General features: G+C 39.6%; 12 pseudogenes; all 12 read right to left on the bottom strand.

The window, feature by feature from the left end:
* Positions 1–14,033: 14,033 nt before the first annotated feature.
* On the bottom strand, positions 14,034–14,152 carry LOC146060837 (5S ribosomal RNA; annotated as a pseudogene).
* Positions 14,153–15,313: 1,161 nt separating this feature from the next.
* Positions 15,314–15,432, bottom strand: LOC146061903 (5S ribosomal RNA; annotated as a pseudogene).
* Positions 15,433–16,941: 1,509 nt separating this feature from the next.
* Positions 16,942–17,060, bottom strand: LOC146061755 (5S ribosomal RNA; annotated as a pseudogene).
* A 9,826-nt stretch (positions 17,061–26,886) lies between these two features.
* LOC146061488 (5S ribosomal RNA) lies at positions 26,887–27,005 on the bottom strand (annotated as a pseudogene).
* Positions 27,006–28,050: 1,045 nt separating this feature from the next.
* On the bottom strand, positions 28,051–28,169 carry LOC146061845 (5S ribosomal RNA; annotated as a pseudogene).
* Positions 28,170–29,677: 1,508 nt separating this feature from the next.
* LOC146061639 (5S ribosomal RNA) lies at positions 29,678–29,796 on the bottom strand (annotated as a pseudogene).
* A 1,041-nt stretch (positions 29,797–30,837) lies between these two features.
* On the bottom strand, positions 30,838–30,956 carry LOC146061628 (5S ribosomal RNA; annotated as a pseudogene).
* Positions 30,957–37,195: 6,239 nt separating this feature from the next.
* Positions 37,196–37,314, bottom strand: LOC146061476 (5S ribosomal RNA; annotated as a pseudogene).
* Positions 37,315–38,359: 1,045 nt separating this feature from the next.
* Positions 38,360–38,478, bottom strand: LOC146061833 (5S ribosomal RNA; annotated as a pseudogene).
* Positions 38,479–39,986: 1,508 nt separating this feature from the next.
* LOC146061617 (5S ribosomal RNA) lies at positions 39,987–40,105 on the bottom strand (annotated as a pseudogene).
* A 1,041-nt stretch (positions 40,106–41,146) lies between these two features.
* On the bottom strand, positions 41,147–41,265 carry LOC146061604 (5S ribosomal RNA; annotated as a pseudogene).
* An 11,248-nt stretch (positions 41,266–52,513) lies between these two features.
* On the bottom strand, positions 52,514–52,632 carry LOC146061898 (5S ribosomal RNA; annotated as a pseudogene).
* Positions 52,633–61,784: the final 9,152 nt, after the last annotated feature.

The raw sequence follows: 61,784 nt of genomic DNA, 5'->3' as shown, positions 1-61,784 counted from the left end.
CCAGAAGCCCTGCAAGCACCCAGGTACCTTCACTCAAGTTGTGATCAGGGGCCCTCCATTGATCCCTGCAACAGCCCAGTGTCCTATGCTGGTTTATTTCACCTAGATCACCTCTGGACTCAGTGAGGCACTTACAGCCGACAAGGTCAGTGTTCCTCAACCCCCACTGAATATCGGTATACCCAGCAATCTTCCACATTGTCCACATTGTTATTATTACTATATCACTGACCCAGTGAAAACTGGGACTGTGGCGCCACCTAGGGTTACTGGTTATAACTGCGACCTATAATCTCAATGCTTCTCTAAAAGCTATGCCTTAGGCGGATAACTCCAAACCTGGATAAGCCCTCTATGTAATCTAACACCTGTCACGTCCAAACACCCCGCCTCTATCTACTGGATCCTGATCTCCCCCCAACCTAATCGGGGAAGCGCTGTAGGCCCTGAAAATGCCCGGCAAACGCAGCAAGATTCCTAAACCAGTCCCGCAGGTGGACTTCTTTAAGTCCCCCTCCCTGGGCTCTGAGAAGGGAAGTGAGACGAGGTCACATTCACCTAAACCTCATTCCTCCTCCTCTGCGCAGTCCACCTCGTCATCGATGGATCCCCCTCCTTCAGATGCAAAGGCTTTAGATGACAACCAAGCCCTTACAGTAGGCACCATGAAGCTTCTTTTATCTCAATTTAAAAAAGACGTGTCGGAGGAATTTAAGAATACCTTACAAGAATGCCAGAAATCGATTGACGACTTGGGGGACCGTACAGATCATATGGAATCCAAAATGGGTGAGTTCGCCTCTTCGCACAATGTTCTGATCTCGTCTCACGAAGCACTGCAGGCTGAGGTCGCTTCCCTGCGAGACAAGCTCTCAGATCTGGAGGACAGGTCTCGCCGAAACAATATCAAACTCCGAGGGGTCCCGGAAACAATCTCCAACAGCAGCCTGAACGATTTCGCCATTGACATTTTCCGGAAACTCCTTCCAAATACCTCACCCTCAGATCTACTGATTGATCGGATCCATAGACTGCCCAAAAACAAGGGTGCCCCCTCTGAAGACCCTCGCAATGTCCTCATGAGGATCCACTTCTTTCACATTAAAGAAGCAATTCTCAAAGCAGCAAGACCTTCGGAGGAATCGACCAAAGCCCTAGGCCCTATACAAATCTTCGGGGATCTCTCCCGAGAAACGCTGGCCAAAAGACGTTCCTTTTATCCCATCACTGCTGCGCTCAGGAAGGAAAACATCCTCTACAGATGGGGCTACCCTACCAAACTGCTTATAAATAGAGGCGGCTCGACAGTAGTCATCTCAACCATTGAAGAAGGGAAGCATTTCCTATCAACCTTGAACCTCGCTAGAACCTCGCCAGGCCCGCCGTCGGGAAGTGGACTTCAGCTGGACTGGTCCGCCCCGGACACGGATCACTAGAAGCGGTACCTTGTGTTATATTTTTCCCTAAGGCCTCATGGGCATGTTACCGCTAGATATAGGATCTGAATTTATCTAGTAAAGTTAGTTCAATTAGTCTGTTTCCTTAAAATGTTGTTCAGACCTCCCTGTAGAACAAGATACTGCCGTCAGACCTACGCTCTGTCGATACCTTGCAGTATTTAGTGCAAATATCTGGGTGGCCCAGAGACTCTTTATTTACTATGTTTCCTCAATGTTGAAAATGTCTTTATATCAGACAGGTTACTGTTATTTTTCTTATTTTCCATGCCCTCTCTCTTTTCTTTTCTACCCATCCTCTGGACTCTGTCTAAATGTCCAGGTGTGGTGATTCTCCGCCTGCTCACCCACTACCCCCCCCCATCGATGTTCCGAGTTGCCATGGTTTGGCATCCTACCATCCCCCCTGCTGGGGGTTTCTGTCCCACCCAACCCCTCTCATTTCCCACCCCGCTCCCTCGCTCCCCTGTCACTCTAACTACATACCAGCTGTTCTCGCCTTTATATCTGACTATGGTATCGTATATTATATACCCACATATAGATTATGGTTAACTGTCTCTCTATTAATGCCAAGGGCCTCAATTCACCAAATAAGAGGAGGCTAGCTCTAGATTACTTCCATAAACAGAAGGCCAACGTTGTGGCTGTACAAGAAACGCATTTTATGGCCTCCACCCCTCCGAGGTTCCATGATAGACACTTCCCCCACTGCTATACAGCCAATGGCCCAGCTAAGAAGGCAGGAGTTGCAATCTTGATCTCCCAACAATGCCCCTTCTCCCTCATTTCCCAATTCTTTGACCCTGAAGGCAGATTTTTGATTTTAACGGGCCTCTTAGACAATAAAGAAGTGACTATAGCATCTTGTTATGCCCCCAACACCAAGCAAATTGCATTCTGCAGGAAACTCTTCACAAAGATCCAGCAATTAGCTAAAGGAGCCATACTACTACTAGGAGACTTTAACTTAGTTCTAGACCCATCATTAGATAACTCATGGAACCAATCCTTGCTCCGTAGACATGCCCTCCCCCCCTCAAAGAGTATCAAGCAGTTACTCTTAGAATACGACCTATATGACTTATGGCGGGTTAAAAATCCAACGTTGAAAGATTACACCTTTTTTCACACCCACACAGTACATATTCGAGAATAGACCTAGCCCTCTCGGATAAGTGGTCTGTCAACTCTTTTTCCCAGGTCAAAATACTCCCTAGAACGTGGTCGGACCATTCTCCGCTGTTCCTAAAGTGGGACATAGCCACTAGAATAATCACCCCGGGCCCTTGGAGGCTAGGCTCCCAAAGCCTCACCCAGCCAGAGTCCCACAAAGTAATTCAGGAAGCCGTGGAGCACTATCTCTCAGAAAACTCCCCAGGGGACACCTCCACATTTACCCACTGGTGTGCTCTCAAGGCGGTGGTAAGAGGATCCGCGATCCAGATAGCGGCAAAGCTTAAAAAAGATTTTAGGAAAGCCTTAGAACAAGATGAAATCGCCCTTGCTTCCTTGGAGTCGGCCCATAAGGCAGACCCAAATGACAAATCCCTCTTCAAGAGGCTAAACGAAACCAGAGACAGGGTCAACGGTCACTACCTAGCCACGGTACACCGCAATATTGCTAGGTTGAACCAAAAATACTACCTCCTTGGCGACAGGGCGGGAAGGATGTTGGCTAGGAAGTTGAGGGGCAAGAGAGTCAAAGAAAAGATCCACCTGATATACTCAGAACACGGAGCGAAAGTATTTGACCCCAACGAGATAGCTAATGTTTTCTCAACATACTATTCTAAACTCTACAACCTACGGGGGGACCCCAACACCCCCCAGCCTGACGCGGGAGGAATGGAGAATTTTTTTGACAAAATCTCCCTACCTGCTTTGCCCCCGGAGGCCCGTTTATCCCTTAACGCCCCCTGGACTTCGGAAGAGGTACAGTGCGCCATTGATTCCCTTCCAATTGACAAGGCCCCGGGACCAGATGGCTTCCCATCAAATTTTTATAAAACATTTAAATCCCAACTATCCCCTATACTTGTCAAAGTTTTCAATGAAGCTTCTGAAACTAAGCGTTTCCCCCCAGAAATGCTTGAATCCCGCATAGTTACTATACCCAAACCAGGTAAACCCCCTACCTCGGTCCAAAATTATAGACCCATTGCGCTTCTCAATTCGGACCTGAAGCTTTATGCTAAACTTGTTGCAAATCGAATAAGCCCTCTCCTCCCTTCCCTCATTAAAAATGACCAGGTGGGATTTGTCTTAAATAGGCAGGCCCCAGACAACACACGCAGGGTTATAGACGTTATTGAACATAGTTCAGCAGAAAAGACCCCCCTATTGGTCCTATCGTTGGACGCCGAGAAGGCATTTGATAGGCTCCACTGGGGCTTTATGCAATCAGCCCATGAAAGGTTTGGCTTCCAGGGACGAATATTAGACTCCATTTTGGCCCTCTATTCTCAACCCTCCGCTAGGGTATTCACCAATGGCTGTACATCACGAAGCTTCCAAATCTCCAATGGCACTCGCCAAGGGTGCCCCTTATCCCCCTTAATATTTGCTCTCGCAATTGAGCCACTGGCTGAACGCATTAGAAGCGAGGACTCCATACTAGGCCCGATAATTGGTAATCTTTCCCATAAGATAAGTTTATTCGCCGACGATGTTCTATTATGTATCCTAGACCCCATAAACTCCCTTCCTGCCCTACATAAAGTACTGCGAGAATATTCCGAAGTTTCATACTATAAACTCAATACCAGTAAGACGGAGGCTCTACCGTTAGGCCTACCGCAAGAGTTAGTCACACAGCTGAAAGAAAGCTATAATTACTCTTGGCAGCCCTGCTCTCTAAAATATTTAGGAATACAATTGGCCCCCGGAAAACATATCATTGAGTGTAATTACAATCCCTTACTAAAGGTTTTCTCTGATTTAACTAGGGATTACATGCTGCACGATGTTTCGTGGCTGGGGAGAATTGCGGCTGCCAAAATGGTTCTCCTCCCAAAATTAATGTACCTTTTCAGGTCCATCCCAAGAATTCCCTCTAAGGCCGTTCTTTTTTTTAAACATTCAATTTTTATTGCAAGAAGTTTCGTCTGAAAGACATTTTGTATGGGGGGGGGGGGTACAGAAAGGAAAAGGGAGGGGAGGGAACATGTACAAAAGAGAGATACAAGAGATAATTGCATCGAACTGCTTATATGATAACAATCATATTTACACAAATAAGTAATAGGTATCTCTGAAATAAGATAAGAACATACCAATATTTAAATCAATTAAGGTGCTGTCTGACTAGGGGTAAATAAGGTGACACTATACAATATGAGTCTAAAGACTGTTGGGGCTGGAGGCTAGAGCCGATACCTCAATTGTGTCACTCAACAAATTTGAGATGCCCACATTGTCGCAGTAAAGGGACCAGCCAAACCATTTAATCAGAATTGAGTTTTGCGTGCAGGAGTATTTCGCTCCGGTGGTTTCAAAAGTATAATGTTTGTGGATTTTTTTACGAATGGAGTCTACGGTCGGAATGGCATCTGATTTCCATAATTTAGCAATCATGGCTTTGGTGGCAATCAATACATGACCAACTAAGTATTTGTCCGCAGCAGAGAAATAGGGTGGAAAAACATGAAGCAGTGCTAAGGCTGGGTTAGGGGCAATGGGGTGATTGAGTATAATGCCTATCAGGTGGAACACCTCAGCCCAGAGAGGCCGCAGGACCGGGCACTCCCAAAAGGTGTGGATAAGGTTTCCAACTAAACCACATTTTCTCCAACAGAGGTTCGAGGTGGATGGCCAGATCCTATGCAACCTCTCCGGGGTGAAGTAGGCTCTGTGGATGAGTTTAAAAAACATTTCAGAGTGGTGTAAGCAACGCGAGATCTTAAAACAAGATTTGAAAATACCATCCCAGTCCTCCTCAGAGAAGGACACTTTTAGGTCTCTTTCCCACTGTGTTTGAGAAGTCATTTTCTGTCCATCTGGGGCTGAGAGGAGCTGGGAATACCATTTAGAAATTCCTCCCTTGTGGGAGGGAGCACTCGCTAATTTTTTTAAATATGGAGGAAGGGAGGGAGGTTGGTTAGATGCTGGTAGGTGTGCTTGAAGCCAGCTTCTTAATTGCAAATAGATAAAAAAATCCTGCTTTGGAATATTAGCATTATTTTGTAAATCTGTAAACGACCTGAGGTGCCCATCTATGTAGAGATCGCCCACAGAGGATATGCCCTGATTAACCCATCTATTCAGCTGGGGGATAGGGATTAGAGACTTCAGGGCCTTAAGTGACAAATGAGGGGCTGGAAGGGTTGCCCTATCTGCAGACTCTATCATTTTATGCCAAACATCTAGTGATATTTGGATAGATTTACACTGTGCTGCTAATTTACGCGATATCGCAGGGGGGAGCCACAACAGGTCTACCAATGGAACCGGGTGAGAGTATGAGCTTTCTAGCACTACCCATGGTTTTTGAGGTAAAGGAGACATCCAGTCCCTAATTTGATTTAGAATACAAGAAACAAAGTAACGCTCTAAATCAGGGAAGGCCACTCCACCATTAGTTTTGGGTTTTATTAGAGTTTTCTTTGCTATCTTTGGTCTAGCCCCCTTCCAGACATATTTAGTTACAAGTTGGTTAAATCTTTGAAGAATGGGCCTTGATGGAAGTCTTGGGATAGATCTGAATAGATACATTAATTTTGGTAGGAGAACCATTTTGGCAGCAGCAATTCTCCCCAGCCACGAGACATCATGCATCATCCAGTCTCTAGTTAAGTCCGAAAATACCCTCAGCATAGGGTTGTAATTACAGTCAACGATATGTTTTCCGGGAGCCAATTGAATTCCTAAGTATTTTAAAGAGCAAGGCTGCCAAGAGTAGTTATAAGTTTCTCTCAACTTGATGACCAGGTCAGGCGGGAGGCCCAACGGGAGGGCCTCTGTCTTACTGGTATTGAGTTTATAGTACGAAACTTCGGAATATTCTTGCAGTACCCTATGTAGAGCAGGAAGGGACTTTATGGGGTCTAGAATGCATAGTAGTACATCGTCAGCAAATAGACTGATCTTATGGGATAGATTGCCAATTATCGGGCCTAAAATGGAGTCATCGCATCTAATGCGTTCAGCTAGTGGCTCGATTGCGAGTGCAAATATTAAGGGGGATAGAGGACACCCTTGACGAGTGCCATTGGTGATTTGGAAGCTGGATGAGGTGCAGCCGTTGGTGAATACTTTAGCGGAGGGGTGAGAGTAAAGGGCCAAAATAGAATCTAATATTCGTCCCTGGAAGCCGAACTTCTCCAAGGCTAATTGCATAAAACCCCAGTGGAGCCTATCAAAGGCTTTCTCTGCGTCCAGTGATAGGACCAAGAGGGGAATCTTCTCTGATGAGCAATGCTCAATAACGTCTATTACCCTGCGCGTGTTATCTGGGGCCTGCCTATTTAAGACAAAGCCCACCTGGTCGTTCTTAATGAGGGAGGGTAGAAGAGGGCTTATTCGGTTCGCAACAAGTTTGGCATAAAGCTTCAGATCCGAGTTGAGAAGCGCAATGGGTCTATAGTTTTGTACCGAGGTAGGAGGCTTACCTGGTTTAGCTATAGTAACAATACGGGATTCAAGCATTTCAGAGGGGAATCGCTGAGTTTCAGAAGCCTCATTAAAAACTTTGACAAGTATAGGAGATAGTTGGGATTTAAATGTCTTATAAAAATTGGATGGGAAGCCATCCGGCCCAGGGGCTTTGTCATTCGGGAGGGAGTCAATAGCGCACTGGACCTCCTCCAGAGCCCAAGGGGCGTTAAGGGATAAACATGTTGCCGGAGACAATGTAGGGAGGGTGATTTTGTCGAAGAAATTCCTCATCCCCCCAGCCTCAGGCTGGGGGGTAGAGGGATCCCCCCGCAGATTGTAAAGTTTAGAGTAGTATGTCGAGAAAACATTAGCAATCTCATTTGGATCGTACACCCTCGCCCCATGCTCCGAGTAAATCGTGTGGATTTTTTCTTTGGCTCTCTTACCTCTCAGCTTTCTAGCCAACATTCTACCCGCTCTGTCGCCGAGGAGGTAGTACTTTTGATTCAGCCTGGCGATATTGCGATGTACAGTGGCTAGATAGTGGCCGTTAACCTTGTCTCTAGTTTCGTTTAACATCTTAAAGAGAGATTTGTCAGTCGGGTCGGCTTTATGGGCTGCTTCCAAGGAGGCAAGGGTAGCTTCCTCTTGTTCTATGGATTTTCTATAATCTCTTTTAAGTTTGGCCGCTATTTGGATCGCGGATCCTCTTACCACTGCCTTAAGGGCACACCAGTGAGTAAATGTGGAGGTGTCCCCGGGGGAGTTTTCTGAGAGATAGTGTTCTACAGAGTCCTGAAGCACTTGGCGGGACTCTGGCTGGGTGAGGCTCTGAGCGCCCAGCCTCCAGGGCCCCGGGGCAGTTTTCCTATTAGTTATATCCCACTTCAGGAACAGTGGGGAGTGGTCCGACCACGATCTAGGGAGTATTTTGACCTGGCGAAAAGAGTTAATAGACCATTTATCCGAGAGGGCAAGGTCAATTCTCGAATATGTACCGTGGGTGTGTGAAAAAAAGGTGTAGTCCCTCACCGTTGGATTTTTAACCCGCCATAAGTCAAACAGGTCATATTCTGCGAGTAGCTGCTTAATGCTCTTCGAGGGGGGGAGAGATTGGCTACGAGGCGTCAAACGAGTTCGTGATCTATCTATTAATGGGTCTGGAACTAAATTGAAGTCTCCTAGCAGTAGCAAGGCCCCTTTAGCTAATTTCTGGATCTTGGTGAGGAGTTTTCTGCAGAATGCAAGTTGCTTAGTGTTGGGGGCGTAACTAGAAACTATAGTTACTTCCTTATTATCTAAGAGGCCCGTTAAAATCAAAAATCTGCCCTCAGGGTCAGAGAATTGAGACGTGAGGGAGAAAGGACAATGTTGGGAGATCAAAATTGCAACCCCTGCCCTCTTGGCAGGGCCATTGGCTGTATAACAGTGAGGGAAGTGTCTATCATGAAACCGCGGGGGGGCAGAGGCCATAAAATGAGTTTCTTGTATAGCTACGATATTGGCCTTGTGCTTGTGGAAGTAGTCCAGCGCTAGCCTCCTCTTATTAGGTGAATTTAGGCCCTTTGCGTTAATAGAGAGAAAGTTAACCATAATCACAGAATAGGTACATAATATGAGATAACCTAGTCAGACAAAAAAACGAAGAAGGCTGGTATGTGGTGAGGATGACAGAGTAGCGAAGTTGAAGGGAAATAGAGTAGAGGGGTTGGGTGGGGTGAAGACCCCCTGGGGGGGGAGCGGTAGGATGCCAAACCATGGCAACTCAGAGCAGGAGTGAGGGGGTAGTGGAAGAGCAGGCGGGTGACCGCTGCACCTGGACATTAGATCAGTTGAAAATATAGAGGGAAAAGGGAAGAGAGAGAATATGGAAAAACATTAACCTGTCTGAAATGAAGGTACTTTCAACATTGAGGATAAATGGTGAGTAGAGAGTCTCTAGGCCGCCCAGATTGCAACCCTGAATTCTAAGGCCGTTCTTCAAAGATTTAACCAACTTATATCTAAATACGTCTGGAAGGGAGACCAAAGGTAGCAAAGAAAACCCTAATAAAACCCAAAACAGGTGGAGGTGTGGCATTTCCCGATCTAGAGCGCTACCTTGCTTCCTGTATCCTAAACCAAGTTAGGGACTGGATGTCACCTCTTGACCAAAAACCCTGGGTAGTCCTGGAAAGCTCCTACTCCCACCCCATCCCATTGGTTGACTTGCTGTGGCTACCCCCTACTATAGCGCGCAAACTCGCAACACAATGTAAATCTATCCAAGTAACACTTGACGCCTGGCATAAAGTCGTAGAAACTACAGATAGGGCAACCCTACCAGCCCCCCCTTTGTCACTTAAATCCCTTAAGTCTCTAATCCCTATACCTCAGCTGAATAGATGGGTGGCTCAGGGTATATCCTCAGTGGGCGATCTCTACATAGAAGGACACCTTAGATCGTTCACGGATATACAGAATAACCATAACATTCCAAAGCAGGACTTCTTTATATACCTACAATTAAGAAGCTGGCTCCAAGCACACTTACCAGCATCAAGCCATTCCCCCTTCATACCTACATATTTGAAAAATTTAGCGAGCACCTCCTCCCACAAGGGAGGAATCTCTAAATGGTATACCCAGCTCACACCAGCCTCGGATGGGCATAAATCTCCTTCCCAAACACAGTGGGAAAGGGACTTAAAAATGTCCCTCTCTGAGGAGGACTGGGACGGTATCTTCAAGTCGTGTTTTAAGATCTCACGTTGCTAACACCACTCTGAAATGTTCTTTAAACTTATCCACAGAGCCTACTTCACACCGGAGAGGTTGCATAGGATCTGGCCATCCACCACGAACCTCTGCTGGAGGAGATGTGGGCTGGTTGGAGACCTTATCCATGTCTTCTGGGAATGCCCGGCCTTGCGGCCTCTCTGGGCGGAGGTATTCCTCCTGATAAGCACTATACTCGCCCACCCTACTGCCCCAGACCCAGCACTTGCACTGCTTCACATTTTCCCACCCTATTTCTCTGCTGCTGACAGATATTTAGTTGGACACGTGCTCATAGCCACCAAAGCTATGATCGCCAAACAGTGGAAATCAGAAGTCACCCCGACAGTAGATTCCATTCGTAAAAAAATCCACAAACACTATACCTTTGAAACCACCGGCGCAAAATACTCCTCTACACCAAACTCAATTATGATGAAATGGTTTGGATGGTCCCTCTACTGTGATAAGGTGGGCACCACAAACCTGTTAAGCGATTCTTCTGAGGCCTCTACTCTAACCTCTTCCTCTGTTGGCTTTTAGCCTTAGATCTTTACTGTATATTGTTACCCTATTTACCTCCAGAGTCAGATGATACACCAACTGTTTTAAATACTGGTATAACCCCGTTCTTCCAGATCAGAGATATATATCCGTTCAAATATAACTGTCATTAGATAAGCAATTCGATGCAAATGCTCTCTGTATCTCTCTTATGTACATGTTCCCTTCCTTCCCTTTTTCCTTTCTGTACCCCCCCCCCCCCCACACACACACACACAAAATGTCCTACAGACGAAATTTCTTGCAATAAAAATTTAATGTGTAAAAAAAAAAAAAAAAATCATGTGTTGGTAATGTAAAAAGACCTACAGGACCTGGCACTAGCAGATGGTCTAAAATAAAACTACTTTCCCCAAGGAAAAAGTTATCAATTTGAATAGCTGGAGAAAAGAAGCATTTGCTAGTAATGTCAAAATGCTTACAGCACCTGGTCTCCCATCCAAGTACTAACCAGGCCAAACACTGCTTAGCTGCCAAGATTGGACATGATTGGGCCTAGCCAGTGTGGTACAGCTGTAGGTGAAGACTACCAACGTTTTTGCCCTCTTCTACTTACTGTATATCTACAAGTAATCTACTGAAAAAGTTTCCAAACTGTATTGTTGGAGTTAAATAAAATAATGTGTTGGTAATGTAAAAAGATCTACAGGACCTGGTACTAGCAGGTTGTCTCAAATAAACCAACTAACTAGGCACAGCGCGGTTTAGCTGCCAAAAACAGCTGGAATTGGGCCTAAGCAGTGTAGTAAAGATGTTGTTCAAAGATACAGTGTCTGTTTGACCCCTTCCTTTTCTCTATACTATTAATCCAAAGAAAAAAAAATCCAATTTGAATAGCTACAGAAAAGAAGCATTTTCCAGAAATGTCATAATTACTACTGCATCTGGTGTTCTAATGTGGTCTCCCATCCAAGTACTAACCAGGCAAAACACTGCTTAGCTGCCAAGACTGTACACGATCAGGACTATCCAGTATGATACAGCTGTATGTGAAGACTATCAACTTTTTTGCCCCCTTATACTTATATCTACAAGTAATCTACTGAAAGAGTTTCCAAACTGTATTGTTGGAGATAAAAAAATCATGTGTTGGTAATGTAAAAAGACCTACAGGACCTGGTACTAACAGATGGTCTAAAATAAAACTACTCTCCATAAAGAAAAAGTTATCAATTTGAATAGCTGGAGAAAAGAAGCATTTGCTAGTAATGTCAAAATTCTTACAGCACCTGGTTTTACCACATTGTCTCCCATCCAAGTACTAACCAGGCCTATCACTGCTTAGCTGCCAAGATTGGACATGATTGGGCCTAGCCAGTATGGTACAGCTGTATGTGAATACTAGCAACGGTTTTGCCCTCTTCTACTTACAGGTATATCTACAAGTAATCTACTGAAAAAGTTTGCAAACTGTATTGTTGGAGTTAAATAAAATAATGTGTTGGTAATGTAAAAAGACCTACAGGACCTGATACTAGCCGGTGGTCTCAAATAAAACTACTAATCAGACACAGCACTGTTTAGCTGCCAAAAGCAGATGGAATGGGTCCTAAGCAGTGTGGTAAAGATTTTGTTCATGGATATATTGTCTGTTTGACCCCTTCCTTTTCTCTATACTATTAATCCAAAGAAAAAAAATCCAATTTGAATAGCTACAGAGAAGAAGCATTTTCCAGAAATGTCAAAATTCCTACTGCACCTGGTGTTCCCATTTGGTCTCCCATCCAAGTACTAACCAGGCAAAACACTGCTTAGCTGCCAAGACTGGACATGATTGGGACTATCCAGTGTGATACAGCTGGAGGTAAAAACTGTCAACTATTTTGCCCGCTTATACTTATATCTACAAGTAATCTACTGAAAAAGTTTCCAAACTGTATTATTGGAGATAAAAAAAATCATGTGTTGGTAATGTAAAAAGACCTACAGGACCTGGTACTAACAGATGGTCTAAAATAAAACTACTCTCCATAAAGAAAAAGTTATCAATTTGAATAGCTGGAGAAAAGAAGCATTTGCTAGTAATGTCAAAATTCTTACAGCACCTGGCTTTCACACATGGTCTCCCATCCAAGTACTAACCAGGCCTATCACTGCTTAGCTGCCGAGATTGGACATGATTGAGCATAGCCAGTATGGTACAGCTTTAGGTGAAGACTAGCAACGGTTTTGCCCTCTTCTACTTACAGGTATATCTTCAAGTAATCTACTGAAAAAGTTTGCAAACTGTATTGTTGGAGTTAAATAAAATAATGTGTTGGTAATGTAAAAAGACCTACAGGACCTGATACTAGCCGGTGGTCTCAAATAAAACTACAAATCAGACACAGCACTGTTTAGCTGCCAAAAGCAGATGGAATGGGTCCTAAGCAGTGTGGTAAAGATTTTGTTCATGGATATATTGTCTGTTTGACCCCTTCCTTTTCTCTATACTATTAAACCAAAGAAAAAAAATCCAATTTGAATAGCTACAGAGAAGAAGCCTTTTTTCAGAAATGTCAAAATTCCTACTGCACCTGGTGTTCCCATTTGGTCTCCCATCCAAGTACTAACCAGGCAAAACACTGCTTAGCTGCCAAGACTGGACATGATTGGGACTATCCAGTGTGATACAGCTGGAGGTGAAAACTATCAACTATTTTGCCCACTTATACTTATATCTACAAGTAATCTACTGAAAAAGTTTCCAAACTGTAATATTGGAGATAAAAAAAATCATGTGTTGGTAATGTAAAAAGATCTACAGGACCTGGTACTAGCAGGTGGTCTCAAATAAAACTACTAACTAGGCACCAGCGCGGTTTAGCTGCCAAAAACAGCCGGAATTGGGCCTAAGCAGTGTGGTAAAGATGTTGTTCAAAGATACTGTGTCTGTTTGATTCCTTCCTTTTCTCTATACTATTAATCCAAAGAAAAAAAATCCAATTTGAATAGCTACAGAAAGGAAGCATTTTCCAGAAATGTAAAAATTCCTACTGCATCTGGTGTTCCCATGTGATCTCCCATCCAAGTACTAACCAGGCAAAACACTGCTTAGCTGCCAAGACTGTACATGATCGGGACTATCCAGAGTGATACTGCTGTAGGTGAGGATCGTTAACTTTTTTGCCCCCTTATACTTATATCTACAAGTAATCTACTGAAAAAGTTTCCAAACTGTATTGTTGGAGATAAAAAAATCAGGTGTTGGTAATGTAAAAAGACCTACAGGACCTGGTGCTAGCAGATGGTCTAAAATAAAACTACTCTCCCCAAAGAAAAAGTTATCAATTTGAATAGCTTAAGAAAAGAAGCATTTGCTAGTAATGTCAAAATTCCTACCGCACCTGGTGTTCCCATGTGGTCTCCCATCCAAATACTAACCAGGCAAAAACTGCTTAGCTTCCAAGAATAGACCTGATTAGGACTATCCAGTGTGATACAGCTGTAGGTGAAGACTATCAACTTCTTTGCCCCCTTATACTTATATCTACAAGTAATCTACTGAAAAAGTTTCCAAACTGTATTGTTGGAGATAAAAAAAAATCATGTGTTGGTAATGTAAAAAGACCTACAGGACCTGGCGCTAGCAGATGGTCTAAAATAAAACTACTTTCCCCAAGGAAAAAGTTATCAATTTGAATAGCTGGAGAAAAGAAGCATTTGCAAGTAATGTCAAAATGCTTACAGCACCTGGTGTTCCCACGTGGTCTCCCATCCAAATACTAACCAGGCCTAACACTGCTTAGCTGCCAAGATTGGACATGATTGGGCATAGCCAGTGTGGTACAGCTGTAGGTGAAGACTAACAACGTTTTTGCCCTCTTCTACTTACTGTATATCTACAAGTAATCTACTGAAAAAGCTTCCAAACTGTATTGTTGGAGTTAAATAAAATAATGTGTTGGTAATGTAAAAAGATCTACAGGACCTGGTACTAGCAGGTGGTCTCAAATAAAACTACTAACTAGGCACAGCGCGGTTTAGCTGCCAAAAACAGCTGGAATTGGGCCTAAGCAGTGTGGTAAAGATGTTGTTCAAAGATACAGTGTCTGTTTGACCCCTTCCTTTTCTCTATACTATTAATCCAAAGAAAAAAAATTCCAATTTGAATAGCTGCAGAAAATAAGCATTTTCCAGAAATGTCGAAATTACTACTGCATCTGGTGTTCTAATGTGGTCTCCCATCCAAGTACTAACAAAGCAAAACACTGCTTAGCTGCCAAGACTGGACAAGATTGGGACTATCCAGTGTGATACAGCTGGAGGTGAAAACTGTCAACTATTTTGCCCGCTTATACTTATATCTACAAGTAATCTACTGAAAAAGTTTCCAAACTGTAATATTGGAGATAAATAAAATAATGTGTTGGTAATGTAAAAAGATCTACAGGACCTGGTACTAGCAGGTGGTCTCAAATAAAACTACTAACTAGGCACAGCGCGGTTTAGCTGCCAAAAACAGCTGGAATTGGGCCTAAGCAGTGTGGTAAAGATGTTGTTCAAAGATACAGTGTCTGTTTGACCCCTTCCTTTTCTCTATACTATTAATCCAAAGAAAAAAAATTCCAATTTGAATAGCTGCAGAAAAAAAGCATTTTCCAGAAATGTCAAAATTACTACTGCATCTGGTGTTCTAATGTGGTCTCCCATCCAAGTACTAACCAGGCAAAACACTGCTTAGCTGCCAAGACTGTACACAATCGGGACTATCCAGTATGATACATCTGTAGGTGAAAACTACCAGCTTTTTTGCCCCCTTATACTTATATCTACAAGTAAACTACTGAAAGAGTTTCCAAACTGTATTGTTGGAGATAAAAAAATCATGTGTTGGTAATGTAAAAAGACCTACAGGACCTGGTACTAACAGATGGTCTAAAATAAAACTACTCTCCATAAAGAAAAAGTTATCAATTTGAATAGCTTTAGAAAAGAAGCATTTGCTAGTAATGTCAAAATTCTTACAGCACCTGGTTTTCCCACGTGGTCTCCCATCCAAGTACTAATCAGGCCTATCACTGCTTAGCTGCCAAGATTGGACATGATTGGGCCTAGCCAGTATGGTACAGCTGTAGGTGAAGACTAGCAACGGTTTTGCCCTCTTCTACTTACAGGTATATCTACAAGTAATCTACTGAAAAAGTTTGCAAACTGTATTGTTGGAGTTAAATAAAATAATGTGTTTGTAATGTAAAAAGATCTACAGGACCTGGTACTAGCAGGTGGTCTCAAATAAAACTACTAACTAGGCACAGCGCGGTTTAGCTGCCAAAAACAGCTGGAATTGGGCCTAAGCAGTGTGGTAAAGATGTTGTTCAAAGATACAGTGTCTGTTTGACCCCTTCCTTTTCTCTATACTATTAATCCAAAGAAAAAAAATTCCAATTTGAATAGCTGCAGAAAATAAGCATTTTCCAGAAATGTCAAAATTACTACTGCATCTGGTGTTCTAATGTGGTCTCCCATCCAAGTACTAACCAGGCAAAACACTGCTTAGCTGCCAAGACTGGACATGATTGGGACTATGCAGTGTGATACTGCTGGAGGTGAAAACTGTCAACTATTTTGCCCGCTTATACTTATATCTACAAGTAATCTACTGAAAAAGATTCCAAACTGTAATATTGGAGATAAATAAAATAATGTGTTGGTAATGTAAAAAGATCTACAGGACCTGGTACTAGCAGGTGGTCTCAAATAAAACTACTCTTTCCCAAAGAAAACGTTATCAATTTGAATAGCTGGAGAAAAGAAGCATTTGATAGTAATGTCAAAATTCCTACCGCACCTGGTTTTCCCATGTGGTCTCCCATCCAAGTACTAACCAGGCAATACACTGCTTAGCTGCCATGACTGGACATGATTTTGATTTTCCAGTGCGATAAAGCTGGAGGTGAAAACTATCAACTATTTTGCCCCCTTATACTTATACCTACAAGTAATCTACTGAAAAAAATTCCAAACTGTGTTGTTGGAGATAAAAAAATCATGTGTTGGTAATGTAAAAAGATCTACAGGACCTGGTACTAGCAGATGGTCTCAAATAAAACTACTAACTAGGCACCAGCGTGGTTTAGCTGCCAAAAACAGCTGGAATTGGGCCTAAGCAGTGTGGTAAAGATGTTGTTCAAAGATACTGTGTCTGTTTGACCCCTTCCTTTTCTCTATACTATTAATCCAAAGAAAAAAAAATCCAATTTGAATAGCTACAGAAAAGAAGCATTTTCCAGAAATGTAAAAATTCCTACTGCATCTGGTGTTCCCATGTGGTCTCCCATCCAAATACTAACCAGGCAAAAACTGCTTAGCTTCCAAGAATAGACCTGATTGGGAGTATCCAGTGTGATACAGCTGTAGGTGAAGACTAACAACTTCTTTGCCCCCTTATACTTATATCTACAAGTAATCTACTGAAAAAGTTTCCAAACTGTATTGTTGGAGATAAAAAAAATCATGTGTTGGTAATGTAAAAAGACCTACAGGACCTGCCACTAGCAGATGGTCTAAAATAAAACTACTTTCCCCAATGAAAAAGTTATCAATTTGAATAGCTGGAGAAAAGAATCATTTGCTAGTAATGTCAAAATGCTTACAGCACCTGGTGTTCCCACGTGGTCTCCCATCCAAGTACTAACCAGGCCTAACACTGCTTAGCTGCCAATATTGGACATGATTGGGCCTAACCAGTGTGGTACAGCTGTAGGTGAAGACTAACAACGTTTTTGCCCTCTTCTACTTACTGTATATCTACAAGTAATCTACTGAAAAAGTTTCCAAACTGTATTGTTGGAGTTAAATAAAATAATGTGTTGGTAATGTAAAAAGATCTACAGGACCTGGTACTAGCAGGTGGTCTCAAATAAAACTACTAACTAGGCACAGCGCGGTTTAGCTGCCAAAAACAGCTGGAATTGGGCCTAAGCAGTGTGGTAAAGATGTTGTTCAAAGATACAGTGTCTGTTTGACCCCTTCCTTTTCTCTATACTATTAATCCAAAGAAAAAAAATCCAATTTGAATAGCTACAGAGAAGAAGCATTTTCTAGAAATGTCAAAATTCCTACTGCACCTGGTGTTCCCATTTGGTCTCCCATCCAAGTACTAACCAGGCAAAACACTGCTTAGCTGCCAAGACTGGACATGATTGGGACTATCCATTGTGATACAGCTGGAGGTGAAAACTATCAACTATTTTGCCCGCTTATACTTATATCTACAAGTAATCTACTGAAAAAGTTTCCAAACTGTATTTTTGGAGATAAAAAAATCATGTGTTGGTAAGGTAAAAAGACCTACAGAACCTGGTACTAACAGATGGTCTAAAATAAAACTACTCTCCATAAAGAAAAAGTTATCAATTTGAATAGCTGGAGAAAAGAAGCATTTGCTAGTAATGTCAAAATTCTTACAGCACCTGGTTTTCCCACGTGGTCTCCCATCCAAGTACTAACCAGGCCTATCACTGCTTAGCTGCCAAGATTGGACATGATTGGGCCTAGACAGTATGGTACAGCTGTAGGTGAAGACGAGCAACGGTTTTGCCCTCTTCTACTTACAGGTATATCTACAAGTAATCTACTGAAAAAGTTTGCAAACTGTATTGTTGGAGTTAAATAAAATAATGTGTTGGTAATGTAAAAAGACCTACAGGACCTGATACTAGCTGGTGGTCTCAAATAAAACTACTAATCAGACACAGCACTGTTTAGCTGCCAAAAGCAGATGGAATGGGTCCTAAGCAGTGTGGTAAAGATTTTGTTCATGGATATATTGTCTGTTTGACCCCTTCCTTTTCTCTATACTATTAATCCAAAGAAAAAAAAATCCAATTTGAATAGCTACAGAAAAGAAGCATTTTCCAGAAATGTAAAAATTCCTACTGCATCTGGTGTTCCCATGTGATCTCCCATCCAAGCACTAACCAGGCAAAACACTGCTTAGCTGCCAAGAATGTATATGATCGGGACTATCCATAGTGATACAGCTGTAGGTGAAAACTATCAACTATTTTGCCCACTTATACATATATCTACAAGTAATCTACTGAAAAAGTTTCCAAACTGTACTGTTGGAGATAAAAAAATCATGTGTTGGTAATGTAAAAAGACCTACAGGACCTGGTGCTAGCAGATGGTCTAAAATAAAACTACTCTCCACAAAGAAAAAGTTATCAATTTGAATAGCTAGAGAAAAGAAGCATTTGCTAGTAATGTCAAAATTCCTACCGCACCTGGTGTTCCCATGTGGTCTCCCATCCAAATACTAACCAGGCAAAAACTGTATAGCTTCCAAGAATAGACCTGATTGGGACTATCCAGTGTGATACAGCTGTAGGTGAAGACTATCAACTTCTTTGCCCCCTTATACTTATATCTACGAGTAATCTACTGAAAAAGTTTCCAAACTGTATTGTTGGAAATAAAAAAAATCATGTGTTGGTAATGCAAAAAGACCTACAGGACCTGGCACTAGCAGATGGTCTAAAATAAAACTACTTTCCCCAAGGAAAAAGTTATCAATTTGAATAGCTGGAGAAAAGAAGCATTTGCTAGTAATGTCAAAATGCTTACAGCACCTGGTGTTCCCACGTGGTCTCCCATCCAAGTACTAACCAGGCCTATCACTGCTTAGCTGCCAAGATAGGACATGATTGGGCCTAGCCAGTGTGGTACAGTTGTAGGTGAAGACTAACAACGTTTTTGCCCTCTTCTACTTACTGTATATCTACAAGTAATCTACTGAAAAAGCTTCCAAACTGTATTGTTGGAGTTAAATAAAATAATGTGTTGGTAATGTAAAAAGATCTACAGGACCTGGTACTAGCAGGTGGTCTCAAATAAAACTACTAACTAGGCACAGCGCGGTTTAGCTGCCAAAAACAGCTGGAATTGGGCCTAAGCAGTGTGGTAAAGATGTTGTTCAAAGATACAGTGTCTGTTTGACCCCTTCCTTTTCTCTATACTATTAATCCAAAGAAAAAAAAATCCAATTTGAATAGCTGCAGAAAATAAGCATTTTCCAGAAATGTCGAAATTACTACTGCATCTGGTGTTCTAATGTGGTCTCCCATCCAAGTACTAACCAGGCAAAACACTGCTTAGCTGCCAAGATTGGGACTATCCAGTGTGATACAGCTGGAGGTGAAAACTGTCGACGATTTTGCCCGCTTATACTTATATCTACAAGTAATCTACTGAAAAAGTTTCCAAACTGTAATATTGGAGATAAATAAAATAATGTGTTGGTAATGTAAAAAGATCTACAGGACCTGGTACTAGCAGGTGGTCTCAAATAAAACTACTAACTAGGCACAGCGCGGTTTAGCTGCCAAAAACAGCTGGAATTGGGCCTAAGCAGTGTGGTAAAGATGTTGTTCAAAGATACAGTGTCTGTTTGACCCCTTCCTTTTCTCTATACTGAATACAAAAGAGTATCAACCAAACGGTGCGCAATAAAGTACCTCGTGCAGCTATCAACAAATTCACACAGTAGAATAACACCCGTAACTACTGACAATAGGACAATGTAGACAGAAAGATTATGAATTTGAAACAACAGCGCTCAAGGTGACAATATGTAAAAAATGAACAATACTTATGCTCATATAGGTACTGGATTAACTGGTTTCACAGGGTATAGTACCTAGTAGTAACGTGATCTAGTTCTCCCCTAATAATGAAACAGGGGAGACACAATACAACAAAAGATAGTGCAGATCAATTGGATAAAAGATATTTAATACAATAATTGCACTTACAATAAAGTGACTTTGGTAAAAGCACAAGACAAGTGATCCTTTTGGGGCAAAACAGCAGACAGATGGATAAGAGTCCTCAGGTCCTGGGTTCCCTGCTTCCGGAAACAGACAGCCACAGTCCTTTGGGTCCACAACGCACAGCCCTTCACGATCCACTAGGGCCTTTTGAATTTTCGAGGTAGGGTCTCCCCTTAGTTTTTTATACGTATCCCCCTGGTCTAACTGTTTGTGGATTTCTGCCAAGTAGGCATTTTTATTCATCAATACAACACCCCCCCCCCCTTGTCAGCTGGCTTTACAATTAAGTTTTTATCATCTTTAAGATCTTTTAAAGCCTCTGATTCTTTTTTGGTAAGGTTCAATTTACTTTTTTTGCTTCTTTTTGTGATTTTTTCTATTTCTTCACACACAATCGTGTTGAAGCAATCCAGAAAAGAACCTCTGCAATGGGTGGGGTTTTCACCCGGAAGTCGGAAATCACACGCCGATTAGCGGCGATTGTGTACAGCTGTATATAGGTATATATACTTGGACTTGGACATTATTTCAGCACGCTGCTGATGAAGGACATTGTTCCGAAACGCGTCTAGCGTGCTACTTCGTTTTATTCTGGACTAAGTGGATCGTGAAGGGCTGTGCGTTGTGGACCCAAAGGACTGTGGCTGTCTGTTTCCGGAAGCAGGGAACCCAGGACCTGAGGACTCTTATCCATCTGTCTGCTGTTTTGCCCCAAAAGGATCACTTGTCTTGTGCTTTTACCAAAGTCACTTTATTGTAAGTGCAATTATTGTATTAAATATCTTTTATCCAATTGATCTGCACTATCTTTTGTTGTATTGTGTCTCCCCTGTTTCATTATTAGGGGAGAACCAGATCACGTTACTACTAGGTACTATACCCTGTGAAACCAGTTAATCCAGTACCTATATGAGCATAAGTATTGTTCATTTTTTACATATTGTCACCTTGAGCGCTGTTGTTTCAAATTCACAATCTTTCTGTCTACATTTTCTCTATACTATTAATCCAAAGAAAAAAAATTCCAATTTGAATAGCTGCAGAAAATAAGCATTTTCCAGAAATTTCAAAATTACTACTGCATCTGGTGTTCTAATGTGGTCTCCCATCCAAGTACTAACCAGGCAAAACACTGCTTAGCTGCCAAGACTGGACATGATTGGGACTATCCAGTGTGATACAGCTGGAGGTGAAAACTGTCAACTATTTTGCCTGCTTATACTTATATCTACAAGTAATTTACTGAAAAAGTTTCCAAACTGTAATATTGGAGATAAATAAAATAATGTGTTGGTAATGTAAAAAGATCTACAGGACCTGGTACTAGCAGGTGGTCTCAAATAAAACTACTAACTAGGCACAGCGCGGTTTAGCTGCCAAAAACAGCTGGAATTGGGCCTAAGCAGTGTGGTAAAGATGTTGTTCAAAGATACAGTGTCTGTTTGACCCCTTCCTTTTCTCTATACTATTAATCCAAAGAAAAAAAATTCCAATTTGAATAGCTGCAGAAAATAAGCATTTTCCAGAAATGTCAAAATTACTACTGCATCTGGTGTTCTAATGTGGTCTCCCATCCAAGTACTAACCAGGCAAAACACTGCTTAGCTGCCAAGACTGTACACAATCGGGACTATCCAGTATGATACAGCTGTAGGTGAAGACTATCAGCTTTTTTGCCCCCTTATACTTATATCTACAAGTAAACTACTGAAAGAGTTTCCAAACTGTATTGTTGGAGATAAAAAAATCATGTGTTGGTAATGTAAAAAGACCTACAGGACCTAGTACTAACAGATGGTCTAAAATAAAACTACTCTCCATAAAGAAAAAGTTATCAATTTGAATAGCTTTAGAAAAGAAGCATTTGCTAGTAATGTCAAAATTCTTACAGCACCTGGTTTTCGCACGTGGTCTCCCATCCAAGTACTAATCAGGCCTATCACTGCTTAGCTGCCAAGATTGAACATGATTGGGCCTAGCCAGTATGGTACAGCTGTAGGTGAAGACTAGCAACGGTTTTGCCCTCTTCTACTTACAGGTATATCTACAAGTAATCTACTGAAAAAGTTTGCAAACTGTATTGTTGGAGTTAAATAAAATAATGTGTTGGTAATGTAAAAAGATCTACAGGACCTGGTACTAGCAGGTGGTCTCAAATAAAACTACTAACTAGGCACAGCGCGGTTTAGCTGCCAAAAACAGCTGGAATTGGGCCTAAGCAGTGTGGTAAAGATGTTGTTCAAAGATACAGTGTCTGTTTGACCCCTTCCTTTTCTCTATACTATTAATCCAAAGAAAAAAAATTCCAATTTGAATAGCTGCAGAAAATAAGCATTTTCCAGAAATGTCAAAATTACTACTGCATCTGGTGTTCTAATGTGGTCTCCCATCCAAGTACTAACCAGGCAAAACACTGCTTAGCTGCCAAGACTGGACATGATTGGGACTATCCAGTGTGTTACAGCTGGAGGTGAAAACTGTCAACTATTTTGCCCGCTTATACTTATATATACAAGTAATCTACTGAAAAAGTTTCCAAACTGTAATATTGGAGATAAATAAAATAATGTGTTGGTAATGTAAAAAGACCTACAGGACCTGGTATTAACAGATGGTCTAAAATAAAACTACTCTCCATAAAGAAAAAGTTATAAATTTGAATAGCTGGAGAAAAGAAGCATTTGCTAGTAATGTCAAAATTCCTACAGCACCTGGTGTTCCCATGTTGTCTCCCATCCAAGTACTAACCAGGCAATACACTGCTTAGCTGCAATGACTGGACATGATTGGGACTATCCAGTGTGATACAGCTGGAGGTGAAAACTGTCAACTATTTTGCCCGCTTATACTTATATATACAAGTAATCTACTGAAAAAGTTTCCAAACTGTAATATTGGAGATAAATAAAATAATGTGTTGGTAATGTAAAAAGACCTACAGGACCTGGTATTAACAGATGGTCTAAAATAAAACTACTCTCCATAAAGAAAAAGTTATAAATTTGAATAGCTGGAGAAAAGAAGCATTTGCTAGTAATGTCAAAATTCCTACAGCACCTGGTGTTCCCATGTTGTCTGCCATCCAAGTACTAACCAGGCAATACACTGCTTAGCTGCAATGACTGGACATGATTGGGACTATCCAGTGTGATACAGCTGGAGGTGAAAACTATTAACTATTTTGCCCCCTTATACTTATATCTACAAGTAATCTACTGAAAAAATTTCGATACTGTATTGTTGGAGATAAAAAAATCATGTGTTGCTAATGTAAAAAGATCTACAGGACCTGGTACTAGCAGGTGGTCTCAAATAAAACTACTAACTAGGCACCAGCGCGATTTAGCTGCCAAAAACAGCTGGAATTGGGCCTAAGCAGTGTGGTAAAGATGTTGTTCAAAGATACTGTGTCTGTTTGACCCCTTCCTTTTCTCTATACTATTAATCCAAAGAAAAAAAATCCAATTTGAATAGCTACAGAAAAGAAGCATTTTCCAGAAATGTAAAAATTCCTACTGCATCTGGTGTTCCCATGTGATCTCCTATCCAAGTACTAACCAGGCAAAACACTGCTTAGCTGCCAAGACTGTACATGATCGGGACTATCCAGTATGATACAGCTGTATGTGAAGACTATCAACTATTTTGCCCCCTTATACTTATATCTACAAGTAATCTACTGAAAAAGTTTGCAAACTGTATTGTTGGAGTTAAATAAAATAATGTGTTGGTAATGTAAAAAGACCTACAGGACCTGATACTAGCCGGTGGTCTCAAATAAAACTACTAATCAGACACAGCACTGTTTAGCTGCCAAAAGCAGATGGAATGGGTCCTAAGCAGTGTGGTAAAGATTTTGTTCATGGATATATTGTCTGTTTGACCCCTTCCTTTTCTCTATACTATTAATCCAAAGAAAAAAAATCCAATTTGAATAGCTACAGAGAAGAAGCATTTTCCAGAAATGTCAAAATTCCTACTGCACCTGGTGTTCCCATTTGGTCTCCCATCCAAGTACTAACCAGGCAAAACACTGCTTAGCTGCCAAGACTGGACATGATTTGGACTATCCAGTGTGATACAGCTGGAGGTGAACACTATCAACTATTTTGCCCACTTATACTTATATCCACAAGTAATCTACTGAAAAAGTTTCCAAACTGTATTATTGGAGATAAAAAAAATCATGTGTTGGTAATGTAAAAAGACCTACAGGACCTGGTACTAACAGATGGTCTAAAATAAAACTACTCTCCATAAAGAAAAAGTTATCAATTTGAATAGCTGGAGAAAAGAAGCATTTGCTAGTAATGTCAAAATGCTTACAGCACCTGGCTTTTACATGTGGTCTCCCATCCAAGTACTAACCAGGCCTATCACTGCTTAGCTGCGGAGATTGGACATGATTGAGCCTAGCCAGTATGGTACAGCTTTAGGTGAAGACTAACAACGGTTTTGCCCTCTTCTACTTACAGGTATATCTTCAAGTAATCTACTGAAAAAGTTTGCAAACTGTATTGTTGGAGTTAAATAAAATAATGTGTTGGTAATGTAAAAAGACCTACAGGACCTGATACTAGCCGGTTGTCTCAAATAAAACTACTAATCAGACACAGCACTGTTTAGCTGCCAAAAGCAGATGGAATGGGTCCTAAGCAGTGTGGTAAAGATTTTGTTCATGGATATATTGTCTGTTTGACCCCTTCCTTTTCTCTATACTATTAATCCAAAGAAAAAAAATCCAATTTGAATAGCTACAGAGAAGAAGCATTTTCCAGAAATGTCAAAATTCCTACTGCACCTGGTGTTCCCATTTGGTCTCCCATCCAAGTACTAACCAGGCAAAACACTGCTTAGCTGCCAAGACAGGACATGATTGGGACTATCCAGTGTGATCCAGCTGGAGGTGAAAACTATCAACTATTTTGCCCACTTATACTTAAATCTACAAGTAATCTACTGAAAAAGTTTCCAAACTGTAATATTGGAGATAAAAAAATCATGTGTTGGTAATGTAAAAAGATCTACAGGACCTGGTACTAGCAGGTGGTCTCAAATAAAACTACTAACTAGGCACCAGCGCGGTTTAGCTGCCAAAAACAGCCGGAATTGGGCCTAAGCAGTGTGGTAAAGATGTTGTTCAAAGATACTGTGTCTGTTTGACCCCTTCCTTTTCTCTATACTATTAATACAAAGAAAAAAAATCCAATTTGAATAGCTACAGAAAGGAAGCATTTTCCAGAAATGTAAAAATTCCTACTGCATCTGGTGTTCCCATGTGATCTCCCATCCAAGTACTAACCAGGCAAAACACTGCTTAGCTGCCAAGACTGTACATGATCGGGACTATCCAAAGTGATACTGCTGTAGGTGAGGATTGTCAACTTTTTTGCCCCCTTATACTTATATCTACAAGTAATCTACTGAAAAAGTTTCCGAACTGTATTGTTGGAGATAAAAAAATCATGTGTTGGTAATGTAAAAAGACCTACAGGACCTGGTGCTAGCAGATGGTCTAAAATAAAACTACTCTCCCCAAAGAAAAAGTTATCAATTTGAATAGCTGGAGAAAAGAAGCATTTGCTAGTAATGTCAAAATTCCTACCGCACCTGGTGTTCCCATGTGGTCTCCCATCCAAATACTAACCAGGCAAAAACTGCTTAGCTTCCAAGAATAGACCTGATTGGGACTATACAGTGTGATAAAGCTGTAGGTGAAGACTATCAACTTCTTTGCCCCCTTATACTTATATCTACAAGTAATCTACTGAAAAAGATTCCAAACTGTATTGTTGGAGATAAAAAAAAATCATGTGTTGGTAATGTAAAAAGACCTACAGGACCTGGCACTAGCAGATGGTCTAAAATAAAACTACTTTCCCCAAGGAAAAAGTTATCAATTTGAATAGCTGGAGAAAAGAAGCATTTGCTAGTAATGTCAAAATGCTTACAGCACCTGGTGTTCCCACGTGGTCTCCCATCCAAATACTAAACAGACCTAACACTGCTTAGCTGCCAAGATTGGACATGATTGGGCCTAGCCAGTGTGGTACAGCTGTAGGTGAAGACTAATAACGTTTTTGCCCTCTTCTACTTACTGTATATCTACAAGTAATCTACTGAAAAAGTTTCCAAACTGTATTGTTGGAGTTAAATAAAATAATGTGTTGGTAATGTAAAAAGATCTACAGGACCTGGTACTAGCAGGTGGTCTCAAATAAAACTACTAACTAGGCACAGCGCGGTTTAGCTGCCAAAAACAGCTGGAATTGGGCCTAAGCAGTGTGGTAAAGATGTTGTTCAAAGATACAGTGTCTGTTTGACCCCTTCCTTTTCTCTATACTATTAATCCAAAGAAAAAAATTCCAATTTGAATAGCTGCAGAAAATAAGCATTTTCCAGAAATGTCAAAATTACTACTGCATCTGGTGTTCTAATGTGGTCTCCCATCCAAGTACTAACCAGGCAAAACACTGCTTAGCTGCCAAGACTGAAAACAATCGGGACTATCCAGTATGATACAGCTGTATGTGAAGACTATCAGCTTTTTTGCCCCCTTATACTTATATCTAGAAGTAATCTACTGAAAAAGTTTCCAAACTGTATTGTTGGAGATAAAAAAATCATGTGTTGGTAATGTAAAAAGACCTACAGGACCTGGTACTAACAGATGGTCTAAAATAAAACTACTCTCCATAAAGAAAAAGTTATCAATTTGAATAGCTGGAGAAAAGAAGCATTTGCTAGTAATGTCAAAATTCCTACAGCACCTGGTTTTCCCACGTGGTCTCCCATCCAAGTACTAACCAGGCCTATCACTGCTTACCTGCCAAGATTGGACATGATTGGGCCTAGCCAGTATGGTACAGCTGTAGGTGAAGACTAGCAACGGTTTTGCCCTCTTCTACTTACAGGTATATCTACAAGTAATCTACTGAAAAAGTTTGCAAACTGTATTGTTGGAGTTAAATAAAATAATGTGTTGGTAATGTAAAAAAACCTACAGGACCTGATACTAGCCGGTGGTCTCAAATAAAACTACTAATCAGACACAGCACTGTTTAGCTGCCAAAAGCAGATGGAATGGGTCCTAAGCAGTGTGGTAAAGATTTTGTTCATGGATATATTGTCTGTTTGACCCCTTCCATTTCTCTATACTATTAATCCAAAGAAAAAAAAAATCCAATTTGAATAGCTACAGAGAAGAAGCATTTTCCAGAAATGTCAAAATTCCTACTGCACCTGGTGTTCCCATTTGGTCTCCCATCCAAGTACTAACCAGGCAAAACACTGCTTAGCTGCCAAGACTGGACATGATTGGGACTATCCAGTGTGATACAGCTGGAGGTGAAAACTATCAACTATTTTGCCCACTTATACTTATATCTACAAGTAATCTACTGAAAAAGTTTCCAAACTGTAATGTTGGAGATAAAAAAAATCATGTGTTGGTAATGTAAAAAGACCTACAGGACCTGGTACTAACAGATGGTCTAAAATAAAACTACTCTTCCGCAAAGAAAAAGTTATCAATTTGAATAGCTGGAGAAAAGAAGCATTTGCTAGTAATGTCAAAATTCCTACCGCACCTGGTGTTCCCATGTGGTCTCCCATACAAGTACGAACCAGGCAATACACTGCTTAGCTGCCAAGACTGGACATGATCGGGACTATCCAGTGTGATACAGCTGGAGGTGAAAACTATCAACTATTTTGCCCCCTTATACTTATATCTACAAGTAATCTACTGAAAAAATTTCCAAACTGAATTGTTGGAGATAAAAAAATCATGTGTTGGTAATGTAAAAAGATCTACAGGACCTGGTACTAACAGATGGTCTAAAATAAAACTACTCTCCATAAAGAAAAAGTTATCAATTTGAATAGCTGGAGAAAAGAAGCATTTGCTAGTAATGTCAAAATTCTTACAGCACCTGGTTTTCCCACATGGTCTCCCATCCAAGTACTAACCAGGCCTATCACTGCTTAGCTGCCAAGATTGGACATAATTGGGCCTAGCCAGTATAGTACAGCTGTGGGTGAAGACTAGCAACGGTTTTGCCCTCTTCTACTTACAGGTATATCTACAAGTAATCTACTGAAATAGTTTGCAAACTGTATTGTTGGAGTTAAATAAAATAATGTGTTGGTAATGTAAAAAGACCTACAGGACCTGATACTAGCCGGTGGTCTCAAATAAAACTACTAATCAGACACAGCACTGTTTAGCTGCCAAAAGCAGATGGAATGGGTCCTAAGCAGTGTGGTAAAGATTTTGTTCATGAATATATTGTCTGTTTGACCCCTTCCTTTTCTCTATACTATTAATCCAAAGAAAAAAAATCCAATTTGAATAGCTACAGAGAAGAAGCATTTTCCAGAAATGTCAAAATTCCTACTGCACCTGGAGTTCCCATTTGGTCTCCCATCCAAGTACTAACCATGCAAAACACTGCTTAGCTGCCAAGACTGGACATGCTTGGGACTATCCAGTGTGATACAGCTGGAGGTGAAAACTATAAACTATTTTGCCCACTTATACTTATATATACAAGTAATCTACTGAAAAAGTTTCCAAACTGTAATATTGGAGATAAAAAAAATCATGTGTTGGTAATGTAAAAAGATCAACAGGACCTGGTACTAGCAGGTGATCTCAAATAAAACTACTAACTAGGCACCAGCGCGGTTTAGCTGCCAAAAACAGCCGGAATTGGGCCTAAGCAGTGTGGTAAAGATGTTGTTCAAAGATACTGTGTCTGTTTGACCCCTTCCTTTTCTCTATACTATTAATCCAAAGAAAAAAAATCAAATTTGAATAGCTACAGAAAAGAAGCATTTTCCAGAAATGTAAAAATTCCTACTGCATCTGGTGTTCCCATGTGATCTCCCATCCAAGTAATAACCAGGCAAAACACTGCTTAGCTGCCAAGACTGTACATGATCGGGACTATCCAGTGTGATACAGCTGTAGGTGTAAACTGTCAACTATTTTGCCCGCTTATACATATATCTACAAGTAATCTACTGAAAAAGTTTCCAAACTGTATTGTTGGAGATAAAAAAATCATGTGTTGGTAATGTAAAAAGACCTACAGGACCTGGTGCTAGCAGATGGTCTAAAATAAAACTACTCTCCACAAAGAAAAAGTTATCAATTTGAATAGCTAGAGAAAAGAAGCATTTGCTAGTAATGTCAAAATTCCTACCGCACCTGGTGTTCCCATGTGGTCTCCCATCCAAATACTAACCAGGCAAAAACTGTATAGCTTCCAAGAATAGACCTGATTGGGACTATCCAGTGTGATACAGCTGTAGGTGAAGACTATCAACTTCTTTGCCCCCTTATACTTATATCTACAAGTAATCTACTGAAAAAGTTTCCAAACTGTATTGTTGGAGATAAAAAAAAAATCATGTGTTGGTAATGTAAAAAGACCTACAGGACCTGGCACTAGCAGATGGTCTAAAATAAAACTACTTTCCCCAAGGAAAAAGTTATCAATTTGAATAGCTGGAGAAAAGAAGCATTTGCTAGTAATGTCAAAATGCTTACAGCACCTGGTGTTCCCACGTGGTCTCCCATCCAAGTACTAACCAGGCCTAACACTGCTTAGCTGCCAAGATAGGACATGATTGGGCCTAGCCAGTGTTGTACAGCTGTAGGTGAAGACTACCAACGTTTTTGCCCTCTTCTACTTACTGTATATCTACAAGTAATCTACTGAAAAAGTTTGCAAACTGTATTGTTGGAGTTAAATAAAATAATGTGTTGGTAATGTAAAAAGATCTACAGGACCTGATACTAGCAGGTGGTCTCAAATAAACCTACTAACTAGGCACAGCGCGGTTTAGCTGCCAAAAACAGCCGGAATTGGGCCTAAGCAGTGTGGTAAAGATGTTGTTCAAAGATACTGTGTCTGTTTGACCCCTTCCTTTTCTCTATACTATTAATCCAAAGAAAAAAAATCCAATTTGAATAGCTACAGAAAAGAAGCATTTTCCAGAAATGTAAAAATTCCTACTGCATCTGGTGTTCCAATGTTGTCTCCCATCCAAGTAATAACCAGGCAAAACACTGCTTAGCTGCCAATACTGTACATGATCGGGACTATCCAGTGTGATACTGCTGTAGGTGTAAACTGTCAACTATTTTGCCAGCTTATACATATATCTACAAGTAATCTACTGAAAAAGTTTCCAAACTGTATTGTTGGAGATAAAAAAATCATGTGTTGGTAATGTAAAAAGACCTACAGGACCTGGTGCTAGCAGATGGTCTAAAATCAAACTACTCTCCACAAAGAAAAAGTTATCAATTTGAATAGCTAGAGAAAAGAAGCATTTGCTAGTAATGTCAAAATTCCTACCGCACCTGGTGTTCCCATGTGGTCTCCCATCCAAATACTAACCAGGCAAAAACTGTATAGCTTCCAAGAATAGACCTGTATGGGACTATCCAGTGTGATACAGCTGTAGGTGAAGACTATCAACTTCTTTGCCCCCTTATACTTATATCTACAAGTAATCTACTGAAAAAGTTTCCAAACTGTATTGTTGGAGATAAAAAAAAATCATGTGTTGGTAATGTAAAAAGACCTACAGGACCTGGCACTAGCAGATGGTCTAAAATAAAACTACTTTCCCCAAGGAAAAAGTTATCAATTTGAATAGCTGGAGAAAAGAAGCATTTGCTAGTAATGTCAAAATGCTTACAGCACCTGGTGTTCCCACGTGGTCTCCCATCCAAGTACTAACCAGGCCTAACACTGCTTAGCTGCCAAGATAGGACATGATTGGGCCTAGCCAGTGTTGTACAGCTGTAGGTGAAGGCTACCAACGTTTTTGCCCTCTTCTACTTACTGTATATCTACAAGTAATCTACTGAAAAAGTTTGCAAACTGTATTGTTGGAGTTAAATAAAATAATGTGTTGGTAATGTAAAAAGATCTACAGGACCTGATACTAGCAGGTGGTCTCAAATAAACCTACTAACTAGGCACAGCACGGTTTAGCTGCCAAAAACAGCTGGAATTGGGCCTAAGCAGTGTGGTAAAGATGTTGTTCAAAGATACAGTGTCTGTTTGACCCCTTCCTTTTCTCTATACTATTAATCCAAAGAAAAAAAAATCCAATTTGAATAGCTACAGAAAAGAAGCATTTTCCAGAAATTTCAAAATTACTACTGCATCTGGTGTTCTAATGTGGTCTCCCATCCAAGTACTAACCAGGCAAAACACTGCTTAGCTGCCAAGACTCGACATGATTGGGACTATCCAGTGTGATACAGCTAGAGGTGAAAACTATCAACAATTTTGCCCGCTTATACTTATATCTACAAGTAATCTACTGAAAAAGTTTCCAAACTGTAATATTTGAGATAAAAAAATTCATGTGTTGGTAATGTAAAAAGACCTACAGGACCTGGTACTAACAGATGGTCTAAAATAAAACTACTCTTCCCCAAAGAAAAAGTTATCAATTTGAATAACTGGAGAAAAGAAGCATTTGCTAGTAATGTCAAAATTCCGACCACACCTAGTTTTCCCATGTGGTCTCCCATCCAAGTACTAACCAGGCAATACACTGCTTAGCTGCCAAGACTGGACATGATTGGTACTATCCAGTGTGATTCAGCTAGAGGTGAAAACTATCAACTATTTTGCCCCCTTATACTTATACCTACAAGTAATCTACTGAAAAAGTTTACAAACTGTATTGTTGGAGATAAAAAAATCATGTGTTGGTAATGTAAAAAGATCTACAGGACCTGGTACTAGCAGGTGGTCTCAAATAAAACTACTAACTAGGCACCAGCGCGGTTTAGCTGCCAAAAACACCTGGAATTGGGCCTAAGCAGTGTGGTAAAGATGTTGTTCAAAGATACTGTTTCTGTTTGACCCCTTCCTTTTCTCTATACTATTAATCCAAAGAAAAAAAATCCAATTTGAATAGCTACAGAAAAGAAGCATTTTCCAGAAATGTAAAAATTCCTACTGCATCTGGTGTTCCCATGTGATCTCCCATCCAAGTACTAACCAGGCAAAACACTGCTTAGCTGCCAAGACTATCCAGAGTGATACAGCTGTAGGTAAAAACTATCAACTATTTTGCCCACTTATACATATATCTACAAGTAATCTACTGAAAAAGTTTCCAAACTGTATTGTTGGAGATAAAAAAATCATGTGTTGGTAATGCAAAAAGACATACAGGACCTGGTGCTAGCAGATGGTCTAAAATAAAACTACTCTCCCCAAAGAAAAAGTTATCAATTTGAATAGCTAGAGAAAAGAAGCATTTGCTAGTAATGTCAAAATTCCTACCGCACCTGGTGTTCCCATGTGGTCTCCCATCCAAATACTAACCAGGCAAAAACTGCTTAGCTTCCAAGAATAGACCTGATTGGGACTATCCAGTGTGATACAGCTGTAGGTGAAGACTATCAACTTCTTTGCCCCCTTATACTTATATCTAAAAGTAATCTACTAAGAAAAAGTTTCCAAACTGTATTGTTGGAGAAAAAAAAAAATCATGTGTTGGTAATGTAAAAAGACCTACAGGACCTGGCACTAGCAGTTGGTCTAAAATAAAACTACTTTCCCAAAGGAAAAAGTTATCAATTTGAATAGCTGGAGAAAAGAAGCATTTGCTAGTAATGTCAAAATGCTTACAGCACCTGGTCTCCCATCCAAGTACTAACCAAGCCAAACACTGCTTAGCTGCCAAGATTGGACATGATTGGGCCTAGCCAGTGTGGTACAGCTGTAGGTGAAGACTACCAACGTTTTTGCCCTCTTCTACTTACTGTATATCTACAAGTAATCTACTGAAAAAGTTTCCAAACTGTATTGTTGGAGTTAAATAAAATAATGTGTTGGTAATGTAAAAAGATCTACAGGACCTGGTACTAGCAGGTGGTCTCAAATAAACCTACTAACTAGGCACAGCGCGGTTTAGCTGCAAAAACAGCTGGAATTGGGCCTAAGCAGTGTGGTAAAGATGTTGTTCAAAGATACAGTGTCTGTTGACCCCTTCCTTTTCTCTATACTATTAATCCAAAGAAAAAAAAATCCAATTTGAATAGCTACAGAAAATAAGCATTTTCCAGAAATGTCAAAATTACTACTGCATCTGGTGTTCTAATGTGGTCTCCCATCCAAGTACTAACCAGGCAAAACACTGCTCAGCTGCCAAGACTGTAGACGATCGGGACTATTCAGTATGATACAGCTGTAGGTGAAGGCTATCAACTTTTTTGCCCCCTTATACTTATATCTACAAGTAATCTACTGAAAGAGTTTCCAAACTGTATTGTTGGAGATAAAAAAATCATGTGTTGGTAATGTAAAAAGACCTACAGGACCTGGTACTAACAGATGGTCTAAAATAAAACTACTCTCCATAAAGAAAAAGTTATCCATTTGAATAGCTTTAGAAAAGAAGCATTTGCTAGTAATGTCAAAATTTTTACAGCACCTGGTTTTCCCACGTGGTCTCCCATCCAAGTACTAACCAGGCCTATCACTGCTTAGCTGCCAAGATTGGACATGATTGGGCCTAGCCAGTATGGTACAGCTATAGGTGAAGACTAGCAACGGTTTTGCCCTCTTCTACTTACAGGTATATCTACAAGTAATCTACTGAAAAAGTTTGCAAACTGTATTGTTGGAGTTAAATAAAATAACGTGTAATGTAAAAAGACCTACAGGACCTGATACTAGCCGGTGGTCTCAAATAAAACTACTAATCAGACACAGCACTGTTTAGCTGCCAAAAGCAAATGGAATGGGTCCTAAGCAGTGTGGTAAAGATTTTGTTCATGGATATATTGTCTGTTTGACCCCTTCCTTTTCTCTATACTATTAATCCAAAATAAAAATAATTCAATTTGAATAGCTACAGAGAAGAAGCATTTTCCAGAAATGTCAAAATTCCTACTGCACCTGGTGTTCCCATTTGGTCTCCCATCCAAGTACTAACCAGACAAAACACTGCTTAGCTGCCAAGACTGAACATGATTGGGACTGTCCATTGTGATACAGCTGGAGGTGAAAACTATCAACTTCTTTGCCCCCTTATACTTATATCTACAAGTAATCTACTGAAAAAGTTTCCAAACTGTATTGTTGGAGATAAAAAAAAATCATGTGTTGGTAATGTAAAAAGACCTACAGGACCTGGCACTAGCAGATGGTCTGAAATAAAACTACTCTCCATAAAGAAAAAGTTATCAATTTGAATAGCTGGAGAAAAGAAGCATTTGCTAGTAATGTCAAAATTCTTACAGCACCTGGCGTTCCCACGTGGTCTCCCATCCAAGTACTAACCAGGCCTATCACTGCTTAGCTGCTGAGATTGGACATGATTGGGCCTAGCCAGTATGGTACAGCTTTAGGTGAAGACTAGCAACGGTTTTGCCCTCTTCTACTTACAGGTATATCTACAAGTAATCTACTGAAAAAGTTTGCAAACTGTATTGTTGGAGTTAAATAAAATAATGTGTTGGTAATGTAAAAAGACCTACAGGACCTGGTACTAGCTGGTGTTCTCAAATAAAACTACTAATCAGACACAGCACTGTTTAGCTGCCAAAAGCAGATGGAATGGGTCCTAAGCAGTGTGGTAAAGATTTTGTTCATGGATATATTGTCTGCTTGACCCCTTCCTTTTCTCTATACTTTTAATCCAAAGAAAAAACATTCAATTTGAATAGCTACAGAGAAGAAGCATTTTCCAGAAATGTCAAAATTCCTACTGCACATGGTGTTCCCATTTGGTCTCCCATCCAAGTACTAACCATGCAAAACACTGCTTAGCTGCCAAGACTGGACATGATTGGGACTATCCAGTGTGATACAGCTGGAGGTGAAAACTAACAACTATTTTGCCCGCTTATACTTATATCTACAAGTAATCTACTGAAAAAATTTCCAAACTGTAATATTGGAGATAAAAAAAATCATGTGTTGGTAATGTAAAAAGATCTACAGGACCTGGTACTAGCAGGTGGTCTCAAATAAAACTACTCTTTCCCAAAGAAAACGTTATCAATTTGAATAGCTGGAGAAAAGAAGCATTTGCTTGTAATGTCAAAATACCTACCGCACCTGGTTTTCCCATGTGGTCTCCCATGCACGTACTAACCAGGCAATACACTGCTTAGCTGCCAAGACTGGACATGATTGTGACTATCCAGTGTGATAAAGCTGGAGGTGAAAACTATCAAATATTTTGCCCCCTTATACTTATACCTACAAGTAATCTACTGAAAAAATTTCCAAACTGTATTGTTGGAGATAAAAAAATCATGTGTTGGTAATGTAAAAAGATCTACAGGACCTGGTACTACCAGGTGGTCTCAAATAAAACTACTAACTAGGCACCAGCGCGGTTTAGCTGCCAAAAACAGCCGGAATTGGGCCTAAGCAGTGTGGTAAAGATGTTGTTCAAAGATACTGTGTCTGTTTGACCCCTTCCTTTTCTCTATACTATTAATACAAAGAAAAAAAATCCAATTTGAATAGCTACAGAAAGGAAGCATTTTCCAGAAATGTAAAAATTCCTACTGCATCTGGTGTTCCCATGTGATCTCCCATCCAAGTACTAACCAGGCAAAACACTGCTTAGCTGCCAAGACTGTACATGATCGGGACTATCCAAAGTGATACTGCTGTAGGTGAGGATTGTCAACTTTTTTGCCCCCTTATACTTATATCTACAAGTAATCTACTGAAAAAGTTTCCGAACTGTATTGTTGGAGATAAAAAAATCATGTGTTGGTAATGTAAAAAGACCTACAGGACCTGGTGCTAGCAGATGGTCTAAAATAAAACTACTCTCCCCAAAGAAAAAGTTATCAATTTGAATAGCTGGAGAAAAGAAGCATTTGCTAGTAATGTCAAAATTCCTACCGCACCTGGTGTTCCCATGTGGTCTCCCATCCAAATACTAACCAGGCAAAAACTGCTTAGCTTCCAAGAATAGACCTGATTGGGACTATACAGTGTGATAAAGCTGTAGGTGAAGACTATCAACTTCTTTGCCCCCTTATACTTATATCTACAAGTAATCTACTGAAAAAGATTCCAAACTGTATTGTTGGAGATAAAAAAAAATCATGTGTTGGTAATGTAAAAAGACCTACAGGACCTGGCACTAGCAGATGGTCTAAAATAAAACTACTTTCCCCAAGGAAAAAGTTATCAATTTGAATAGCTGGAGAAAAGAAGCATTTGCTAGTAATGTCAAAATGCTTACAGCACCTGGTGTTCCCACGTGGTCTCCCATCCAAATACTAAACAGACCTAACACTGCTTAGCTGCCAAGATTGGACATGATTGGGCCTAGCCAGTGTGGTACAGCTGTAGGTGAAGACTAATAACGTTTTTGCCCTCTTCTACTTACTGTATATCTACAAGTAATCTACTGAAAAAGTTTCCAAACTGTATTGTTGGAGTTAAATAAAATAATGTGTTGGTAATGTAAAAAGATCTACAGGACCTGGTACTAGCAGGTGGTCTCAAATAAAACTACTAACTAGGCACAGCGCGGTTTAGCTGCCAAAAACAGCTGGAATTGGGCCTAAGCAGTGTGGTAAAGATGTTGTTCAAAGATACAGTGTCTGTTTGACCCCTTCCTTTTCTCTATACTATTAATCCAAAGAAAAAAATTCCAATTTGAATAGCTGCAGAAAATAAGCATTTTCCAGAAATGTCAAAATTACTACTGCATCTGGTGTTCTAATGTGGTCTCCCATCCAAGTACTAACCAGGCAAAACACTGCTTAGCTGCCAAGACTGAAAACAATCGGGACTATCCAGTATGATACAGCTGTATGTGAAGACTATCAGCTTTTTTGCCCCCTTATACTTATATCTAGAAGTAATCTACTGAAAAAGTTTCCAAACTGTATTGTTGGAGATAAAAAAATCATGTGTTGGTAATGTAAAAAGACCTACAGGACCTGGTACTAACAGATGGTCTAAAATAAAACTACTCTCCATAAAGAAAAAGTTATCAATTTGAATAGCTGGAGAAAAGAAGCATTTGCTAGTAATGTCAAAATTCCTACAGCACCTGGTTTTCCCACGTGGTCTCCCATCCAAGTACTAACCAGGCCTATCACTGCTTACCTGCCAAGATTGGACATGATTGGGCCTAGCCAGTATGGTACAGCTGTAGGTGAAGACTAGCAACGGTTTTGCCCTCTTCTACTTACAGGTATATCTACAAGTAATCTACTGAAAAAGTTTGCAAACTGTATTGTTGGAGTTAAATAAAATAATGTGTTGGTAATGTAAAAAAACCTACAGGACCTGATACTAGCCGGTGGTCTCAAATAAAACTACTAATCAGACACAGCACTGTTTAGCTGCCAAAAGCAGATGGAATGGGTCCTAAGCAGTGTGGTAAAGATTTTGTTCATGGATATATTGTCTGTTTGACCCCTTCCATTTCTCTATACTATTAATCCAAAGAAAAAAAAAATCCAATTTGAATAGCTACAGAGAAGAAGCATTTTCCAGAAATGTCAAAATTCCTACTGCACCTGGTGTTCCCATTTGGTCTCCCATCCAAGTACTAACCAGGCAAAACACTGCTTAGCTGCCAAGACTGGACATGATTGGGACTATCCAGTGTGATACAGCTGGAGGTGAAAACTATCAACTATTTTGCCCACTTATACTTATATCTACAAGTAATCTACTGAAAAAGTTTCCAAACTGTAATGTTGGAGATAAAAAAAATCATGTGTTGGTAATGTAAAAAGACCTACAGGACCTGGTACTAACAGATGGTCTAAAATAAAACTACTCTTCCGCAAAGAAAAAGTTATCAATTTGAATAGCTGGAGAAAAGAAGCATTTGCTAGTAATGTCAAAATTCCTACCGCACCTGGTGTTCCCATGTGGTCTCCCATACAAGTACGAACCAGGCAATACACTGCTTAGCTGCCAAGACTGGACATGATCGGGACTATCCAGTGTGATACAGCTGAAGGTGAAAACTATCAACTATTTTGCCCCCTTATACTTATATCTACAAGTAATCTACTGAAAAAATTTCCAAACTGAATTGTTGGAGATAAAAAAATCATGTGTTGGTAATGTAAAAAGATCTACAGGACCTGGTACTAACAGATGGTCTAAAATAAAACTACTCTCCATAAAGAAAAAGTTATCAATTTGAATAGCTGGAGAAAAGAAGCATTTGCTAGTAATGTCAAAATTCTTACAGCACCTGGTTTTCCCACATGGTCTCCCATCCAAGTACTAACCAGGCCTATCACTGCTTAGCTGCCAAGATTGGACATAATTGGGCCTAGCCAGTATAGTACAGCTGTGGGTGAAGACTAGCAACGGTTTTGCCCTCTTCTACTTACAGGTATATCTACAAGTAATCTACTGAAATAGTTTGCAAACTGTATTGTTGGAGTTAAATAAAATAATGTGTTGGTAATGTAAAAAGACCTACAGGACCTGATACTAGCCGGTGGTCTCAAATAAAACTACTAATCAGACACAGCACTGTTTAGCTGCCAAAAGCAGATGGAATGGGTCCTAAGCAGTGTGGTAAAGATTTTGTTCATGAATATATTGTCTGTTTGACCCCTTCCTTTTCTCTATACTATTAATCCAAAGAAAAAAAATCCAATTTGAATAGCTACAGAGAAGAAGCATTTTCCAGAAATGTCAAAATTCCTACTGCACCTGGAGTTCCCATTTGGTCTCCCATCCAAGTACTAACCATGCAAAACACTGCTTAGCTGCCAAGACTGGACATGCTTGGGACTATCCAGTGTGATACAGCTGGAGGTGAAAACTATAAACTATTTTGCCCACTTATACTTATATCTACAAGTAATCTACTGAAAAAGTTTCCAAACTGTAATATTGGAGATAAAAAAAATCATGTGTTGGTAATGTAAAAAGATCAACAGGACCTGGTACTAGCAGGTGGTCTCAAATAAAACTACTAACTAGGCACCAGCGCGGTTTAGCTGCCAAAAACAGCCGGAATTGGGCCTAAGCAGTGTGGTAAAGATGTTGTTCAAAGATACTGTGTCTGTTTGACCCCTTCCTTTTCTCTATACTATTAATCCAAAGAAAAAAAATCAAATTTGAATAGCTACAGAAAAGAAGCATTTTCCAGAAATGTAAAAATTCCTACTGCATCTGGTGTTCCCATGTGATCTCCCATCCAAGTAATAACCAGGCAAAACACTGCTTAGCTGCCAAGACTGTACATGATCGGGACTATCCAGTGTGATACAGCTGTAGGTGTAAACTGTCAACTATTTTGCCCGCTTATACATATATCTACAAGTAATCTACTGAAAAAGTTTCCAAACTGTATTGTTGGAGATAAAAAAATCATGTGTTGGTAATGTAAAAAGACCTACAGGACCTGGTGCTAGCAGATGGTCTAAAATAAAACTACTCTCCACAAAGAAAAAGTTATCAATTTGAATAGCTAGAGAAAAGAAGCATTTGCTAGTAATGTCAAAATTCCTACCGCACCTGGTGTTCCCATGTGGTCTCCCATCCAAATACTAACCAGGCAAAAACTGTATAGCTTCCAAGAATAGACCTGATTGGGACTATCCAGTGTGATACAGCTGTAGGTGAAGACTATCAACTTCTTTGCCCCCTTATACTTATATCTACAAGTAATCTACTGAAAAAGTTTCCAAACTGTATTGTTGGAGATAAAAAAAAAATCATGTGTTGGTAATGTAAAAAGACCTACAGGACCTGGCACTAGCAGATGGTCTAAAATAAAACTACTTTCCCCAAGGAAAAAGTTATCAATTTGAATAGCTGGAGAAAAGAAGCATTTGCTAGTAATGTCAAAATGCTTACAGCACCTGGTGTTCCCACGTGGTCTCCCATCCAAGTACTAACCAGGCCTAACACTGCTTAGCTGCCAAGATAGGACATGATTGGGCCTAGCCAGTGTTGTACAGCTGTAGGTGAAGACTACCAACGTTTTTGCCCTCTTCTACTTACTGTATATCTACAAGTAATCTACTGAAAAAGTTTGCAAACTGTATTGTTGGAGTTAAATAAAATAATGTGTTGGTAATGTAAAAAGATCTACAGGACCTGATACTAGCAGGTGGTCTCAAATAAACCTACTAACTAGGCACAGCGCGGTTTAGCTGCCAAAAACAGCCGGAATTGGGCCTAAGCAGTGTGGTAAAGATGTTGTTCAAAGATACTGTGTCTGTTTGACCCCTTCCTTTTCTCTATACTATTAATCCAAAGAAAAAAAATCCAATTTGAATAGCTACAGAAAAGAAGCATTTTCCAGAAATGTAAAAATTCCTACTGCATCTGGTGTTCCAATGTTGTCTCCCATCCAAGTAATAACCAGGCAAAACACTGCTTAGCTGCCAATACTGTACATGATCGGGACTATCCAGTGTGATACTGCTGTAGGTGTAAACTGTCAACTATTTTGCCAGCTTATACATATATCTACAAGTAATCTACTGAAAAAGTTTCCAAACTGTATTGTTGGAGATAAAAAAATCATGTGTTGGTAATGTAAAAAGACCTACAGGACCTGGTGCTAGCAGATGGTCTAAAATCAAACTACTCTCCACAAAGAAAAAGTTATCAATTTGAATAGCTAGAGAAAAGAAGCATTTGCTAGTAATGTCAAAATTCCTACCGCACCTGGTGTTCCCATGTGGTCTCCCATCCAAATACTAACCAGGCAAAAACTGTATAGCTTCCAAGAATAGACCTGTATGGGACTATCCAGTGTGATACAGCTGTAGGTGAAGACTATCAACTTCTTTGCCCCCTTATACTTATATCTACAAGTAATCTACTGAAAAAGTTTCCAAACTGTATTGTTGGAGATAAAAAAAAATCATGTGTTGGTAATGTAAAAAGACCTACAGGACCTGGCACTAGCAGATGGTCTAAAATAAAACTACTTTCCCCAAGGAAAAAGTTATCAATTTGAATAGCTGGAGAAAAGAAGCATTTGCTAGTAATGTCAAAATGCTTACAGCACCTGGTGTTCCCACGTGGTCTCCCATCCAAGTACTAACCAGGCCTAACACTGCTTAGCTGCCAAGATAGGACATGATTGGGCCTAGCCAGTGTTGTACAGCTGTAGGTGAAGGCTACCAACGTTTTTGCCCTCTTCTACTTACTGTATATCTACAAGTAATCTACTGAAAAAGTTTGCAAACTGTATTGTTGGAGTTAAATAAAATAATGTGTTGGTAATGTAAAAAGATCTACAGGACCTGATACTAGCAGGTGGTCTCAAATAAACCTACTAACTAGGCACAGCACGGTTTAGCTGCCAAAAACAGCTGGAATTGGGCCTAAGCAGTGTGGTAAGGATGTTGTTCAAAGATACAGTGTCTGTTTGACCCCTTCCTTTTCTCTATACTATTAATCCAAAGAAAAAAAAATCCAATTTGAATAGCTACAGAAAAGAAGCATTTTCCAGAAATTTCAAAATTACTACTGCATCTGGTGTTCTAATGTGGTCTCCCATCCAAGTACTAACCAGGCAAAACACTGCTTAGCTGCCAAGACTCGACATGATTGGGACTATCCAGTGTGATACAGCTAGAGGTGAAAACTATCAACAATTTTGCCCGCTTATACTTATATCTACAAGTAATCTACTGAAAAAGTTTCCAAACTGTAATATTTGAGATAAAAAAATTCATGTGTTGGTAATGTAAAAAGACCTACAGGACCTGGTACTAACAGATGGTCTAAAATAAAACTACTCTTCCCCAAAGAAAAAGTTATCAATTTGAATAACTGGAGAAAAGAAGCATTTGCTAGTAATGTCAAAATTCCGACCACACCTAGTTTTCCCATGTGGTCTCCCATCCAAGTACTAACCAGGCAATACACTGCTTAGCTGCCAAGACTGGACATGATTGGGACTATCCAGTGTGATTCAGCTAGAGGTGAAAACTATCAACTATTTTGCCCCCTTATACTTATACCTACAAGTAATCTACTGAAAAAGTTTACAAACTGTATTGTTGGAGATAAAAAAATCATGTGTTGGTAATGTAAAAAGATCTACAGGACCTGGTACTAGCAGGTGGTCTCAAATAAAACTACTAACTAGGCACCAGCGCGGTTTAGCTGCCAAAAACACCTGGAATTGGGCCTAAGCAGTGTGGTAAAGATGTTGTTCAAAGATACTGTTTCTGTTTGACCCCTTCCTTTTCTCTATACTATTAATCCAAAGAAAAAAAATCCAATTTGAATAGCTACAGAAAAGAAGCATTTTCCAGAAATGTAAAAATTCCTACTGCATCTGGTGTTCCCATGTGATCTCCCATCCAAGTACTAACCAGGCAAAACACTGCTTAGCTGCCAAGACTATCCAGAGTGATACAGCTGTAGGTAAAAACTATCAACTATTTTGCCCACTTATACATATATCTACAAGTAATCTACTGAAAAAGTTTCCAAACTGTATTGTTGGAGATAAAAAAATCATGTGTTGGTAATGCAAAAAGACATACAGGACCTGGTGCTAGCAGATGGTCTAAAATAAAACTACTCTCCCCAAAGAAAAAGTTATCAATTTGAATAGCTAGAGAAAAGAAGCATTTGCTAGTAATGTCAAAATTCCTACCGCACCTGGTGTTCCCATGTGGTCTCCCATCCAAATACTAACCAGGCAAAAACTGCTTAGCTTCCAAGAATAGACCTGATTGGGACTATCCAGTGTGATACAGCTGTAGGTGAAGACTATCAACTTCTTTGCCCCCTTATACTTATATCTAAAAGTAATCTACTAAGAAATTCCAAACTGTATTGTTGGAGAAAAAAAAAAATCATGTGTTGGTAATGTAAAAAGACCTACAGGACCTGGCACTAGCAGTTGGTCTAAAATAAAACTACTTTCCCAAAGGAAAAAGTTATCAATTTGAATAGCTGGAGAAAAGAAGCATTTGCTAGTAATGTCAAAATGCTTACAGCACCTGGTCTCCCATCCAAGTACTAACCAAGCCAAACACTGCTTAGCTGCCAAGATTGGACATGATTGGGCCTAGCCAGTGTGGTACAGCTGTAGGTGAAGACTACCAACGTTTTTGCCCTCTTCTACTTACTGTATATCTACAAGTAATCTACTGAAAAAGTTTCCAAACTGTATTGTTGGAGTTAAATAAAATAATGTGTTGGTAATGTAAAAAGATCTACAGGACCTGGTACTAGCAGGTGGTCTCAAATAAACCTACTAACTAGGCACAGCGCGGTTTAGCTGCAAAAACAGCTGGAATTGGGCCTAAGCAGTGTGGTAAAGATGTTGTTCAAAGATACAGTGTCTGTTGACCCCTTCCTTTTCTCTATACTATTAATCCAAAGAAAAAAAAATCCAATTTGAATAGCTACAGAAAATAAGCATTTTCCAGAAATGTCAAAATTACTACTGCATCTGGTGTTCTAATGTGGTCTCCCATCCAAGTACTAACCAGGCAAAACACTGCTCAGCTGCCAAGACTGTAGACGATCGGGACTATTCAGTATGATACAGCTGTAGGTGAAGGCTATCAACTTTTTTGCCCCCTTATACTTATATCTACAAGTAATCTACTGAAAGAGTTTCCAAACTGTATTGTTGGAGATAAAAAAATCATGTGTTGGTAATGTAAAAAGACCTACAGGACCTGGTACTAACAGATGGTCTAAAATAAAACTACTCTCCATAAAGAAAAAGTTATCCATTTGAATAGCTTTAGAAAAGAAGCATTTGCTAGTAATGTCAAAATTTTTACAGCACCTGGTTTTCCCACGTGGTCTCCCATCCAAGTACTAACCAGGCCTATCACTGCTTAGCTGCCAAGATTGGACATGATTGGGCCTAGCCAGTATGGTACAGCTATAGGTGAAGACTAGCAACGGTTTTGCCCTCTTCTACTTACAGGTATATCTACAAGTAATCTACTGAAAAAGTTTGCAAACTGTATTGTTGGAGTTAAATAAAATAACGTGTAATGTAAAAAGACCTACAGGACCTGATACTAGCCGGTGGTCTCAAATAAAACTACTAATCAGACACAGCACTGTTTAGCTGCCAAAAGCAAATGGAATGGGTCCTAAGCAGTGTGGTAAAGATTTTGTTCATGGATATATTGTCTGTTTGACCCCTTCCTTTTCTCTATACTATTAATCCAAAATAAAAATAATTCAATTTGAATAGCTACAGAGAAGAAGCATTTTCCAGAAATGTCAAAATTCCTACTGCACCTGGTGTTCCCATTTGGTCTCCCATCCAAGTACTAACCAGACAAAACACTGCTTAGCTGCCAAGACTGAACATGATTGGGACTGTCCATTGTGATACAGCTGGAGGTGAAAACTATCAACTTCTTTGCCCCCTTATACTTATATCTACAAGTAATCTACTGAAAAAGTTTCCAAACTGTATTGTTGGAGATAAAAAAAAATCATGTGTTGGTAATGTAAAAAGACCTACAGGACCTGGCACTAGCAGATGGTCTGAAATAAAACTACTCTCCATAAAGAAAAAGTTATCAATTTGAATAGCTGGAGAAAAGAAGCATTTGCTAGTAATGTCAAAATTCTTACAGCACCTGGCGTTCCCACGTGGTCTCCCATCCAAGTACTAACCAGGCCTATCACTGCTTAGCTGCTGAGATTGGACATGATTGGGCCTAGCCAGTATGGTACAGCTTTAGGTGAAGACTAGCAACGGTTTTGCCCTCTTCTACTTACAGGTATATCTACAAGTAATCTACTGAAAAAGTTTGCAAACTGTATTGTTGGAGTTAAATAAAATAATGTGTTGGTAATGTAAAAAGACCTACAGGACCTGGTACTAGCTGGTGTTCTCAAATAAAACTACTAATCAGACACAGCACTGTTTAGCTGCCAAAAGCAGATGGAATGGGTCCTAAGCAGTGTGGTAAAGATTTTGTTCATGGATATATTGTCTGCTTGACCCCTTCCTTTTCTCTATACTTTTAATCCAAAGAAAAAACATTCAATTTGAATAGCTACAGAGAAGAAGCATTTTCCAGAAATGTCAAAATTCCTACTGCACATGGTGTTCCCATTTGGTCTCCCATCCAAGTGCTAACCATGCAAAACACTGCTTAGCTGCCAAGACTGGACATGATTGGGACTATCCAGTGTGATACAGCTGGAGGTGAAAACTAACAACTATTTTGCCCGCTTATACTTATATCTACAAGTAATCTACTGAAAAAATTTCCAAACTGTAATATTGGAGATAAAAAAAATCATGTGTTGGTAATGTAAAAAGATCTACAGGACCTGGTACTAGCAGGTGGTCTCAAATAAAACTACTCTTTCCCAAAGAAAACGTTATCAATTTGAATAGCTGGAGAAAAGAAGCATTTGCTTGTAATGTCAAAATACCTACCGCACCTGGTTTTCCCATGTGGTCTCCCATGCAAGTACTAACCAGGCAATACACTGCTTAGCTGCCAAGACTGGACATGATTGTGACTATCCAGTGTGATAAAGCTGGAGGTGAAAACTATCAAATATTTTGCCCCCTTATACTTATACCTACAAGTAATCTACTGAAAAAATTTCCAAACTGTATTGTTGGAGATAAAAAAATCATGTGTTGGTAATGTAAAAAGATCTACAGGACCTGGTACTACCAGGTGGTCTCAAATAAAACTACTAACTAGGCACCAGCGTGGTTTAGCTGCCAAAAACAGCCGGAATTGGGCCTAAGCAGTGTGGTAAAGATGTTGTTCAAAGATACTGTGTCTGTTTGACCCCTTCCTTTTCTCTATACTATTAATCCAAAGAAAAAAATTTCCAATTTGAATAGCTACAGAAAAGAAGCATTTTCCAGAAATGTCAAAATTACTACTGCATCTGGTGCTCTAATGTGGTCTCCCATCCAAATACTAACCAGGCAAAACACTGCTTAGCTGCCAAGACTGGACATGATTGGGACTATCCAGTGTGATACAGACGGAGGTGAAAACTATCAACTATTTTGCCAACTTATACTTATATCTACAAGTAATCTACTGAACAAGTTTCCAAACTGTATTATTGGAGATAAAAAAAATCATGTGTTGGTAATGTAAAAAGACCTACAGGACCTGGTACTAACAGATGGTCTAAAATAAAACTACTCTCCATAAAGAAAAAGTTATCAATTTGAATAGCTGGAGAAAAGAAGCATTTGCTAGTAATGTCAAAATTCCTACTGCACCTGGTGTTCCCATGTGGTCTCCCATCCAAATACTAACCAGGCAAAAACTGCTTAGCTTCCAAGAATAGAGCTGATTGGGACTATCCAGTGTGATACAGCTGTAGGTGAAGACTACCAACTTCTTTGCCCCCTTATACTTATATCTACAAGTAAACTACTGAAAGAGTTTCCAAACTGTATTGTTGGAGATAAAAAAAAATCATGTGTTGGTAATGTAAAAAGACCTACAGGACCTGGCACTAGCAGATGGTCTAAAATAAAACTACTTTACCCAAGAAAAAAGTTATCAATTTGAATAGCTGGAGAAAAGAAGCATTTGCTAGTAACGTCAACATGCTTACAGCACTTGGTGTTCCCACGTGGTCTCCCATCCAAGTACTAACCAGGCCTAACACTGCTTAGCTGCCCAGATTGGACATGATTGGGCCTCGCCAGTGTTGTACAGCTGTAGGTGAAGACTAACAATGTTTTTGCCCTCTTCTACTTACTGTATATCTACAAGTAATCTACTGAAAAAGTTTCCAAACTGTATTGTTGGAATTAAATAAAATAATGTGTTTGTAATGTAAAGAGACCTACAGGACCTGGTACTAGCTGGTGGTCTCAAGTAAAACTACTAACCAGGCACAACACTGTTTAGCTGCCAAAAACAGATGGAATTGGGCCTAAGCAGTGTGGTAAGGATTTTGTTCAAGGATACAGTGTCTGTTTGACCCCTTCCATTTCTCTCTACTATTAATCCCCTCAAAAAAATTCAAATTTGAATAGCTACAGAAAACAAGTATTTTCCAGAAATGTCAACATTCCTACTGCACCTGGTGTTCCCATGTGGTCTCCCATCCAAGTACTAACCAGGCAAAACACTGCTTAGCTGCCAAGACTGTACATGATTGGGACTATCCAGTGTGATACAGCTGTAGTTGAAGACTATCAACTTTTTTGCCCCCTTTTACTTATATTTACAAGTAATCTACTGAAAAAGTTTCCAAACTGTATTGTTGGAGATAAAAAAATCATGTGTTGGTAATTTAAAAAGACCTACAGGACCTGGTACTAGCAGATGGTCTAAAATAAAATTACTCTCCCCAAAGAAAAAGTTATCAATTTGAAAAGCTGGAGAAAAGAAGCATTTGCTAGTAATGTCAAAATCCCTACAGCACCTGGTTTTCCCACGTGGCCTCCCATCCAAGTACTAAGCGGTCGTAACACTGCTTAGCTGTCAAGATTGGACATGATTGGGGCTATCCAATGTGATACAGCTGGAGGTGAAGACTAGCAACATTTTGCCCCCTTATACTTATATCTACAAGTAATCTACTGAAAAAGTTTCCAAACCGTATTGTTGGAGATAAAAAAAATCATGTGTTGGTAATGTAAAAAAGATCTAAAGGACCTGATAGTAGCCGGTGGTCTCAAATAAAACTACTAATCAGACACAGCACTGTTTAGCTGCCAAAAGCAGATGGAATGGGGCCTAAGAAGTGTGGTAAAGATTTTGTTCATGGATATATTGTCTGTTTGACCCCTTCCTTTTCTCTATACTATTAATCCAAAGAAAAAAAAAATCAAATTTGAACAGCTACAGAGAAGAAGCATTTTACAGAAATGTCAAAATTCTTACAGCACCTGGTGTTCCCAAATGTTCTACCATCCAAGTACTAACCAGGCGGCCAAACACTGCTTAGCTGTCAAGACTGATCATGATTGGGACTATCCAGTGTGATACAGCTGGAGGTGAACACTATCAACTATTTTGCCCCCTTATACTTATATCTACAAGTAATCTACTGAAAAAAATTCCAAACTGTATTGTTGGAGATAAAAAAATCATGTGTTGGTAATGTAAAAAGATCTACAGGACCTGGTACTAGCAGGTGGTCTCAAATAAAACTACTAACTAGGGACCAGCGCGGTTTAGCTGCCAAAAACAGCTGGAATTGGGCCTAAGCAGTGTGGTAAAGATGTTGTTCAAAGATACAGTGTCTGTTTGACCCCTTCCTTTTCTCTATACTATTAATCCAAAGAAAAAAAATCCAATTTGAATAGCTACAGAAAATAAGCATTTTCCAGAAATGTCAAAATTCCTACTGTACCTGGTATTCCCATTTGGTCTCCCATCCAAGTACTAACCAGGCCAAACACTGATTAGCTGCCAAGACTGGACATGATTGGGACTATCCAGTGTGATACAGCTGGAGGTGAAAGCTATCAACTATTTTGCCCCCTTATACTTATATCTACAAGTAATCTACTAAAAAAAATTCCAAACTATTGTTGGAGATAAAAAACTAGCTACCGAAAAGAAGCATTTTCCAGAAATGTCAAAATTCCTATTGCATTTCGTGTTCCCATGTGGTCTCCCATCCAAAACACTGCTTAGCTGCCAAGACTGTACATGATCGGGACTATAAAGTGTGATACAGCTGTAGGTGAAGATTATCAACTTTTTTGCCCCCCTTATACCTGTATCTACAAGTAATCTACTGAAAAAGTTTCAAAACTGTATTGTTGGACATAAAAAAATCATGTGTTGGTAATGTAAAAAGACCTACAGGACCTGGTAGTAACAGATGGTCTAAAATAAAACTACTCTCCCCAAAGAAAAAGTTATCAATTTGAAAAGCTGAAGAAAAGGAGTATTTGCTAGTAATGTCATAATTACTACAGCACCTGGTCTCCCATTCAAGTACTAACCTTGCCAAACACTGCTTAGCTGACAAGACTGGACCTGATTGGGACTATCCAGTGTGATACAGCTGTAGGTGAAGACTATCAACTTATGTCTACAAGTAATCTACTGAAAAAGTTTCCACACTGTATTGTTGGAGATAAAAAAAATCATGTGTTGGTAAAGTAAAAAGACCTACAGGACCTGGCACTAGCAGATGGTCTAAAATAAAACTACTTTACCCAAAGAAAAAGTTATCAATTTTAAAAGCTGGAGAAAAGAAGCATTTGCTAGTAATGTCAAAATTCTTACAGCACCTGGTGTTCCCACGTGTTCTACCATCCAAGTACTAACCAGGCCTAACACTACTTAGCTGTCAAGAGTGGACATGATTGGGGCTATCCAGTGTGATACAGCTGGAGGTGAAGACTATGAACATTTTGCCCCCTTATACTTATATCTACAAGTAATCTACTGAAAAAGTTTTCAAACTGTATTGTTGGAGATAAAAAAAATCATGTGTTGGTAATGTAAAAAGACCTACAGGACCTGATACTAGCCGGTGGTTCAAACAAAACTACCAATCAGACACAGCACTGTTTAGCTGCCAAAAGCAGATGGAATGGGGCCTAAGAAGTGTGGCAAAGATTTTGTTCATGGATATATTGTCTGTTTGACCCCTTCCTTTTCTCTATACTATTAATCCTAAGAAAAAAAAATCCAATTTGAATAGCTACAGAAAATAAGCATTTTCCAAAAATGTCAAAATTCCTACTGTACCTGGTGTTCCCATTTGGTTTCCCATCCAAGTACTAACCAGGCCAAACACTGCGTAGACTGGACATGATTGGGACTATCCTGTGTGATACAGCTGGAATTGAAGGCTATCAACTATTTTGCCCCTAATACTTATATCTACAAGTAATCTACTGAAAAAAATTCCAAACTATTGTTGGAGATAAAAAACTAGCTACCGAAAAGAAGCATTTTCCAGAAATGTCAAAATTCCTACTGCATCTGGTGTTCCCATGTGGTCTCCCATCCAAAACACTGCTTAGCTGCCAAGACTGTACATGATCGGGACTATAAAGTGTGATACAGCGTTAGGTGAAGATTATCAACTTTTTTGCCCCCTTATACCTGTATCTACAAGTAATCTACTGAAAAAGTTTCCAAACTGTATTGTTGGACATAAAAAAATCATGTGTTGGTAATGTAAAAAGACCTACAGGACCTGGTACTAACAGATGGTCTAAAATAAAACTACTCTCCCCAAAGAAAAAGTAATCAATTTGAAAAGCTGAAGAAAAGAAGTATTTGCTAGTAATGTCAAAATTCCTTCAGCACCTGGTCTCCCATCCAAGAACTAACCTTGGCAAACACTGCTTAGCTGACAAGACTGGACATCATTGGGACTAACCAGTGTGATACAGCTGTATGTGAAGACTATCAACTTATATCTACAAGTAATCTACTGAAAAAGTTTCCAAACTGTATTGTTGGAGATAAAAAAAATCATGTGATGATAATGTAAAAAGGTCTACAGGACCTGGTACTAGCAGGTGGTCTCAAATAAAACTGCTAACTAGGCACAGCTTGGTTTAGCTGCCAAAAACAGCTGGAATTGGGCCTAAGAAGTGTGGTAAAGATTTTGTTCATGGATATATTGTCTGTTTGACCCCTGCCTTTTCTCTATACTATTAATCCAAAGAAAAACAAATTCAATTTGAATAGCTACGGAGAAGAAGCATTTTCCAGAAATGTAAAAATTCCTACTGCATCTGGTGTTCCCATTTGGTCTCCGATCCAAGTAATAACCAGGCCAAACACTACTTAGCTGTCAAGACTGGACATGATTGGGACAATCCAGTGTGACACAGCTGGAGGTGAAGACTATTAACTATTTTGCCCCCTTATACTTATATCTACAAGTAATCTACTGAAAAAATTTCCAAACTGTATTGTTGGAGATAAAAAAATCATGTGTTGGTAATGTAAAAAGATCTACAGGACCTGGTACTTGCAGGTGGTCTCAAATAAAACTACTAACTAGGCACCAGCGCAGTTTAGCTGCCAAAAACAGCTGGAATTGGGCCTAAGCAGTGTGGTAAAGATGTTGTTCAAAGATACAGTGTCTGTTTGACCCCTTCCTTTTCTCTATACTATTAATCCAAAGAAAAAAAAAATCCAATTAGAATAGCTACAGAAAAGAAGCATTTTCCAGAAATGTCAAAATTCCTTCTGCATCTGGTGTTCCCATGTGATCTCCCATCCAAGTACTAACCAGGCAAAACACTGCTTAGCTGACAAGACTGGACCTCATTGGGACTATCCAGTGTGATACAGCTGTAGGTGAAGACTATCAACTTATATCTACAAGTAATCTACTGAAAAAGTTTCCAAACTGTATTGTTGGAGATAAAAAAAATCATGTGATGATAATGTAAAAAGGTCTACAGGACCTGGTACTAGCAGGTGGTCTCAAATAAAACTGCTAACTAGGCACAGCGTGGTTTAGCTGCCAAAAACAGCTGGAATTGGGCCTAAGAAGTGTGGTAAAGATTTTGTTCATGGATATATTGTCTGTTTGACCCCTTCCTTTTCTCTATACTATTAATCCAAAGAAAAAAAAATTCAATTTGAATAGCTACGGAGAAGAAGCATTTTCCAGAAATGTAAAATTTCCTACTGCACCTGGTGTTCCCATTTGGTCTCCGATCCAAGTAATAACCAGGCCAAACACTGCTTAGCTGTCAAGACTGGACATGATTGGGACTATCCAGTGTGATACAGCTGGAGGTGAAAACTATCAACTATTTTGCCCCCTTATACTTATATCTACAAGTAATCTACTGAAAAAATTTCCAAACTGTATTGTTGGAGATAAAAAAATCATGTGTTGGTAATGTAAAAAGATCTACAGGACCTGGTACTAGCAGGTGGTCTCAAATAAAACTACTAACTAGGCACCAGCGCGGTTTAGCTGCCAAAAACAGCTGGAATTGGGCCTAAGCAGTGTGGTAAAGATGTTGTTCAAAGATACAGTGTCTGTTTGACCCCTTCCTTTTCTCTATACTATTAATCCAAAGAAAAAAAATCCAATTAGAATAGCTACAGAAAAGAAGCATTTTCCAGAAATGTCAAAATTCCTACTGCATCTGGTGTTCCCATGTGATCTCCCATCCAAGTACTAAGCTGGCAAAACACTGCTTAGCTGCCAAGACTGTACATGATCGGGACTATCCAGAGTGATACAGCTGTAGGTGATGATTATAAACTTTTTTGCCCCCTTATACTTATATCTACAAGTAATCTACTGAACAAGTTTCCAAACTGTATTGTTGGAGATAAAAAAATCATGTGTTGGTAATGTAAAAAGACCTACAGGACCTGGTACTAACAGATGGTCTAAAATAAAACTACTCTCCCCAAAGAAAAAGTTATCAATTTGTATAGCTGGAGAAAAGAAGCATTTGCTAGTAATGTCAAAATTCCTATAGCACCTGGTGTTCCCACGTGGTCTCCCATCCAAGTACTAACCAGGCCTAACACAGCTTAGCTGCCAAGATTGGACGTGATTGGGCCTAAACAGTATGGTACAGATATAGGTGAAGATTAGCAACGGGTTTGAACTCTTCTACTTACAGGTATATCTACAAGTAATCTACTGAAAAAGTTTTCATACTGTATTGTTGGAGTTAAATAAAATAATGTGTTGGTTAAATAAAAAGACCTACAGGACCTGGTACTAGCTGGTGGTCTCAAGTAAAACTACTAACCAGGCACAACACTGTTTAGCTGCCAAAAACAGATGGAATTGGGCCTAAGCAGTGTGGTAAAGATTTTGTTCAAGGATACAGTGTCTGTTTGACCCCTTCCATTTCTCTCTACTATTAATCCCCCCCCCCAAAAATTCAAATTTGAATAGCTACTGAAAAAGTTTCCAAACTGTATTGTTGGAGATAAAAAAAATCATGTTTTGGTAATGTAAAAAGACCTACAGGACCTGATTCTAGCCGGTGGTCTCAAATAAAACTACTAATCAGAAACAGCACTGTTTAGCTGCCAAAAGCAGATGGAATGGGGCCTAAGAAGTGTGGTAAAGATTTTGTTCATGGATATATTGTCTGTTTGACCCCTTCCTTTTCTCTATACTATTAATCCTAAGAAAAAAAAATCCAATTTGAATAGCTACAGAAAATAAGCATTTTCCAGAAATGTCAAAATTCCTACTGTACCTGGTGTTCCCATTTGGTCTCCCATCCAAGTACTAACCAGGCCAAACACTGCTTAGCTGCCAAGACTGGACATGATTGGGACTATCCAGTGTGATACAGCTGGAGGTGAAAGCTATCAACTATTTTGCCCCCTTATACTTATATCTACAAGTAATCTACTGAAAAAAATTCCAAACTATTGTTGGAGATAAAAAACTAGCTACCGAAAAGAAGCATTTTCCAGAAATGTCAAAATTCCTATTGCATTTCGTGTTCCCATGTGGTCTCCCATCCAAAACACTGCTTAGCTGCCAAGACTGTACATGATCGGGACTATAAAGTGTGATACAGCTGTAGGTGAAGATTATCAACTTTTTTGCCCCCTTATACCTGTATCTACAAGTAATCTACTGAAAAAGTTTCCAAACTGTATTGTTGGACATAAAAAAATCATGTGTTGGTAATGTAAAAAGACCTACAGGACCTGATACTAACAGATGGTCTAAAATAAAACTACTCTCCCCAAAGAAAAAGTTATCAATTTGAAAAGCTGAAGAAAAGGAGTATTTGCTAGTAATGTCAAAATTACTGCAGCACCTGGTCTCCCATCCAAGTACTAACCTTGCCAAACACTGCTTAGCTGACAAGACTGGACCTGATTGGGACTATCCAGTGTGATACAGCTGTAGGTGAAGACTATCAACTTATATCTACAAGTAATCTACTGAAAAAGTTTCCAAACTGTATTGTTGAAAATAAAAAAAATCATATGTTGGTAAAGTAAAAAGACCTACAGGACCTGGCACTAGCAGATGGTCTAAAATAAAACTACTTTACCCAAAGAAAAAGTTATCAATTTTAAAAGCTGGAGAAAAGAAGCATTTGCTAGTAATGTCAAAATTCTTACAGCACCTGGTGTTCCCACGTGTTCTACCATCCAAGTACTAACCAGGCCTAACACTACTTAGCTGTCAAGATTGGACATGATTGGGGATATCCAGTGTGATACAGCTGGAGGTGAAGACTATGAACTTTTTGCCCCCTTATACTTATATCTACAAGTAATCTACTGAAAAAGTTTTCAAACTGTATTGTTGGAGATAAAAAAAATCATGTGTTGGTAGTGTAAAAAGACCTACAGGACCTGATACTAGCCGGTGGTTCAAACAAAACTACTAATCAGACACAGCACTGTTTAGCTGCCAAAAGCAGATGGAATGGGGCCTAAGAAGTGTGGCAAAGATTTTGTTCATGGATATATTGTCTGTTTGACCCCTTCCTTTTCTCTATACTATTAATCCTAAGAAAAAAAAATCCAATTTGAATAGCTACAGAAAATAAGCATTTTCCAAAAATGTCAAAATTCCTACTGTACCTGGTGTTCCCATTTGGTCTCCCATCCAAGTACTAACCAGGCCAAACACTGCTTAGCTGCGTAGACTGGACATGATTGGGACTATCCTGTGTGATACAGCTGGAATTGAAAGCTATCAACTATTTTGCCCCTAATACTTATATCTACAAGTAATCTACTGAAAAAAATTCCAAACTATTGTTGGAGATAAAAAACTAGCTACCGAAAAGAAGCATTTTCCAGAAATGTCAAAATTCCTACTGCATCTGGTGTTCCCATGTGGTCTCCCATCCAAAACACTGCTTAGCTGCCAAGACTGTACATGATCGGGACTATAAAGTGTGATACAGCTGTAGGTGAAGATTATCAACTTTTTTGCCCCCTTATACCTGTATCTACAAGTAATCTACTGAAAAAGTTTCCAAACTGTATTGTTGGACATAAAAAAATCATGTGTTGGTAATGTAAAAAGACCTACAGGACCTGGTACTAACAGATGGTCTAAAATAAAACTACTCTCCCCAAAGAAAAAGTTATCAATTTGAAAAGCTGAAGAAAAGAAGTATTTGCTAGTAATGTCAAAATTCCTACCGCACCTGGTCTCCCATCCAAGAACTAACCTTGGCAAACACTGCTTAGCTGACAAGACTGGACATCATTGGGACTATCCAGTGTGATACAGCTGTATGTGAAGACTATCAACTTATATCTACAAGTAATCTACGGAAAAGTTTCCAAACTGTATTGTTGGAGATAAAAAAAATCATGTGATGATAATGTAAAAAGGTCTACAGCACCTGGTACTAGCAGGTGGTCTCAAATAAAACTGCTAACTAGGCACAGCTTGGTTTAGCTGCCAAAAACAGCTGGAATTGGGCCTAAGAAGTGTGGTAAAGATTTTTTTCATGGATATATTGTCTGTTTGACCCCTGCCTTTTCTCTATACTATTAATCCAAAGAAAAAAAAATTCAATTTGAATAGGTACGGAGAAGAAGCATTTTCCAGAAATGTAAAAATTCCTACTGCACCTGGTGTTCCCATTTGGTCTCCGATCCAAGTAATAACCAGGCCAAACACTGCTTAGCTGTCAAGACTGGACATGATTGGGACTATCCAGTGTGATACAGCTGGAGGTGAAGACTATCAACTATTTTGCCCCCTTATACTTATATCTACAAGTAATCTACTGAAAAAATTTCCAAACTGTATTGTTGGAGATAAAAAAATCATGTGTTGGTAATGTAAAAAGATCTACAGGACCTGGTACTAGCAGGTGGTCTCAAATAAAACTACTAACTAGGCACCAGCGCGGTTTAGCTGCCAAAAACAGCTGGAATTGGGCCTAAGCAGTGTGGTAAAGATGTTGTTCAAAGATACAGTGTCTGTTTGACCCCTTCCTTTTCTCTATACTATTAATCCAAAGAAAAAAAATCCAATTAGAATAGCTACAGAAAAGAAGCATTTTCCAGAAATGTCAAAATTCCTACTGCATCTGGTGTTCCCATGTGATCTCCCATCCAAGTACTAACCAGGCAAAACACTGCTTAGCTGACAAGACTGGACCGCATTGGGACTATCCAGTGTGATACAGCTGTAGGTGAAGACCATCAACTTATATCTACAAGTAATCTACTGAAAAAGTTTCCAAACTGTATTGTTGGAGATAAAAAAAATCATGTGATGATAATGTAAAAAGGTCTACAGGACCTGGTACTAGCAGGTGGTCTCAAATAAAACTGCTAACTAGGCACAGCGTGGTTTAGCTGCCAAAAACAGCTGGAATTGGGCCTAAGAAGTGTGGTAAAGATTTTGTTCATGGATATATTGTCTGTTTGACCCCTTCCTTTTCTCTATAATATTAATCCAAAGAAAAAAAAATTCAATTTGAATAGCTACGGAGAAGAAGCATTTTCCAGAAATGTAAAATTTCCTACTGCACCTGGTGTTCCCATTTGGTCTCCGATCCAAGTAATAACCAGGCCAAACACTGCTTAGCTGTCAAGACTGGACATGATTGGGACTATCCAGTGTGATACAGCTGGAGGTGAAAACTATCAACTATTTTGCCCCCTTATACTTATATCTACAAGTAATCTACTGAAAAAATTTCCAAACTGTATTGTTGGAGATAAAAAAATCATGTGTTGGTAATGTAAAAAGATCTACAGGACCTGGTACTAGCAGGTGGTCTCAAATAAAACTACTAACTAGGCACCAGCACGGTTTAGCTGCCAAAAACAGCTGGAATTGGGCCTAAGCAGTGTGGTAAAGATGTTGTTCAAAGATACAGTGTCTGTTTGACCCCTTCCTTTTCTCTATACTATTAATCCAAAGAAAAAAAAATCTAATTAGAATAGCTACAGAAAAGAAGCATTTTCCAGAAATGTCAAAATTCCTATTGCATCTGGTGTTCCCATGTGATCTCCCATCCAAGTACTAAGCTGACAAAACACTGCTTAGCTGCCAAGACTGTACATGATCGGGACTATCCAGAGTGATACAGCTGTAGGTGATGGTTATCAACTTTTTTGCCCCCTTATACTTATATCTACAAGTAATCTACTGAACAAGTTTCCAAACTGTATTGTTGGAGAAAAAAAAAAATCATGTGTTGGTAATGTAAAAAGACCTACAGGACCTGGTACTAACAGATGGTCTAAAATAAAACTACTCTCCCCAAAGAAAAAGTTATCAATTTGTATAGCTGGAGAAAAGAAGCATTTGCTAGTAATGTCAAAATTCCTATAGCACCTGGTGTTCCCACGTGGTCTCCCATCCAAGTACTAACTAGGCCTAACACAGCTTAGCTGCCAAGATTGGACGTGATTGGGCCTAGCCAGTATGGTACAGATGTAGGTGACGATTAGCAACGGGTTTGAACTCTTATACTTACAGGTATATCTACAAGTAATCAACTGAAAAAGTTTTCATACTGTATTGTTGGAGTTAAATAAAATAATGTGTTGGTAATGTAAAAAGACCTACAGGACCTGGTACTAGCTGGTGGTCTCAAGTAAAACTACTAACCAGGCACAACACTGTTTAGCTGCCAAAAACAGATGGAATTGGGCCTAAGCAGTGTGGTAAAGATTTTGTTCAAGGATACAGTGTCTGTTTGACCCCTTCCATTTCTCTCTACTATTAATCCCCCCCAAAAAATTCTAATTTGAATAGCTACAGAAAAGAAGCATTTTCCAGAAATGTCAAAATGCCTGCTGCACCTGGTGTTCCCATGTGGTCTCCCATTCAAATACTAATTAGGCCAAACACTGCTTAGCTGCCAAGACTGGACCTGAATGGGACTATCCAGTGTGATACAGCTGTAGGTGAAGCCAATTAACTTTATGCCCCCTTATACTTATATCTACAAGTAATCTACTGAAAAAGTTTCCAAACTGTATTGTTGGAGATAAAAAAAATCATGTGTTGGTAATGTAAAAAGACCTACAGGACCTGATACTAGCCGGTGGTCTCAAATAAAACTACTAATCAGAAACAGCACTGTTTAGCTGCCAAAAGCAGATGGAATGGGGCCTAAGAAGTGTGGTAAAGATTTTGTTCATGGATATATTGTCTGTTTGACCCCTTCCTTTTCTCTATACTATTAATCCTAAGAAAAAAAAATCCAATTTGAATAGCTACAGAAAATAAGCATTTTCCAGAAATGTCAAAATTCCTACTGTACCTGGTGTTCCCATTTGGTCTCCCATCCAAGTACTAACCAGGCCAAACACTGCTTAGCTGCCAAGACTGGACATGATTGGGACTATCCAGTGTGATACAGCTGGAGGTGAAAGCTATCAACTATTTTGCCCCCTTATACTTATATCTACAAGTAATCTACTGAAAAAAATTCCAAACTATTGTTGGAGATAAAAAACTAGCTACCGAAAAGAAGCATTTTCCAGAAATGTCAAAATTCCTATTGCATTTCGTGTTCCCATGTGGTCTCCCATCCAAAACACTGCTTAGCTGCCAAGACTGTACACGATCGGGACTATAAAGTGTGATACAGCTGTAGGTGAAGATTATCAACTTTTTTGCCCCCTTATACCTGTATCTACAAGTAATCTACTGAAAAAGTTTCCAAACTGTATTGTTGGACATAAAAAAATCATGTGTTGGTAATGTAAAAAGACCTACAGGACCTGGTACTAACAGATGGTCTAAAATAAAACTACTCTCCCCAAAGAAAAAGTTATCAATTTGAAAAGCTGAAGAAAAGAAGTATTTGCTAGTAATGTCAAAATTCCTACAGCACCTGGTCTCCCATCCAAGAACTAACCTTGGCAAACACTGCTTAGCTGACAAGACTGGACATCATTGGGACTATCCAGTGTGATACAGCTGTATGTGAAGACTATCAACTTATATCTACAAGTAATCTACAGAAAAAGTTTCCAAACTGTATTGTTGGAGATAAAAAAAATCATGTGATGATAATGTAAAAAGGTCTACAGGACCTGGTACTAGCAGGTGGTCTCAAATAAAACTGCTAACTAGGCACAGCTTGGTTTAGCTGCCAAAAACAGCTGGAATTGGGCCTAAGAAGTGTGGTAAAGATTTTTTTCATGGATATATTGTCTGTTTGACCCCTGCCTTTTCTCTATACTATTAATCCAAAGAAAAAAAAATTCAATTTGAATAGGTACGGAGAAGAAGCATTTTCCAGAAATGTAAAAATTCCTACTGCACCTGGTGTTCCCATTTGGTCTCCGATCCAAGTAATAACCAGGCCAAACACTGCTTAGCTGTCAACACTGGACATGATTGGGACTATCCAGTGTGATACAGCTGGAGGTGAAGACTATCAACTATTTTGCCCCCTTATACTTATATCTACAAGTAATCTACTGAAAAAATGTCCAAACTGTATTGTTGGAGATAAAAAAATCATGTGTTGGTAATGTAAAAAGATCTACAGGACCTGGTACTAGCAGGTGGTCTCAAATAAAACTACTAACTAGGTAAAAAAATTATGCAAAGCAGGCACTGACAGAGCGTTTGACCTGATGATAGTCTACAGAAAAGGAGAACCAATACCTACCTCAACACTACATGCCCATATCCGCCCCACTTTAGACCTCTCCAAGGTCAAAAAAGGATTGACACACTGGAAAGAGGCCTTCCCTGACACACCAATAGAAACTATCATAAAAGCAACAAATTCTTTAAACAAATTACTTATCTCATCATCTTATGCCGAGATGCATTTCAAGATCCTACACAGGGCCTATTACACACCCAAACACCGCTTCTTAATGGGAATATCAGACGACTCCAATTGCTTTAAATGCCTATCCCCAGAAGCTGACATCTACCACTGTTTGTGGACATGTCCCACGGTACAAACTTTTTGGCAAGACGTACAGCAATACATTACCCACACACTAAAAATAACTTTCAACATGACTCCCTCATGGGCGCTATGGAATATCCACGAGACGGATACGCCCCCATCACTTCCTTGGGGTACCAGGTGCCTGCTGGCAAAAATTGCGGCAGCCACAAAAAAAACCATCCTCTCCCAGTGGATACACTCCAACCCAATTTCACTACAACTCATGCTCCCAAGACTAAAATTTCTTTACCAGATGGACTGGATTGAATGCATGTTAGACACAGAAACAGGGGCCAAAAATTTTTTTAACACATGGTTATTATACATAATTACTCTCACGGACCAAGAAAAGAACAACCTTAGACGCGCTGTATCACTCACAACCTGGTATAACATGGCCACCCTGGAAAGGGGACAGCCCCCCTTTTAGACTAGCAACAGATGTCCCATACATGCTATATGATAATCAATGGTTGAAATGTCAGAATGTTATAATGTGTACCTCCACAATGTAAAACCCTATATTGCTATCTATGTAAATTGAAATCTGATATGCCATTCATTGCCAATGTTATTGTACCATATATGACTTGAATTTACTTAATAAAAACATATTTCAAAAAAACTACTAACTAGGCACCAGCTCGGTTTAGTTGCCAAAAACAGCTGGAATTGGGCCTAAGCAGTGTGGTAAAGATGTTGTTCAAAGATACAGTGTCTGTTTGACCCCTTCCTTTTCTCTATACTATTAATCCAAAGAAAAAAAAATCCAATTAGAATAGCTACAGAAAAGAAGCATTTTCCAGAAATGTCAAAATTCCTACTGCATCTGGAGTTCCCATGTGATCTCCCATCCAAGTACTAAGCTGGCAAAACACTGCTTAGCTGCCAAGACTGTACATGATCGGGACTATCCAGAGTGATACAGCTGTAGGTGATGATTATCAACTTTTTTGCCCCCTTATACTTATATCTACAAGTTATCTACTGAACAAGTTTCCAAACTGTATTGTTGGAGATAAAAAAATCATGTGTTGGTAATGTAAAAAGACCTACAGGACCTGGTACTAACAGATGGTCTAAAATAAAACTACTCTCCCCAAAGAAAAAGTTATCAATTTGTATAGCTGGAGAAAAGAAGCATTTGCTAGTAATGTCAAAATTCCTATAGCACCTGGTGTTCCCACGTGGTCTCCCATCCAAGTACTAACCAGGCCTAACACAGCTTAGCTGCCAAGATTGGACGTGATTGGGCCTAGCCAGTATGGTACAGATGTAGGTGAAGATTAGCAACGGGTTTGAACTCTTCTACTTACAGGTATATCTACAAGTAATCTACTGAAAAAGTTTTCATACTGTATTGTTGGAGTTAAATAAAATAATGTGTTGGTAATGTAAAAAGACCTACAGGACCTGGTACTAGCTGGTGGTCTCAAGTAAAACTACTAACCAGGCACAACACTGTTTAGCTGCCAAAAACAGATGGAATTGGGCCTAAGCAGTGTGGTAAAGTTTTTGTTCAAGGATACAGTGTCTGTTTGACCCCTTCCATTTCTCTCTACTATTAATCCCCCCCCCAAAAATTCAAATTTGAATAGCTACAGAAAAGAAGCATTTTCCAGAAATGTCAAAATGCCTGCTGCACCTGGTGTTCCCATGTGGTCTCCCATTCAAATACTAATTAGGCCAAACACTGCTTAGTTGCCAAGACTGGACCTGATTGGGACTATCCAGTGTTATACAGCTGTAGGTGAAGCCAATTAACTTTATGCCCCCTTATACTTATATCTACAAGTAATCTACTGAAAAAGTTTCCAAACTGTATTGTTGGAGATAAAAAAAATCATGT

Source organism: Crinia signifera, chromosome 2, assembly GCF_055691185.1.
Source record: "Crinia signifera chromosome 2, ASM5569118v1, whole genome shotgun sequence".
Lineage (NCBI taxonomy): Eukaryota > Metazoa > Chordata > Amphibia > Anura > Myobatrachidae > Crinia > Crinia signifera.
This window is presented reverse-complemented; position numbering and strand designations above follow the sequence as displayed.